The 72,089-nt window shown below is 46.2% G+C and overlaps 3 protein-coding genes across 6 annotated transcripts in view; 2 read left to right on the forward strand and 1 right to left on the reverse strand.

Moving 5' to 3' along the window:
* Positions 1 to 15,519: 15,519 nt before the first annotated feature.
* On the forward strand, positions 15,520 to 18,349 carry foxa1 (forkhead box A1; the record flags this gene model as incomplete). The annotated part of the gene is made up of 2 exons (XM_080012698.1): positions 15,520 to 15,585; positions 17,285 to 18,349. The coding sequence occupies 2 exons, from the start codon at positions 15,520 to 15,522 to the stop codon at positions 18,347 to 18,349; spliced, it is 1,131 nt and encodes a 376-aa protein (XP_079868824.1).
* A 4,777-nt stretch (positions 18,350 to 23,126) lies between these two features.
* Positions 23,127 to 57,792, reverse strand: mipol1 (mirror-image polydactyly 1). Of its 4 annotated transcripts, none has more exons than XM_080012209.1 (14): positions 57,654 to 57,792; positions 49,081 to 49,166; positions 40,237 to 40,630; positions 39,822 to 39,868; positions 39,313 to 39,391; positions 38,123 to 38,204; positions 36,277 to 36,376; positions 35,742 to 35,871; positions 35,324 to 35,357; positions 35,047 to 35,220; positions 32,864 to 32,917; positions 29,583 to 29,677; positions 29,065 to 29,205; positions 23,127 to 23,547 (listed from the first exon to the last, which is right to left on the reverse strand). In XM_080012209.1, the coding sequence occupies exons 2-14, from the start codon at positions 49,088 to 49,090 to the stop codon at positions 23,481 to 23,483; spliced, it is 1,407 nt and encodes a 468-aa protein (XP_079868335.1). In that variant the 5' UTR covers positions 49,091 to 49,166; positions 57,654 to 57,792; the 3' UTR covers positions 23,127 to 23,480. The 4 variants fall into 4 exon arrangements, with proteins under 4 accessions (XP_079868335.1, XP_079868336.1, XP_079868334.1 ...); XM_080012210.1 differs by having other exon boundaries at positions 49,081 to 49,170; positions 57,654 to 57,775; XM_080012208.1 differs by having other exon boundaries at positions 57,364 to 57,775.
* Positions 57,793 to 64,893: 7,101 nt separating this feature from the next.
* psma3 (proteasome 20S subunit alpha 3) overlaps positions 64,894 to 72,089 on the forward strand; it is a 12,182-nt gene continuing 4,986 nt past the window's right edge. The window contains exons 1-5 of the mRNA XM_080012218.1: positions 64,894 to 64,947; positions 65,518 to 65,600; positions 66,930 to 67,053; positions 71,260 to 71,361; positions 71,527 to 71,600. Of these exons, the coding sequence (XP_079868344.1) occupies positions 64,927 to 64,947; positions 65,518 to 65,600; positions 66,930 to 67,053; positions 71,260 to 71,361; positions 71,527 to 71,600 (404 nt within the window). The 5' untranslated portion in view covers positions 64,894 to 64,926. The remainder of the gene's footprint in view (positions 64,948 to 65,517; positions 65,601 to 66,929; positions 67,054 to 71,259; positions 71,362 to 71,526; positions 71,601 to 72,089) is intronic.

Genomic DNA, 72,089 nt, shown 5'->3' on the forward strand with positions numbered 1-72,089 from the left:
GCTCCTGTCAATTTTCAATTCTATTCAAATTTGCTATATTGGCAACAAGCCTCAGACACTGAAGAGAATTCGGAGAACAACTACAATGGCCCTCTGTAACACACACAGCAACACACACACAGTAACACATAGTAACACACACTAACACACACTGAAACACACACACACAGTAACACACACAGTAACACACACTGAAATACACACACAGTAACACATAGTAACACACACAGTAACACATAGTAACACATAGTAACACACACAGTAACACACACTGTAACACACACACAGTAACACACACAGTGACACACTGTAACACACTGTAACACACACAGTAACACAAAGTAACACACACAGTAACACACACTGTAACACACACACAGTAACACACACAGTGACACACTGTAACACACTGTATCACACACAGTAACACAAAGTAACACACACAGTAACACACACACAGTAACACACACAGTAACACACACAGTAACACACACAGTAACACACCTTAACACACATACACACATGGAGGTAAACTCCATTTGGGCGGATTTAAATGTGTATTTAATACAACACAGACAATTCATACTATTATATTATAACAGAACCAGAATCGTGATTGTAGCTCCGCCCCTTCTGGCCGCCTGCACAAGCACCTTGTGTTGATTACGCACATTTTAGTGTTTTTAGTATTTTTAGTATTTTTGGTATTTTTAAGGCTTATTGTGCGTAATCACCAGGTGTCATATCGTCTCACTGCATAGACATATGAACGTATGTATATGAATGTGACAAATAACCTCTTGAACTTGAACTGTAACACACACAGCAACACACACAGTTACACACAGTAACACACAGCAACACACACAGTTACAGACAGACACACACCCAGCAACACATACAATTACACACAGTAACACACAAAAACACACACAGTTGCACACAGTAACACACAGCAACACACACAGTAATGCGGTAACACACATTTATACACGGTAACACACAGAAACACACAGTTACACACAGTAACACACAGTAACACACACAGTTACACACAGTAACACACAGTAACACAGTTACACACACAGAAACACACAGTAACACACACAGTAACACACAGCAACACACACAGTAACACTCAGCAACACACACAGTAACACACAGTAACACACAGTAACACACAGTAACACACACAGCAACACACAGTAACACACAGTAACACACGCAATAACACACACAGTAACACACACAGTAACACACAGTCACACACACAGTAACACACGCAATAACACACACAGTAACACACACCATCTTCTGGCTTTTTCTTTCTATTGTTTGCTTCTCCCTGGACAGGAAGCTTCCTCTCCAGTGAGGACTTCCTCCTGCAGTTTTGGGCGGAGCCACAGTGAGAGACACAACAGCAGAGCCACAGAGCCTTGTTCAGACTCCTGTTTGGAAGCTTGGACATTGGGACGTTGAGACATTTGGACGTTTGGACGTTTGGACATTGGGACATTGGGATAATGGAGATCCTCCTGGTCCTGCTCGTGTCTCTCGCCACCTCAGGAGACGCGGTGTCCCTCAGGGTCCACGCTGACCCGGCGAGCTTCAACCTTGCCCAGGAGTCCTGTTCGGCACGGGGTGTCCTGAGCCGGATGTCCAACCGGGACGAGGCGTCCCGGGTCTTCCAGGCCGTTGCCGCAGCACTTGGTGGGACACAAGGACAAGTCTCCTTCTGGGTGGGGCTGACTAAGGATAATGAGCAGTGTGTGGTGCGTCACCTCCCGCTGAGGGGCTTCAAGTGGAGCGATGGCGGCGGGGAGGACGTGGAGGACCAGCACTGGAGGAAGGAGCCGCAGGACACGTGCATCGGTATGCTCTGCGCTGCGCTGGAGCTGGACCTCAACGGGACAACGGTCAGCGGCTGGGGACTGAAGGCCACAAACTGCAGGACCGCCTTCCCCTTCATCTGCACCCAGAGAGACACACAGGACGGGGACGGGAGACAGACAACAACCCCTGCTGAGGACAGACAGACACGGGAGAACACACAAGCTGGGGAGGACAAAAAGACAGGGGAGGACAGACAGACAGGGGAGGACAGAAAGACAGGTGAGGACAGACAGACAGGAGAGGAGAGACAGACAGGTGAGGACAGACAGACAGGAGAGGACAGCCAGGGAGGAGAGGACAGCCAGGGAGGGGAGGACAGATCGACAACAACTCCCGCTGGGGACAAACAGACAGGTGGGACTCCGGGACTCGGGGCAGGCACTCCCTGTCAGACCCCGTCCATCCCCAGGTCCCAGTCCCTTATCGTGGACTCCGCATCCCCCGACCGCCTGGTGCTGGAGTGCTGGTCCGGGGAGCGGCTGCAGCTGATCTGCTCGGCCGGACGCTGGGAGGTGAACGGTGTCGCCGTGGAGACGGCCGCCCCGTGCCTGCACTGCGGCACCGGCTTACAGAGGGACGGGGCAGGGCGCTGCGTGGACGTGGACGAATGCAGCAGCTCCCCCTGCTCGCAGCGCTGCATCAATACACAGGGATCCTACCGTTGCGTCTGCCATGACGGGGACTCTGCGGCCTGCAGCGAGGCTGGAGGTCCTGGAGGTCAGTCCCCCTCTGGTCCTCCCCCTGCTCCCACCGACAGCAGCGAGAGGGGGGGTGTCCTGGCCGGCCCGCTGGTCCCCATTGTGGTGGCGGGGGCCGCCATGCTCCTGCTGCTCCTCCTGGTGCTGGGAGTGTGGTGCTGCTTGCGGAGACGCTCCAAGCAGCGAGCATTGGAAGATGCTGAGAAGATGGACATGAAGAGTCCCGTCGCCATCGAAAACAGCTAATGACAAAGAGCAGAGATAAGACCCAAGAGTCACCGCCATCTTGGATCTGGGACAACAGATGTGTATTCCAGGAAGTTGGTTTGTTTACACGCATTGTTTGTTTACAATAACAGCCAGTAATTCATTTATCTAAAGTTATTGATGACGTAGTGATCTGTCTGTCTCTCTGCCTGTCCCTCTGTCTACCTCTCTGCCTGTCTGTCTCTGTGCCTGTCTAACTGTCTGCCTGTCGGCCTCTCTGTCTCTCTGCCTCTCTGTCTACCTGTCTGTCTGGCTCTCTGCCTCTGTGCCTGTCTTTCTGCCTGTCCGTCCGCCTGCTTGTCTGTCTGTCTGGCCCTCTGTTTGTCTGTCTGTCTGCCCCTCTGTCTACCTGTCTGTCTGACTGGTTGACAAATGTAATTATGAAATGTTCATGTTTATGAAAATAAAGCATTTTTGTGTCTGTTTATTATTGCCTATGCATTTAGCAGACGCTTTTATCCAACGTGACTTACAATTATTCAAACACCGATGGACGCAGCCATCCGGAGCAATTAGGAGTTAAGTGTCTTGCTCAAGGACACTACAGCATGCTAGCAGGAGGAGCCTGGGATCCAACCAGCAACCTTTAGATTACTAGACGACCAGCTCTACCTCCTGAGATACCATCCCCTACATGCATATGTTATCTTCTTTTTTACCATTTATTATCAATGTCTAAGTAATCTACTTAACCAAATATTATGAGTTTGCTGATCATGTGATCACACTTCGATAAGTGTTTACCTTACAACACATATGACTTGTTCCACTGGTTAAAGGGTTAATTCATCAAAAAATCTATGTTCTATGTATTTATTTTAAATGTAAAATGTTACAACGTCCATTTTGATCTGATTTATGAGACAAATCAACAGCAGAAATAACACTGTGACAGCTACATGTGGAGGAAAACACAATAAAGTTAGATGACAACTTGTCTCCATTGTGGTATCTATCTATCCGTCTATCTGTCTATCTATCTATCTATCTATCTATCTATCTATCTATCTATCTATCTATCTATCTATCTATCTATCTGTGTTGTGAGGATGTTGTGGTTTGAGCAGTCACACCTGTCCTGGGTCTAAGTAATTGGGCCCAAGAACAGAGTGGCTGCACACCTGTTGCTGATTGGTTGGTCTAACAAGCAGCATCCCCACACACACTCAGGAGAGGGGCCCCTGTTATGACACGTGTCCATCTGCTCCAGGGCTTGTTCCACCTAGCCCCTCTCTACAATAAACTCTGTGTCTGAAACCTCATCGTCTGTGCAGGAGGTTCCTGAAAACGTCACTTGGGTGGCGTGTAGTAGGCAAAACTGCCAAAGTATCTATCTATCTATCTGTCTGTCTGTCTGTCTGTCTGTCTGTCTGTCTGTCTGTCTGTCTATCTATCTATCTATCTATCTATCTGTCTGTCTGTCTGTCTGTCTGTCTATCTATCTATCTATCTGTCTGTCTGTCTCTGGGCCCCGTCCCTAGTTGAATAGCCATGTGGGTCTTTAACTCCCATTAAATAATTCTTAAAATACCGTGTCCCATGTCCTTCTAGGGTTTTATGTGTAAGTCTCAATTTCAGCTGCCTTACCCTGACTATCTGAATTCCTTGAATGGGGAAGGGCCATCGTGTGGGCCAACTGGGTGGTCCCCCTGCCAGCTGGGTTTGCAGTCCTGGCGGCTTGCGCCTGGTGCTGGGTGGTTTCTGGCGTGCTGTGACCCGGGTGCCTTCTGGGGCGTCTTCAAGGCTGCTAGCCGTCATGGGTGTGGGTTGGGGTGAGGGGGGGGCTGTTGGCATTTGCGGGTGCAGGGGCAGGCAGTTGGGACAGGTGTTGGTCTATCAGTGCGGGACCTGGCTCCGGACCTGTGGTCCGTGCCTGACCTGGGTCCTGCACCTGTATCTTGTGCCTGCACGTGGGAGTGGGTTGTATGTGTGCGCTTCAGTGGTGCAGGGTTTCCTCACGTCTCTGGAACTGGTTTATGCTCCTCGGGGCTGGGCGTGGGTGTTGCTCAGGCTCCCGGCTTCTCTAGGGACTGGGGGGTCTTCTGTGGCTGCAGGGCGAGGTGCTTGGGGTTTTCCTGCGGTCGTGGGGTGTCTATACGGCTGTGGGACTCAGGGTGGCTGCAGGGCCTTTTCCACTGCTTGAAGGTGCTACGATATAATACCGACCTGATACAACAGAACCAATTGGGACAAGTCCTGTATGGACACACACACACACACACACACACACACACACACACACACACACACACGCACACACACCACCAGCACCTGCTTTGTATACACCGCCAACACCCTCCCGGTTCCTTCCCTCTCCTTTCCTCCCTCATTTACAGCCATAACTATGACAGGAAGAGGCCACGTGACCAATTGTAGTTCCAGTTTTCCTGGACTTAATTCACTGTATTTTGTTGGTACATGTTGTTGTCCGATGTTTCTGTGTTTGTTTTTCCATGTATATGTTGTTGTTTGTTTCTATGTTTATGTTTTTTACATGTAAGTGTTGTTGTTTGTTTCTTTGTTTATGTTTTTCCATGTACATGTTGTTTATTTCTATATTTATGTTTTTTCATGTTCATGTTGTTGTTTGATTATTAGTTGTTTAAAGATCAAAACATGGTGAGATGGTTCTCCAAAGAGGGGGTTGGTGGTGGTTGTGTGTAATATAAAGCTGTGCTCTGGTCGTCCCACAGGTCGTCCACAGGACAGAGTTATTGCAGCAGTTGTTGATGATTAAATAATGAATAAAGAGTCATTGCAGGTTGACAAGTTCAACTCCACTTGCAGACTAACTCTGCTCTAGATGCAATGGAACAAATACTCTGTGTTGTATATCCTGCATGCTGACAGCACAGGGTAAAACAATAAATAAGGAGGAAAGGGCCAATGTGAGTCACGGGATAAGGTTCATTCCACCCTGACCACTTCACTGTGAGCAGTTTGAAGTTCACTTTGAATCCCCTTGTGGGCGCTACTGTACCATGTAGTACAGGCTGAATTCAAACTGACGCTGGTCTGTTCAGGCTTTCCTTATCGAAAAATTGGGCTTTACATACCAGAAATTTTATTTTTTTGCTTAACCTTGGTAATAACTCTTTGTTCCATAATGTCGCCACTCAGGGATGTGTCCAGCTCACTGTCCAAGTGTTTTACACATGTTTTAGAAGAGGTCAGTGTCTCCCACTGTGAGCTCCCAGGACCTACTCAACCAGATTGTTGAACCAAATAATATAGATTCAGTTTAGATTTAGTACAAAGTCTGTGTAATACCCGAAATATTTGACCTGGATATTACCTGGACTTTACCTAGCCAGCACCCTATTACAAAGTCTTGGTAAAGTCCAACCGAACGCTATGTGGGAACAGAGCAGGTGATTGTCAGGATCATTCACACCGAGCGAGTGGGGCGTGTCACGTGTTGATGACGTCTCTATAATGCGCCAGTAACAGTATTTACCTTGTTGTGAATCATGGTGCACGGAGTGAAGCTGCTGTGTAGGCTTGGGCAGATTTACGATTAAATAGTCAATCGCGATCAATGGAGTCGATCGCAATATACATTGATGAGAGACTATTTTTTTCCACCATGGTAAATCTGAGCATTGAAACAGTCTAAGTACAGTTTAGCGTGTTCTGAAACTGGAGTGGAGAGGGAGAGGGGGAGAGAGGGAGAGGGGGAGAGGGGGAGAGAGAGAGAGAGAGAGGGGAAGAGAGGGAGAGAGGGAGAGGGGGAGAGAGAGGGGGAGAGGGGAGAGGGAGAGGGGAGAGGGGGAGAGAGAGGGAGGGAGGGAGGGAGGGGGAGAGAGGGAGAGAGAGAGAGGGAGAGGGGGTGGAGCCCCTCTCGTCAGACCTGTCCAGTAACTACTTGTGCTGGGATCTCACTTCCCCTCTACAGTCCTGTACAGAGACTCAAAGAGAAACAAAAGGCACGTGGAGCCCAGCTCTGGTTGTAGACATGTCGCTCTGGTCAAACAGAGCAGCACAGCGCTGATCACTGGGAGGAGGAGACGCCCGTGATCTGCCCCACGTACCTGCCACTCTATATGCAGATCTTGTGATAATAATACAGCAACAAACACTATAATCTCATAGACAAATTGAGATTTATTTTGTTATAGTTTATCTTATATATTTAGGTAGTTTTTCTTTAGTTTTGGCGAGTTTCTCCTCCAGACAGCGGTGCACACAGGCTCCCCTACCTGTCTTTTTATTTGACATCTATTTATTTTCCTTCGTTCCCTTCATGTATCAAACAACATTTTCAAAGACAACTGAGTTGAGGGACTGTCCTGTTCCGTTCCAAAAAACCTGTCTGTCCCCACTGTCAGGATGGTGGGGAGGCACGTCTCCATGCTGCTTTCCGTTGCTTTGGGACTTAATTTAGTAAAAACTGGATCTTTTTGTGTGAATACTTTACTTGTAAATAATAAATACTGACATTGATGTTTAATGTCAATCTTTAATGTTGTGGATGGGGTCCCCCCTTGAAGTACGTTGGAATTTTGTATGATTGCCCAAGCCTACTGCTGCGTACTGCTTTCTGCTTTCCTTTAGATTCCTTTCCACTTCTTAGTTTATATTACGTCCAAATACATGGAGTGTCAACGCGAAAAGAAGCTCAACTACTGATAAGTCTTTAGCCTCGTCCACCATCTTGGGTGTGCTGTAAAACTCCAAAGCGTCATTACATCACATCCTGCTTCCTACACACTCTACCCAGGCTCCACCCCTCGTCTAAACTAAACAGATTTTTCTCCGGGTAGTGGAAACGCGTCTGACACGGGCAATGTCCGGTTGTGTGAAAGGGTAAATCCGGACAATGTCTAGATAATCTGGTCCGGACATTATGTCGAGATAATGTCTGGAGTGCACGTGTGAAAGCAGCATTAGATTGTGAATGGTCTTGACTTCCACACTTGGCACCCCACTGCCATGGCAGGGTTGGATTTTCGCTACTTCGTTGTAGAACAAAACCAAACACGTTTTTGGAAAGGTATCATCTTGTAGGTAAACATACAGTATTGAAGTTTTAGAGATTTCAGTGGACCCTAAACTGAGATATTGACCTTTGAACCCTGACCAGAGCTCACCTTTGAAGCCCTATATCTCAGTAACAACTGTTGTGGACAGCTCTCGACATGAGGGGTGGTAGTGTCAACAGTGGATACCACTTAAAATGGCCTAACAAATACTGTAATTCAGGGCTTTGCAAATGACATAATAAATTCTGACAACGCAGGTATGTTCCCCGACCGAGTTACACATTCATTTAGTTTTTCACCCATGAATGAATTTTATTTTCAGATTTTTAATAATGCAACTACTTTACCCACAACAAAATGGCCCAGAATCGTAGTCTTCGTAGTTGCCGAGGGTTTTGGTTTGAAACATTTATAATAATTGTGCTTTGCAAATTACATATTACATATTACATATACAATTAACATATGTTAATATTACACAATGTATATAATAACTTGTTTTTGCTCCTGTAGAAGTTACAAGTCTGCATGATATCAACCGTGTCTTGAGAAAAACATGTTTTATTTGCAGTGTGATGGAGACTACACTACCCATGGAGACTACACTACCCATAATCCTAAAGGTAACAGGGAAGTCTCTGATTGGTGGAGGAAAATGTTTACCGCACTGGCTGATGGGCACACAGATATTTATGTCTGGTTAAATTGTTATGAATAAAATTCATACTGACGATGTGACCCTATATCCATACTCTCACCAACCCTTGAATTCAATGGGCCTTTCAATAGAGAAAAAGAGGAAGCAGTATCCTGCATTTTTTTTGTGATAGAACCAAATATAAACCCATGGATTTAAATTTGTATACATCCATGGTCCCACTCCTCCCCCCGCACCTCCCCATGGTGGCATACTTTCTTCAGGTTAGTTTTAGTTTTAGCTTTAGTTGGAGTATCTGCTCTCCATGACATTGTTGAGTAGAGCGCTGGACCCCCTGTCATCATTTGCCTCATCAGTAACATCTCAATGAGTCCCAGGAAATAGGGAACAATACCATCTATTAAAAAAAAAAAAATCCAATTTTCTTTTCCTCTGAATAAATATTGTAATGCTTATGTATCCCCCTTCTAACTCCATACCAAAATATTGTGACAAATAACTTCTTGAACTTGAACTTGAACTCAAACTTGATCATCAATTGATGAAAGAAACATGTGAATGTGTATAGCGACGCCTTGTGGTAGGGCTGGTAACATTCAAGCAGAGACAGATTTGGAAAATACTGTTTTTGATATTGAATATTGGGATAGACTGTAAGATACAAGGCAAGACATTGTGCTTGACATAGCTCAAACAAGATTCATTACATTACATTACATTTCATTGATCAGACGCTTTTATCCAAAGTGACTTACAATTGTTCAATCACCGACGGACGCAGCCATCAGGAGCAATTAGGGGTTAAGTGTCTTGCTCAAGGACACTACAGCATGCTAGCAGGAGGAGCCTGGGATCCAACCAGCAACCTTTAGGGCACTAGCTCTACCGCCTGAGCTACCCCCCCAAGATTCATAATTGAGGAAGATAAATAAGTATCGTAGTAAAATATAGGGTTAGGCTTGAAGGCTGAGGCTGAGGTTAAAAGTATAATCAGAATCACAATAAACAGAAATGAAAAACAAATGGCAGGAAGAATGGGATATAGGAAATAAGGGACAAAAATCACTGTGCCTCAGACTTCCTTTCTATCACCCCTATTAGACAAGTATGGAACAACCCAGCTGTGACGTTTTACATGACGTGTTAACATGTCATTTTTTTAATGTGTTAATGTCGCCGGTGACATTTTTTTAACACGTTAAAAACTGACATGTTCATATGCTGTTTTTTGACTTGTTAACGCATTATTTCTGCCACGTTATTTGCGCTTTTGGCCTTCCATAGGAACTGTGCCTTTGAAGTTGTACCATGTGTCTCTCCTAGTGCCAAAACTCATACTCAGTACAAACACCACACAATTGGCCTAGGGTTTGCGGGACGGGTGGGGTGCGAGCTATGTGGGCGGGGATGTGGCGGGGCGGCTGTGATCTTGCCCGTCACGCTCCTGCCCCGACGTGCTTAACGTCCGCCCTGAAATTTTTATACCACTCGTATTAGCCTAGAACACATACACTCGCACATAAATCCTACTCCGAACAACACTCCACCAGACCGGGGTCTGTGGGCCGGAGGGGTCCGAGTGATTCGGATTCGACCTGCTTGGAGGACTCGTGCCCCCACACCCCGCAATTCCAACTGCAATTGCCAACATGACATATTGAGCACTGGGGTTTTCCAGGGTGGCGGGTCGCTGGTGGGTCGGCGTGTTTGGCCGGGGGGCGGCCTGTGGTCTGTGCCTGGTGCCCTGCGGCCGAGGTTCTGCGCCTACAGCTGTGTCTGAGTCTATGTTTATGTTTTTCCATGTACATGTTGTTGTTTGTTTCTATGTTTATATTTTTCCATGTACATGTTGTTGTTTGTTTCTATATTTGTTTTTCCATGTACATGTTCTTGTTTGGTTCTATGTTTGTTTTTCCATGTACATGTTGTTGTTTGTTTCTATGTCTGTTTTTCCATGTATATGTTGTTGTTTGTTTCTATATTTGTTTTTTCATGTACATGTTGTTGTTTGTTTCTATGTCTGTTTTTCCATGTATATGTTGTTGTTTGTTTCTATGTTTATTTTTTCCATGTACATGTTGTTGTTTGTTTCTATATTTGTTTCTCCATGTACATGTTGTTGTTTGGTTCTATGTTTGTTTTTCCATGTACATGTTGTTGTTTGATTTTTTGTTTATGTTTTTCCATGTATATGCTGTTGTTTGTTTCTATATTTATGTTTTTCCATGGACAGGTTGTTGTTTGTTTCTATGTTTGTTTTTCCATGTACATGTTGTTGTTTGTTTCTATGTTTGTTTTTCCATGTACATGTTGTTGTTTGTTTCTATGTATGTTTTTCCATGTACATGTTGTTGTTTGGTTCTGTTTGTTTTTCCATGTACATGTTGTTGTTTGTTTCTATGTATGTTTTTCCATGTACATGTTGTTGTTTGGTTCTGTTTGTTTTTCCATGTACATGTTTTTTGTTTCTTTGTTTATGTTTTCCATGTATATGCTGTTGTTTGTTTCTTTGTTTATGTTTTTCCATGTACATACTGTTGTATGTTTCTATGTTTAAGTTTTTCCATGTACACGTTGTTGTTTGTTTCTATGTTTATGGTTTTCCATGGACATGTTGTTTGGTTCTATGTTAATTGTCTCACCCGTGGTGATTCTCCCTCTTTGAGTAGTGATGATGATTAGTTGTTCAAAGACCAAAACATGGTGACACGGTTCTCCAAAGAGGGGGTTGGTGGTGGTTGTGTGTAATATAAAGCTTTGCTCTGCTTGTCCCACAGGTCGTCCACAGAAGAGTTATTGCAGCAGTTGTTGATGATTAAAGAATGAATAAAGAGTGTCATTGCAGGTTGAGAACCTGAACTCCACTTGCAGACTAATTCTGTCCTAGATGCAATGGAACAAATACTCTGTGCTGTATGTACAGTATGCTGACAACACGGGGTAAAAAAAAAAGTTGTACCATGTGGACAGTACAAAACAATAAAAATTCAAAATACAAATAAATGATAGGCGGACCTTATAGACCCCAATGTCCAGCTGCATATGTTTATCCTCCTCCTTCTCCGGGATAATTACACGATGTGGTCCTTTTATTTTACTTTATCCTTTGTTGTGAGATTTAGAACGTGGCCCCAAGAAATGGAAAAGCAGAAAACGGCCGAATGAAGCAAACTGTTTTGACCGAAGCTTTTTGAACCTTTTTTAAAAGAATGAGCGTAAAGCTGTCTGCAGCGCTCTGCTGGTGGATAAGAAAGTCTCCACGTCACACATGGTTCCCTTCCATGAAGAGACGTAAAATAAAACAACCTACATCGAAAATAAAAACACTGCACTGCTCTGGTGCCGATCGCAGGCACCTCATGGCTGTCTCACACGTCATCCGAACCATCGGAAAGAGAGACAGGTGCAAAATGTGTCCTGACTGCTCCCTCTCCTCCCCCCCATATAGGCATATAGGAAGAGCTGTGTGTGTGTGTGTGTGTTTGTATGTGTTTGTGTATGTGTGTTTGTATGTGTGTGTATCTATGTGTTTGTGTGTGTTTGTGTGTTTGTGTGTGTTTGTGTGTGTGTATGTACAGTATGTGTGTGTATGAGTGTGTGTGTTTGTGTGTGTGTATGTACAGTGTGTGTGTGTATGAGTGTGTGTGTTTGTGTGTGTGTGTGTGTATGTTTGTGTTTGTATGTGTGTGTGTTTGCGTGTATGTGTCTGCATATGTGTGTATGTATGCGTGTGTGTATGTGTGTGTGTGTGTGTGTGTGTGTGTGTGTGTGTGTGTATCTATGTGTGTGTGTGTGTGTGTGTATGTATGTGTGTGTATGAGTGTGTGTATGTGTGTGTATGAGTGTGTGTGTGTGCGTGTGTGTCTCTCATCATGGTTGTTAATGACAGTGTACTCGGCAGATACCTTATGTTAACATTTCTTCATCTATTATTTGGTGTCCATGTAAAAAAAACACGATTTAACTTAACGATTTTCTCATTTTTTTCATTTTTTCCGTTGAAGCACGACTGAGCTTTGTGACTTTCCTGTAAAGTAAAACAGCACATTGTTAATTCTGTAAGTTGTCTATTTATTACCAAAGCATAGGGTCAGGGTTAGAATAACGTTGCGTGTCCATATTCAGTGATGCTCCTACATTTTGTGCTGGCGATCCTAAATGTTCAGTGACAATAAACTCAAATGCGCAAAAGTTTGAATCAAAAAAGAACTTTCTTCACATGAATTCAGTTATTTAAGGCTTTATATGAATTACATGCAAACAAGTTACATTACTACCCCCCACCCCCAAGGATTTCCTTACAATTTGACATTGACAGTAGACTCAAAATCACTATAAGACAATAACTAACTGTGAGACAATTATTTGAAGTTTAATATTTCTTTAAGACTGATAATTGGTAAAACAGGAAGTGTAGAGCAGTAGTGCAAACGGAAATTGCAACACGCATCCCCGCTCCGCCCCGCGTGCTCGTTTCCCGGTTCCCCAAATGAAACAAATAAAAACAGCCTGTTTTGTTATTTTTCCGGGGACCTCCGACACGGAGACACAGAAGACGGTGGGTTGTAGACACCAGCTTATTGATGTCACGACAGGGCTCCTCTCCTGAGTGAGTGTGGGGATGGGGGTTTTAACCTGTTGCTTGTCAGACCAGCCATCGAGCGACGGGTGTTACGCAGCCACCCACTCACCCAGATCCAGGTCAGGTGTGGCTGCTCAAACCGTCCCATCCCCACGCCACGGATGGATCTTTTTCCCAATTGAACAAAACATAAACTCCTCCACGGAGCCTGCAGCGGCCTCCCGCTGCCGCACGGATTATTTGCTTTACTACACATGGATAATTGCGATCAGACGATGCTTATTGGGTTTTTATTTTGTAAAACTTACTCTGGTGCGTGTCAGCTGTCCTCAGAAGCGTTTATATATCTATGATGTTTAATACGCTGCGCTTTGTTTCATCCCATCGTCTTCTGGTAGAATAACGTCTGTCACTGTGTGACTTGGTGTGGTTAAGAGTTTGTATCTTATATTCCTTTAATTAAAGTCCCTTCGTGTGTTTGACGGTATCTTGGAAAGGTTTGTGTTACTGACTCACGTGAGCTGGGTACTCCGTCAACATCCGCATGCGTGGCTTCATCTTGGTGCGGGACTCATTGTTGATCACAAACTCCATCCACATTTTTGAGACCCCTCTGGATGAAACTTGGAACGACACCGTGTTGGAACTGGCCCGAATACACATATTATTCAGATTGCCTGTGGGTTCATCGAAGTCATGACATCCATGAAGTTCTGACGTCAGTTACATCTGCACTGCAGATGTACTGGCGAGGCCCCACCTGAGTGCGCATGTGCGCACGTTGCAGTGATGAACAAAATACAGTTTGTTAATAAATTGTTCCACGATAATGGATCGATCTGGATCAAACTTGGACGACAGCATGTGGGGACCGCCCTAGATACACAATTTATTCATCTTGTCTGCGGGTGCGGCAGGTCCATGACATCCCTTCGGGGTTGGACCCCTAATAATAATAATCATAAAAATAATAATAATAATTAAAAAATAAATAAAATAAAATAATAATAATAATGATAATGATAATAATGATCAGAATGATAATAAAAATAATAATCATAATGATGATAAAAATCAAAAAAAATGATGATGACAAAAAGGATCATAATGATAATAATAACTATAATGATCATAATGATCATAATAATAGTAATAATAATGATAATGATAATAATGATCAGAATAATAATAATAATAATAATAATAATAATAATAATAATGATGATGATAACAATCATGAAAATAAACTTTTTTTCAACACACATTATCAGTGATATTTCCTTCTGATATCGAACAGACACATCCACATCCACAGAAATCGATTCATACTTTGAATAAAAAGATTAATCATTGATAGTGATTGTTCTGTGTAGACAATCAGTCAAATGAAATGTTATTCCGTGTTAATTATAATACATACTTCATACAAATTTGAGTATTTACATATTTTAATGAAGTCTTTACGATTTGTACAGATGTAAAAACGTCCGGAACACCCTGCTAAGAGGACGGATGAAGGGATAGACAGATAGACACATAGAGGGATAGACAGATAGATAGATAGACAGATAGAGGGTTACAAAGCGTCCTCCACCCCCTAGTGGACACCTCCAGCTCTACTGCCCGTGCCTTGCTCAGGGGCACTGACAGGCGTATGAGCCCCAAACTGACCTGCCCCTGATGGAGGGAGCTCCACACAGACAGGACCTGGGACGGGGTTGGAACCAGGACCTTCTGACCGCGAGGAAACACTGTTAACCACTGAGCAGCAGCAACACCACCCCTCCATCCCTCCATCTCTCCCTCCACCCATTCCTCCATCCCTCCATCTCCCCTGCAACCGTCCCTCCATCCCTCCATCTCTCCCTCCACCCATCCCTCCATCCATCTATCCCTCCATCTATCCCTCCACCCATCCCTCCATCTCCCCTGCACCCATCCCTCCATCTCTCCCTCCCTCCCTCCATCTCTCCCTGCACCCATCCCTCCTTCCCTCCTTCCACCCTTCCTTTGCCCTCCTCTTCCCTCCTTCTTCTCTCACATCTGCCCCCTTCCCTCCCTCCCTCCCTCCCTCCTTCCTTCACCCCATCCTCCACCCTTCCCTGCTCCCTCCCTCCCTCCTTCGTCCTCCCCCCTTCCCTCCTTCCCTCCCTCCCTCCCTCCTCCCCCCTTCCCTCCTCCCTCCCTCCTTCCCTCGTCCTCCCCTTACTCCACTCTTCCCTGCTCCCTCCCTCCTTCCCCTCCTTCCCTCCCTCCTCCCTCCTTCCCTCCCCTTCCTTCCCCTCCTTCCCGCCTCCATCCCTCCCTCCTTCCTCCTCCTTCCCTCCTCCCTCCTTCCCTCCTCCCTCCTTCCCTCCCCCTCCTCCCTCCCTGATAGGCCAGGCCAGAGCAGCGATGGGATCCAGATCCAGGAGGGGGGGTCCTGCAGACCGCAGCACAATGCTGTGCAGCGTCAAGATGGAAGGCCACGAGACGCCGGACTGGAGCTACTACCCCGAGCAGGAGGTACTACTATACTGCTACCACGACTACCACTACTACTCTACGAATACTACTCAGCTAATACTCTACTACTACTTTACTACTACTCTACTACTACTACTACTACTACTCTATCACTAATACTACTCTACTACCATTACTACTCTACCACTATTACTAGTCTACCACGACTACTACTCTACCACTACCCCACCACTACAACTACTCTACTAATACTACTTGACCACTTATACTACTCTTCTACTACTACTCTAATACTACTCTGGTACTACTCTACTATGACTACTACTACTACTCTACTACTACTACTACCACTACTCTAGTACTACTATTCTAGTATTACTACTCTAGTAGTACAACTCTACTACTACTACTACTATTTTAGTACTCCTCCTCTACTACTTCTAGTACTAATACTCTACTACTTCCATTACTACTACTTCTAGTACTTATACTCTACTACTTCTAGTGCAAATACTCTACTACTTCTATTACTACTACTTCGAGTACTGCTACTCTACTACTTCTAGTATTACTACTCTAGTACTAGTCAACCTTTGTTCCTCAGATAAAGGAACTTCTCGAGAATCATTTTTAGACCAAAGCACCAACCGCTGCCTGTCTCTCCACCTGTCCATCTCTCCGGCTGCCTGTCTGCCTATCCGACTGTCTGTCTGTCTCTCCACATATGTCTCTCCTGCTGCCGCCTGTCTGTCTCTCTGGCTGTCTGTCTCTCCTACTGCCTGTCTGTCTCTCCGGCTGTCTGTCTCTCCACCTGTCTGTCTCTCTGGCTGTCTGTCCCTCCGCTGTCTGTCCCTCTGCTCCAACTTTTCTTTTCGTAAAACTCTGAAACGGAAATAAATCAGCAAAACAAACTGAAGCTTCAATTCAGTCGAGCAAAACTTTGTTTAAATGTCAAATAATCCAATAATAATATCATATAATTAATTATATTATAATATAATTATAATATCATTATAATATAATGATAATATAATATATACTTTATAATATTATAGTACTATATTCTATGTACTGTGTAATATCTCATATATACTAAATTATATTATTGTACCATACTGTATTTACTGTGTAATATCTAATTTAAACTATATACTATTATAATACTATATTCTATATACTGTGAAATATCTAAAATATACTGTATTATATAATAGTACTTTATTCTGTATACAGTGTTATATCTTATATATACAGTATTATATTATAGTACTATATTCTATATACTGTGTAATATCTAATATATACTGTATTATATTATAGTACTATATTCAATATACTGTGTAATATCTAATATCTAATACATACTGTATTATATGATAGTATAATAGGCTATATTCTATGTGCTATATCATATATACAATATAAATAAGAATCTTTAACTCTGTTGGCTTCATATTCATGAATACTTTTTTCCGTGTTCTTATTCAAATTATCTTTATCTATTAATCTATTATCTGTAAAGTATTTCATAATTTAATAACTGGAATAGAAATATAGAAATATAGAAGCGGTCGCAACAGCCTGCTGGATGTGACTCTGCCTGTTCGATCATTCAATATCTATCCATTAATATTTGATATATATGAAGAGGATTAAAGAGCTGCAGGTTAATTTAAATATTGATATTTATAGAAATTGATATTTTAATCATGTCCCTACGGGACTCTCTCTGCCCCAGGTCTACTCCCCCATGCCGGGCACCGGGATGAGCTACATGGCCCTGTCCTCCAGCGGCTCCATGGCCTCCGGCTCCTTCAACATGTCCTACAACCCGGGTCCGGGCTCCATGGCCGGGATGGCCGCAGCCTCCGCTCCGGGGCCGATGAACGCGATGGGCGGCGGCGTGTCGAGCCTCAGCCCGAGCGGCATGGGCGGCATGTCGGCCCCACAGGCCCTGAACCCGTACGGCGGCATGAGCCCGTCCGTCAGCCCCTGCATGTCCTACAGCCAGGGCGGCCTGGCCCGGAGCCGGGACAGCAAGGCCTTCCGCAGGAGCTACCCGCACGCCAAGCCGCCCTACTCCTACATCTCCCTGATCACCATGGCCATCCAGCAGGCGCCCAGCAAGATGCTGACCCTCAGCGAGATCTACCAGTGGATCATGGACCTGTTCCCCTACTACCGCCAGAACCAGCAGCGCTGGCAGAACTCCATCCGCCACTCGCTCTCCTTCAACGACTGCTTCGTCAAGGTGTCCCGGTCCCCGGACAAGCCGGGGAAGGGCTCCTACTGGGCCCTGCACCCGGACTCGGGCAACATGTTCGAGAACGGCTGCTACCTGCGGCGGCAGAAGCGCTTCAAGTGCGACAACAAGTTGTCCAGCAAGGGCAAGAAGGAGCCCGGAGCCACCCCCGGAGCTCCGCCCGCGGAGGGCAGCAGGACCAAGGCGGCCCACATGGACCCCGCCGGGCTGTGCGCGTCCAGCCGGGCCAGCCCGCCGGGCCTGGAGCCCAAGGGCCCGCAGATCTCCGCCCTGTCGGCCCTGGGCCCGCACATGGAGGCCCAGCTGCACCTGAAAGGGGACCCGCAGTACTCCTTCAACCACCCCTTCTCCATCCACAACCTCATGTCCTCCTCCGAGCAGCACAAGCTGGACCTCAAGGCCTACGAGGCGCTGCACTACCCGGGCTACAGCGCGTCCACGGTGGGCCGCGCGGGCACCGGAGCCCCGGAGCCCCCGGTGCTGGAGGCGGGCTACTACCAGGGGGTGTACTCCAGGCCGTTGGTCAATCCCTCCTCCTGAGCCGGACCCTGCTCACACGGGACTTTACTCACAAACATGTTTTAATAAAGTGTCCAACACTGAGTTTGTATAAAGATAATAAGGTAAAGTATTATCTCCAAGCTGAACTTATTCCTTAAATATCTGACTGATCCGTAGAACCACAGTTCCTACACATGGAGACTTTCTCCGCCTGCGTGTTTTCTTCTTGCCTTGGATCAATTTGCATGTTCTTAACTTATTGTTAATTTTCAAATAAAAAAAACGCTGATTCACTGATTTTGTGCAGTGTATAATACTTCTACAAGTAATTATTATATAGTATTGTAGGATTAATTTACTAAGGGAAATCTTGAAAATGATTTAATACTAATAATTTAAGAAATAAGAAATAAAGAATAATGTATTAGAAAGAATAAACCCTGATTTAACTTCAGTTTGTTCTGTCTTGTTAAATGAATGAAAAGATGGTTTTATTCATCATTTTAAGGTGTGAAAGTAGGGATTTAGAATCGTTTTAGTCCAAAGGAGTGAATGATTAGTGATTAGTGATTAATCAGTAAATGTTTAAATCCTCTGGATCTCAGATCAGATCTCTGCTTTGATCACACGTTTTGTTTTGGCCCCAAACCGTGAAACCAGTTAATTCTGCGTGAAAAGAAAAGGAGGCGGAACAGAGGGAATTATAATGAAATACCAAATAGAATTATAATTAAATACGATATGGAATTAAAATTAAAATGCATGTAATACTGTTAAATGCATTATATAATAATTATTAAATGCAATATATAATTATTATTAAATAAAATACAGAACTGTTATTAAATACAATAAAGAATTATTATTACATAAAATACAGAACTGTTATTAAATACAAAATAGAATTTTTATGAAATATAATATAGAATTATTATCAAATACAATATAGAATTACTATTTAATAATATATAGAATTATTTACGCAGCATGACGTTCATACCCGGAAAAAAATGTCCAAATTCAGATTAATGCGCTGACAAAGAATAAAACAATGAATATTAAAATCATCAATGAATTTGATGTTTTTTATAAATTGAAATTTGATTCTAAAGCCGTTCAGAAGGAATGTTTAAATCCACTTCAGAACGTTTTCAACCTCTTTATCATGTATTATTTATATATTATATTTTTTAACAATTGGGTCTTTATTTTAAGGGTAAAATAGTGAAATGTATAATGAATTACTAAATTAATTAGAATTAACACATTCGGATATTGAGACCGAATTCACTTTCTTATTAATATTATTTATGATAAATAACATTAACTCTGACGCCACAAACTAATCCTTCTTCGTCGAAAACAGCTGAGATGATCGATACAGCATGAAAGTGACAATTATTATTATTATTATTATTATCATCATTATTATTATAATTATTATTTGTATTTGCATTATTATTTTTATTATTATTATTATTATTATTATTATTATTATTATTATTATTATTATCATCATTATTATTAGTAGTATTAATATTATTATCGTCATCATTATTATTATCGTTATTATTATTACTTAGTTATTAGTGGGGGGGCAGGTGCAAACTGAAAAGATAAAGTCAAATGTGATGAAGAAGAGACAGACAGGTAGACAGACAGACAACTGGCCCGGCCCGACAGGCAGGCAGGCAGGGAGGCAGGTAGACGGACAGACAGACAGGTAGACAGACAGACATAAAGAAAGTCTTCAATTTACATGAATCCCGGAGGAAATTCCCTTTACATTAAATATCAATACAAATAAAAACAGATACACAAAACAAACAATAAAACAATCGAATCAAATACACTAATAAAGGGTTCATTGTTATTATTGTTCTTATTATGACAATATACAACATCATAATAACAATCATGATTAATATTCTTAATAATAAACACGGAAAACAAAGTGTTAATTTAAGATCTAACCGACTCAACGATAGAATAATAATACATCAATACAATACTCGAACAAGGAAAACAACGATCAAATGACATCACACTGATGATGAACATTGGGGGATATTTTCCATTGAATTCCTTCTGGTTTAATAAAGTCTCATCGTGTCTTTTGTTTTTTATTTGCGGACTGAAAATCATCTCCATTCTGTCCCAGAGTTTAAAGAAGATCTTCCTCATCTCATCTTTTATTTGGTCTTTTTAAACTCTCTTCTACAATGTGGACCAGACGTTCCGAGCGGGGCCGCGCCGAGGCCCGGGCCCCGACCCGTTCCCCGCTCCCCGGCCCCGGACCTCGGTCATCGTCCGGTCCGCGGCCCCCGGCCCCGCTCCGCTCCTCCGCGATGCGGATGAAAAGCTCCAGAGTTTTCTCCTCCTTTGAGGGTGAGAAAGAGCAAACTGGGCCCGGACTCTAAAGCCTTTTGATGCGGATTGAATGAATTGTGTGAAGAACACAATGTGCCCGAAAAGAGCAGAGCCCTTCAGAGAGGAGGAGAAGAAAGAGGAGAAGAGGGGAAGGAGGGATTTCAAAGGAGGAGAGGATCTCCATCCAGATCAGCGGCTGCTTTTCCATTAAAAAGACACAGAGAACTTTATTAAGGCTTTGTGGGGCCTTAATGTGCGTCAGGCGCAGAGCTGGTGGTCTTTATTAGACCAGTCGGAGGGACGGGGGGGCCAAATGAAATGTTCCCCGACAGATCCGCGGCGCTTATGGAAACTACCATTATTATTATTATTATTATTATTATATATCATTTATTATTTTTACTTCACATTCCCGCGTTTAAAACAGTAATATCAACAACAACTATGTGTTATGTTTGATGTGAAGGAGGGGTAACGCGCTGTTTCTTTCTATCTACATCTATTATTATTGTTGTTGTTGTTATAGATATGAATATTATTGTGAAGATAGTTCATTCGTTGTGTTTTTTTTTTCATCCAAACGATCATTATAAATATTATCACCGTGGGAAAGGAAATAAGACGGTTTCCTCTTTTTAAATGATAATTCTCATGGACGCGGAGGTGAACGTGTTTAATCACAACACATCCGCATCGATGTGGAGGCGGAGGTGTTTCAAGTCAAATCATAATTCTTCTTCTTATTGATGTTGATCGGGTATTGATCAGATCTTCGGAGCGACGTCACACTCTCAAACATCACATTTATTCCGCCGCACGCGGATTAGCGCGCGGACACACTGAGGCGGATTAGCGCGCGAGGACACCCAAGTTGTGTCATCTCCATGGCAACCGGGAGGGCGGGGGGGGGGGGCGGGGGCGAGGTCCGAGCCGCGCGCCAACGGCCTCTGTGCGCGTGAACCAAGCGTTATGAATATTAATACAATTAAGAAAACAATCACAACTGGACAATAGTCAGTGACGTAATAAACTCTCGCGGGCGCGTGCACATGGGACAGCGCGTGCGTGGAACTATGTTTGAGGGTTGATCACGCACGAGCTCGCATGACCCTGCGTGGAGGGAGAGCGAGCGAGAGAGAGAGGGAGAGAGGGAGGGAGAGAGAGAGAGACAGAGCGCGAGAGAGAGAGACAGACAGAGAGCGCAAGAGAGGGGGGGAGAGAGAGAGACCGACAGAGACAGAGCGCGAGAGAGAGAGAGGGAGACAGAGAGAGCAAGAGAGGGGGGGAGAGAGAGAGAGGGAGGAGGAGAGAGAGACAGACAGACAGAGGGCGTGAGAGAGGGGGGGGGAGGGAGGGAGACAGACAGACAGAGAGCGTGAGAGAGGGGGGAGGGAGAGAAAAGGGGGAGAGAGAGAGGGAGAGAGAGAGAGAGAGGGAGGGAGGGAGGGGGAGAGAGACAGGGAGAGAGAAAGAGAGACAGATAGAGAGAGAGAGAGAGAGAGAGAGGGAGGGAGGGGGAGAGAGACAGACAGACAGAGGGCGTGAGAGAGGGGGGGGAGGGAGGGAGACAGACAGACAGAGAGCGTGAGAGAGGGGGGAGGGAGAGAAAAGGGGGAGAGAGAGAGGGAGAGAGAGAGAGAGAGGGAGGGAGGGAGGGGGAGAGAGACAGGGAGAGAGAAAGAGAGACAGATAGAGAGAGAGAGAGAGAGAGAGGGAGGGAGGGGGAGAGAGACAGAGACAGATAGAGATAGGGAGAGAGAGAGGGAGGGAGGGGGAGAGAGAGACAGAGAGAGAGAGGGAGGGGGGAGAGAGAGAGGGAGAGAGAGAGATAGAGAGAGAGGGAGAGAGAGAGAGGGAGGGGGAGAGAGACAGAGAGAGAGAGAGGGAGGGGGGAGAGAGAGACAGAGAGAGAGAGACAGATAGAGAGAGGGAGAGAGAGACAGAGAGAGAGAGGGAGGGGGGGAGAGAGAGAGAGGGAGAGAGATAGAGAGAGAGAGAGAGACAGATAGAGAGAGAGACAGATAGAGAGAGAGACAGAGATAGAGGGAGGGAGGGAGGGAGAAGGCAGAGGGAGGGATGGAGGGAGAAAGAGATAGAGAGGAAGGGAGAGAGAGGGGAATCAGAGGAGAAGGGGGGAGGGACTGAGGGAGAGAGGCAGGAGGAAGGGAGGGATGAAGAAAAAGAAAGAGGGAGGAAGAGTGAGGGTTAGACATGGCCGTTCCAGACCTCCTCCTCCTCCTCCTCCTCCTCCTCCTTCTCCTCCTCCTCCTCCTCCTTCTCCTCCTCCTCCTTCTTTCTCCAAACGGCTCCAGGTTCATCTGCTGCTTCAAAGGCTTCATGTGGCGATGGAGGGCTCCTGTCTGTCTGTCTGTGTACCTGCCTGTCTGCCTGCCTGTCTGCCTGCAACCATTCTAATGATGAATTAGGTTTATGCCACAAATTAAAAAAACCTCTAAAGTGATCTTTTAATGGGGTTAAAACACAATATTAAAAAAGAAAATTAATCAGTTACTCATCAGATTATTAATCCCACTGATGCCCGGTTTATTAAATATCATATAAAGATAATAAAGAAAGCAGATCAATGGAAGAAGGAGATCAACAGAGGCAGAAATAATATAACAACAACATCAATCTGAATAAAAGCCAAGTTGTGTTCCAAACATCAGACCCAGAATGAAAGTACCAGGATGCACCTCAACATGGAGGACGAGCGGGGACACACACACACACACACACACACACACACACACACACACACACACACACACACACACACACACACACACACACACACACGTTAGATGACGGCACGGACGCTTCCTGTTCCAACTTTCTTTCTCAATACTTCGACCAGACGCTCCAACCTGAGAGAGAGAGAGAGAGTGGGGGGTTAGATTATTTTAAAATGACAATTATGTTTATGATTTTGTATGATGACTGTATCAGAATAACAACACGCTGTGGAAGAAGAGAAAAAATAAGACACCTCAGAGGTGAGGTGTTGAAGAACTCTAATCTCCCTCTCCCTCCCTCTCACCCCAGAACAAACACTCCTGTTTCCTGAAATGTAAAAACTTGGAGCTTCTTAGAGCTCGCTGCCCCCTGCTGAGAAAGAGATGAGATGGAGAGATGGATGAGAGATGGATGGAGCATCTCCAAAACCACAGGTCTTGTGGGGTGTTCCCACTATACAGTGGTTACTACCTACCAAAAGTGCTCCAAGGAAGGACGACCGGTGAACCGATGACAGGGTCATGGGGCCCAAGGCTCATTGATGCACGTGGGGAGTGAAGTCTAGCCCGTCTGGTTGGACCCTTCAGAAGAACTGCTGTAGCAAAGATTGGTGAAAAAGTTAATGTTGCTATGATAGAAAGGTGTAGAACACACAGTGCATGGCAGCTTGCTGCGTATGGGAGCGCTCACAGTGTCCATGCTGACCCCTGTCCACCCCTGAAAGCACCTATAATGGACACGTGAGCGTCACAACTGGACCATGGAGCAATGGAAGAACATGGCCCGGTCTGATGAATCACATTTTCTTCTACATCATGTGGATGGGCGGGGTTAGGGTCCGATCCGATGGAGCATCTGTGGGATGTGCTGGAACAACAAGCCCGATCCATGGGGGCCCCATCTCACAACTTCCAGGACTTAAAGGATCTGCTGCTAACGTCTTGGTGCCAGATACCACAGGACACAGTATAACAGTGGTTATAATGTTGTGGCTGATCGGTGTATAGTATACATAGTATACGTATTTAGTACATAGTGTATAGATAATATACATAGTATATATGCAAAAGTACATAGGGTATATATTACTGCGGTGGACCAAGGGGCATCGTCAAGCCACAGCTGCAGACAGCAGCATGGCTCCTTCCCCATAGCCGCCAAGCTGCATAGAGTTGGACCACTCAGCATCGCACTCGGGGGCAGGGAGCTTTCTTAATGTTTGTCTGTCTCGCAGAGGGGATCGGCGCACGGGCTTGTAAGCCCACCAGGAGCCAGATAGGAACGCCGTTCCTCCTGCGCCCAAAATCATTATTCTTTATTAATGATACTTGTGGCCAGCGACCCTTTCTGTTCATCTTTAAAATAAAAAAAACTTGTCATGTTGGTAATCCACAACCAGAAAGACCCCCTCCTTAAATCCCTACCTGTGTGCAGATACTCCCACAAGCGGCGCCTGAACAGGGACACGAGAAGGGCAGGGCCAGCCTGAGCTCTCGGGAGCACGCTGCAACCGGCCGCTGGCCTGTTGCCAGCAACCAGGAGCCCGCCAGAGGACCAGACCTGCGTCCGACCCCGGGACCCATGCAGGATTCGCTGGATCCCCAGCCCATCCTGATGCCCTGGTGGACTGTCTGGGGGCCTCCTGCGTTGGACCCTAGGACCCACGCAGGATTTGCTGGGTCACCAATGGCCGGGGCTCCGCCACACCCATGGGTGTCGGGACGCCCTTTTTCTTTCCCGCACGATCCTCCTCCTGGCGGCACAGGGGGTGGGGTGTCTACCAGCAGGGTCCTGTGGTTTCGCGAGACGCTGTCTCCCCTTTCTGTGCTGTCCCCTCTCTGTGCGGTGCCGCTGCAGGAAATCAGGGAGCTGCACAGATGTCTGGGCAGGGGTGCGGGTACTGCGGGTGCCCGGCCACAACCGCCGGGACTGCCCTCGGGTGGAACTCGGCCAGGTGGCCCAGGTGGCCCAGTTTGCCAATGATAGGCCCCTCCCCCAGTCAGGAAGGGGCCTATCAAGGACCGGTAAGGCTGCAAAGGGGTAGACATCAGGCTTTGCTGGACTCGGGCTGTTCGCAGACAATGATCCAACCAAGGCTTTGGTGGAAGCGTCATGGGGAGAAATTTCTTGTGTGCATGGGGATATTCACACGTATCCGATGGTCCGGCTCGAAACTCGTTACAAGAGGAAAAAGCATAGGTTACAGTCTGTAGTTATTCCCAGCCTGAAACACTCCCTGATTTTGGCCACGTATTGGCCAGGGTTTGACACATTGATGAAAGATGCTGGGGGAGTGCATTCACGGTCGGTAGGGTGATTTGAGTGTTGTGTGGCACGCGGTGATGTGGAGGGGTCGTCGGCGGGCGCAACGGGTGCGGGTTTGGCGAAATGCAAAGTTGGATCTTCCTTGGTCCCCTTGACCTTCCTTATGGACGGTTTTCCGCTGAAGCAGTCGCGGGACGACACCCTATGCAGGGCCTTCGCAGGGGTAGTTAAAATCAATGGCATATTGATGCGCCCAGACGCCGTGCTCACTCACCCATATTTTTCGGTAATTAGAGACAGTTCATATCGAGGGAGCCCTGACACTCAGACAGGAGAGGAGATAACCCAGTTGTTGGTGCCGCAGAGCCGCCAGGAAATGCTCTTCCAGGCGGCTTAACATAACCTGACGGTTGGTCACCTTGGTCACGAGAAAACACGACAGCGGATAATGGCCTGCTTCTATTGGCCGGGCATTTGGACAGATAGATTCAAGATTCAAGATTTTTATTTGTCACATACATATACATACTTCCATACATATATGCAGTGAAATGTAATAAAGGGGGCAGATATGCGTAAATAGTGCGCTGCATGTCCTGAGTCCTAGTTAGTCAATCCTCCGGCTATGCCAAGAGCACTGTTGAGGCCCCTCCCCCTAATGGAGGTCCCGTTTGAAAGACTCTGTATGGACCTCATCGGGCCTTTAGACCGCAGTGCAAGCGGTATCGTTTTGTGTTGGTCCAAGTGGATTATGCAATGTGATACCCTGAGGCATTGCCATCGCAGTATTACAGTCAAAAGTGTGGTGCAGGCGCTGTTTCAGGTCATCTCCCGAGTCAGGATTCCGAGGGAAATCCTGACTGACCAGGGCACTACCTTTACTATGTCACATACACTTCCAGAACTTAACGAGTTACTGGGCGTCTGCTCAATTTGGACCAGAGTTTACCATCCCCAGTGGAGCGCTTTAATAAAACGCTGAAAAACATGATTCAAAAGTTTGTTCCCAACAATATTTGTAATTGGGACAAATGGTTGGACCCCCTGTTGTTTGCAATGCGAGAGGTTCGCCAGGCCTCCACAGGATTTTCTCCCGATTAACTCCTTTTGGCAGGACACCCCGGGGGGTGCTAGACCTAATTAAAAAAAAACTGGGAGGAAGGTCCTAGCACCAGTAAGAACGAGATACAGTATGTTATGGACCTGAGAGCAAGGTTACACGCGTTGATTCGGCCGTTATCACGGGAGAATTTGCTCCGGGCTCAGCAACGTCAGCACCTCTTATACGACAGGGGGGCTCGGCTCCGACAATTTGCAGCGAGAGACTAGGTGTAAATGTGTTGCTCTCTACATTCAGCTCTAAATTGCTCACGAAGTGGCAACAGCCTTTTTGTGGTCAAACGGCATGTTGGCCAGGTCGATCATTAACAGTCTGACAGGCAGGGCAGGACAGGCAACTCTTAAAAGAATGGAGGGAGAGGGCGTCCATGGCTCTGGTCACATTGAGCAGGATGAGCTGAGGCGGGAGGTTCAAAAATTGGCCGAACATACCGCAGCCCTGTTAAGTGACCATCTCTCTACATCCCAGAGGGCGGCCGTGTCGGCATTTCAGCATCGCTTTTCTCAGGCCTCACATCCCTTATACACCACCATGTGGAGACGACCCTAGGGGGCAAAGGTGCGCTCTCGGCCGTATCGTCTGCCGGAACATAAACGCAAGATTGTGTAGGCGGAATTAGAGGCCATGCTGGACATGGGCGTGATAGAGGAGTCCACAAGTGACTTGTCTAGTCCCATTGTGCTGGTGGGTAAGCCAGATGGGTCCGTCCGGTTCTGCGTAGACTACTGAAGAGTGAACGTGGCGTCAAAGTTTGACACCGGTTCGATAAACTTCTCGACCGGTTAGGTCTGGCTCGTTTTTTCACCACACTGGATTTAATCAAGGACTACGGTCAGATTCCCTTGTTTCAGGAAAAATCTGCGTTCTCCACTCTTTTTGGGTTGTACCACTTTTGCACACTTCCATTTATGGAAGTGTGCGAAAGTGTGCGAGTGGGCTCATCGCCAACCCAAAGAAGTGTCCTGTGGGATGGAGGGAGGTACGGTATCTGGGGTACCACATGGGCCGCAGCTTGATAAAACCTCTGCTTGATAAAACCTCTGCGCTGTGACCCAAGACCAAGAAGGAGGTGAAGCAGTTCTTGGGGCTGGCCAGCTACTATAGGAGGTTTGTACTCGACTTTTCTGAGCTAACCAGCCCCTTGTCCGACACAACTGGAAAGAGTGCATCGGCCGTAGGCTGGACAGCTCCCTGGCCTAAATCGGATGGTGGGGGTATGTGGCAGACCAAGAGGCATGGTCAGGACGTAGCTGCAGACGGCAGCATGGCTTCCTTTCCCCTGGCCGCCAAGCTGCCTCGAATTGGCTCGAATTGGACGAATCAACGCCCGCACGTCGCTAATTGGTCTTGTGGTATCTGGCACCAAGACGTAGCAGCAGCAGATGCTTTAAGTCCTGGAAGTTGCGAGGTGGGCCCCCCATTGATCCAGCTTGTTGTTCCAGCACATCCCAGAGATGCTGCATCGGATCTGACACTAAACATCCACATGATGTTTAAGAAAAGGTGATTCATTAGACCGGGCCACCTTCTTCCAATGCTCCATGGTCTAGTTCTGATGCTCACCTGTCCATTGTAGGTGCTTTGGGTGGTGGACAGGGGTCAGCATGGACACTCTGACCACTCCCATACGCAGCAAGCTGTGATGCACTGTGTTCTGACACCTTTCTATCATAGCAACATTCACTTTTTCACCAATTTGTGTGGGAAACTTCTGTTGGATCGAACCAGATGGGATAGACCTCGCTCTGCAGGCACATCAATGAGCCTTGGGCCCCCATGACCATGTCGCCGGTTCATTGGTTGTCCTTCCTTGGACCAATTTTTGATGACAGAGACAGACAGAATGATGGAAGGATGACAGGGCGATGGAGGAATGACAGAGACAAGATGATGAAGGGATGACAGAGAGACAGGATGACAGAGAGAGACAGGATGATGAAGGGATGACAGAGAGAAAGGGTGATGGAGGGATGACAGAGAGACAGGATGGCAGAGAGAGACAGGATGATGGAGGGATGACAGGGTGATGGAGGGATGAGAGAGACAGGATGATGGAGGATGACAGGGTGATGGAGGGATGACAGCGAGAGACAGGGTGACAGAGAGACAGGATGATGGAGGGATGACAGGGTGATGGGGGGATGGCAGAGAGCGACAGGATGACAGAGAGAGACAGGATGATGGAGGGATGACAGGGTGATAGAGGGATGGCAGAGAGAGACAGGATGGCAGAGAGAGACAGGGTGATGGAGGGATGACCTACTTGTGTGCCCGGCAGCAGGCCTCCCTCTCAGCCTCCCTGGAGGCCTCCAGCTCCCTGCAGACTCTGTTGAACTCCAGCAGGGGGCGCTGCTGAGCGCCAGAATCCCTGGGAGGCGGAGACAGGGGGGGGGGGCCTTGGAGGCTGGACAGGAAGCGGGAGGACAGAGGCCAATCAGGTTACAGTACAGAGACACACTTCCAGGCTGTACCGCCTTCTGCTCTGGGATTGGAACTTGCGACCCTGCGCCAGGCCGCAGCAGCTCCCTCTAACAGCAGCTTGACCCCAGCAGATTAAGTTCCTGTCAGTACACATCACATCCTGCCACGATGCAATATCACAATAAGAGCGCAGAATGTCAACTGAATACATTAGTAAGAGGAGAGAGGAGGGAGGGAGAGAGAGGAAGAGAGGGAGGGAGGGAGAGAGAAATAGAGAGCGAGTGAAAGAGAGGAGCAGGAGACAGTTCCCTCGAGCAAGGCACCAGCACTACAGGGTTGGGGGTTCTGTTCCCTACCCACCTGTGATTGGCTTGTAGCTGCTGTAGCTCCGCCTCCAGCCTGTGGCTGTGCTGCAGAGCCTCGTCTCTCTCTTTCTGCAGCGTCTCCACTTCCTCCTGAGGAACAGCACCAGTTACTTCCTGTTCAGCCCCCTACTGGGCAGCAGCAGAACTACACACTGCATCAGCTCTCTCACACACACACACACACACACGCACACACACACACACACACACACACACACACACACACACACACACACACACACACGCGCACGCACGCAGATGAATATTGAGCAGAATTCAGCTGTTGAATCACGACCGTAAAGTCATGTGACTGTGATGCTGTGTTCTGATTGGCTCCTGCTGACGGGGGCTCTGGACAATCCCCTGTTGGGTCATCCCCCCCACTCCCCCCTAATTAGCGCCCTCGCCGTCACATCAAACGCTCAGAGTCAATATGTACCTTCTCCAGCGGAGCCTTCATCACCTCCTCCTCCTCACCACCACGCAACACACACCTGACCTTTAGCATGGAGAGCGAAGGTCAGGGCACACACACGCACACGCACACGCACACGCACACACGCAGGAGGTGATCCTTGGGTGGAGGATCTGGCCTGAGCAGAAGTTCAGCAGAACCAGAATGCATGCTGGGATATCTGGTCATCCTCCATGTTGAGGTACAGTGACAACATCCTGGTACTTTTGGAGGTCTGGGAACTTCTGGTCCGAACATAATTCAGTACAGGATCTCTCCTCCTCCTCCTCCTCCTCCTCCTCTCCTTCACCCTGCCCTTTATCCTCCTCCTTCCTGATTCTCCCAACCTTCACCCTCCTCCCCTGTCCTCCTTCATCCTCCTCCCCTCTGCTCCTTCATCCTCCCCTACGACCTGATCTCCTCCTCCTCCTCCTCCTCCCCTCTCCTCCTTCATTCTCCTCCCCTCCTTCATCCTGCCCTTCCTCCTCCTCCTCTCCCCTCCTCCTTCCCACTCCTACTTCATCCTGCTCAGATCTCCTTCATCCACCCCTTTCCCTTAATTTCTCTCCTTTCCTCCTTCATCCTCCTCCCTTCATCCTGCCCTTCTTCATCCTGCCCTTCTTCCTCCTCCCTTCTCCTCCTTCATCCTCCTCTCCTCTCCTTTTCTATCATCCCCTTCCTTCTCACCTCCCTCTCTTCACACTTTATTTTCATATGGAGGAGGAGCTCGCCCTCTGACCTCCTCCTCTCATCTGATCTGAGCAGCTGTTGCTCTAATCCTCATTAAGGAGCTTTATGAGAAACCAGTGCTACATTAAAAACCCAATTTAATATCTTTCTAATAAGACGACAGACGCACAGAAAGCCGGCGGATGAGAGAGCAGCTCCTTTAATTAGCGGCCAAATCTGATAGGAGGACACTTCCTCTGTGTCCTAGATGTGACCCCTCCTTCGTGTGTCCTGGACGTGACCCCTCCTCCCCGTCCAAGATGTGATCCCTCCTTCCTGTGTCCTAGATGTGATCCCTCCTTCCTGTGTCCTAGATGTGATCCCTCCTTCCTGTGTCCTAGATGTGATCCCTCCTTCATGTGCCCTAGATGTGATCCCTCCTTCATGTGTCCTAGATGTGAAACCTCCTTTCTGTGTCCTAGATGTGATCCCTCCTTTCTGTGTCCTAGATGTGAAACCTCCTTCTATTACATTTCACTGCATATATGTATGAAAGTATGTATATGTATGTGACAAAAAAAAAAAAAAAAAATCTTGAATCTTGAATCTCCTTTCTGTGTCCTAGATGTGATCCCTCCTTTCCCTGTCCTAGATGTGAAACCTCCTTTCTGTGTCCTAGATGTGATCTCTCCTTTGTGTGTCCTGGATGTGATCCCTCCTTTCTGTGTCCTAGATGTGATCTCTCCTTTGTGTGTCCTAGATGTGATCCCTCCTTTCCGTGTCCTAGATGTGAAACCTCCTTTCTGTGTGTCCTGGATGTGACCCCCTTCTCCCCCGTCCAAGACGTGATCCCTCCTCCCAATCCTAGATGTGATCCCTCCTCCATCCATCCTGGATGTGACCTCTCCTCCCGAGTACTAGATGTGATTTCTCCTCCCTCCGTCCTGGATGTGATCCCTCCTTCCTGTGTTTTGGATTTGACCCCTCCTCTCCGTCCTAAATGTGATCCCTCCACCCTCTGTCCTAGATGTGATCCCTCCACCCTCTGTCCTAGATGGGATCCCTCCTTCCTGTCCTAGATGGGATCCCTCCACCCTCTGTCCTAGATGGGATCCCTCCACCCTCTGTCCTAGATGGGATCCCTCCACCCTCTGTCCTAGATGGGATCCCTCCTTCCTGTCCAAGATGTGATCCCTCCACCCTCTGTCCTAGATGTGATCCCTCCTTCTTGTCCTAGATGTGATCCCTCCTCCCTGGGTCCCAGATGTGATCCTTTTCTTACAGTGATTCGAACCCGCAGCAGCATGTACACTGTACAGTGGATAGAGCTGCAATACTGTGTTGACCAATCTGATTAAAAAAAACAAAACAATGCAACACGTCGTCCGATCTGCAAATCCACAAACAAATGTTTGTCAGGGAGACAGAAAATAGAGGAAGAAAGAAAGAAAACAAAGAAAGAGAAAGAAGTCATGCAACTGGTCCAAGATGGTTCACATTCACACTGCAGAGAGAGAGAGAGAGAGAGAGAGAGAGGGCGGAGAGAGAGAGAGAGAGAGAGAGAGGGCGGAGAGAGAGAGAGGGCGGAGAGAGAGAGAGAGGGCGGAGAGAGAGAGAGGGCGGAGAGAGAGAGAGAGAGAGAGAGAGAGAGGGCGGAGAGAGAGAGAGAGAGAGAGGGCGGAGAGAGAGAGGGAGGGAGAGAGAGCAGAGAAAGAGAGAGAGAGAGAGAGAGAGAGAGAGAGAGAGAGAGAGAGAGTAAGGAGAGGGGGAGAAAGAGAGACCAAGAGAGGCGTGAAAGAAAGAGGGGGGGTGAGACCAACTACTGCGCTAACAACATGAGTACTGATCATCCCGGTTCCTTCCAGCTTCTTGGATGTGGTTGGATTCAGAATCAGGATGAGGGTTTGAATCCCAGGTCGCTCCACTGCTCAATGTCTGTTCTGATTGGTTCCAGCCTCATGGACGTCTGATCCATGAATACATGTGATGTGTGTGTACTAATGAAGGTTCGGGGCCACACACACACACACACACACACACACAGTTTGGATTACTGGTTGTATGTAAATAAAGCCAACACGTCTGACTGGTTGTCATGGCAATGAACCTTCTACAGCATACAAACAGGACAGTGTGTGTGTGTGCGTGTGTACCTTGCAGAGAGTGTGTGTTGCGCTCTCCCTGCTCAGCTGTTCCAAACGCTTCAACTAGAAAGAGACACACACACACACACACACACACACACACACACACACACACACACACACACACACACACACACACACACACACACACACACACACACACACACACACACACACACACACACACACAGTGAGAAGTCTGAACAGCAGGATACAGTCGAACTAGTCCAAAAGGGGAGAACCCGGCAAGATAAAGCAACAGTGGTGTTTCCGACCAGCGTAGGGCATGGCTGAGCTGGACCAGGACCTTATATAAGGCCTGGTTCTGGAGGACGGACCGGACCTGGACCTCAATAAGACCTGGTCCTGGAGGACGGACCAGACCTTAATAAGACCTATTCCAGGAGGACGGACTGGACCTGGACCTTAATAAGACCTGGTCCTGGAGGACGGACTGGACCTGGACCTTAATAAGACCTGGTCCTGGAGGACGGACTGGGGGAGCGGCTCTAATAACACGATATGAGCTAGCTGCAGCTAGCGCCGCAATAAGAGCGATATTGGCGAAACAGGGAGGGAGGGAGAGATGGAGACAATTAGACAGAGCGATGGAGTGATGCTGGCCGAGAGACAGAGGGGGAGAGGTGGAGAGAGAGTCGTGCTCTGCCTCTCCCTCAGCTTCTCATATTTCCCAGAAGTCTTAGCAGCAGCAGCGCTGCAGAGATAATCCCTGAGAGATGAAGAGAGGGAGCGAGGGATCGACGCGCCGCGGGGCGGAGGAGAGGAATCCTTCAATGAAGAGCCCCGCTCTTGCTCTGTCTCTCCTTTTCTGATGCTCTCTCTTCACGTCCTTTGCATCACTCTTCTAAACTCCCTCTCTCAGAAGGATTTATCCCGAGAGAGATTCTGGGTAGTTGTTCCCTGTAACTGCAGAACACGTGTTACTGCAGGACACGTGTGTCGCCACAGAAGACACGCGTCGCTGCAGATCACGCGTTCCTGAAGAACATGCGTGTCGCTGCAGAACACGTGTGTCGCAGAACACGTGCGTCGCAGAACACGCATTACTGCAGAACATGCGTGACGCTGAAGAACAGGTGTGTCGCAGAACACGCTTGTTGCTGCAGAACAGGTGTGTCGCAGAACACGCTTGTTGCTGCAGAACATGCGTGACGCTGAAGAACAGGTGTGTCGCTGCAGAACATGTGCGTCGCAGAACACGTGTTACTGCACAACATGCGTGTCGCTGCAGAAAATGTGTGTCGCTGCACAACAATTATTACTTTTCTATTTCCTTTTGTCGTTTTTCTTTTAATTTTGTCAAGTTGCTGAGTGTGCAAGAAAAGAACATTATCCTATCATCCTATATTATAATATACTATATTATATTAGATATATGGTGGTGTGGTTTAAAGCAGCCACACCTGTCCTGGGTCTAGGTAATTGGGCCCAGGATCAGGGTGGCTGTACGTCTGTTGCTTGTTGGAGTAATCAACAGGCAAAACCCCAATACGGAGCCGGTGTGTGGTGTTGTCGGTTCAACGGTGTGAAAGTAACATGACTCGTATGGTTAGATCAGTGAGTCTTAGTTTATACTATACTGGGGGGGGATGGTAGCTCAGGCGGTAGAGCTGGTGGTCTACGTTGCTGGTTGGATCCCAGGCTCCTCCTGCTAGCATGCTGTAGTGTCCTTGAGCAAGACACTTAACCCCTAATTGCTCCTGATGGCTGCGTCTGTCGGTGTTTGAACAATTGTAAGTCGCTTTGGATAAAAGCGTCTGCTTAATGTAATGTAATCCTAAAGTAGAATTAGCAGCAAAGGTTCAGTCGACCGACTGGCAACTTTAAAATCAGGCCATCGAGCGGTTCATGGTACATTTACATCGATCCAGGTGTCTGTGTATCCATGTAGTCACATCTGTAATGTTAAAACCAGTTTCCCATTCATACTGGTGAATCGTTACACCTCTCTATATTAGATATATATTGTGGTATATTAGATATACTGTATATTATCTTAAGTATATATTATGTCACATTAGATATATTATGTTAGATATGTTATAATATATATATATATATATATATATATATATATATAGATAGATCTGGTGAAATGAGGGATGACAACATTACAGTGGAAAAAGAAAAGGATCACCACAACAACGCACAGGGCAGACAGACAGACAGACCTTAGCCACAGACAGGTCTCTCTCCTCGATCAGAGCCTTCATTTCCTGTGCAGTGATTTCCGCTCTGCGTTGCTGAGTCTTCTGGAGCAGTGTTAGCAGGACGGCGCCGCCCTGCAGGATAGAGTCTGCACTGCAGTCTGCAGCAGTGAGACAGCTGAGCAACTCATCCACATCCTGTTCCATCACACACATGCATACGGCATATATAAACATACATACATACACACATTTCAATATACTGTATATATAGTATACCGTGTGTGTGTGTGTGTGTTACCGTGTCATTGTCCTCTGGCTTTACATTTTCTATCCTAGAAAAGAAAATAAATAAGTTGAATTAATACATATAAATTCCTATGTGGTCAAAGTGGGACGTGGAGCAGGTGGTGTCCTCCACCCTCTGCAGCTCTGGCTCCACCTCCTCCAACAGAAACGTTTCCTCATTCCCTGGTTTTACCTCAAGGAGAGGTTCTCTGTTCACATTTCACGGCTCCTCCAGGAGCTTTAGTCCATTTCACAGCACTCGGGGAGAATTTCTGCATAAGAGTGTGTGTGTGAATATTAATGTGTGTGTGTGAGTGTGTGTGAATATTAATGTGTGTGTGTGAATATTAATGTGTGTGTGTGAGTGAATATTAATGTGTCTGTGTGAGAATATTATATGTGTGAGGCCGTGGATGCGTTTGGGAACGTACTCGGCCGCCGCCAGCAGGAGTCGCTTGGAGCGCAACAAGGCCTCATCCCGCTCCTCGTTGGCCAATCGGAGCCGAGCCATCAGAGCCTGGTCCCGGTCCCTCTGGGCGGCGTAGAGCTGCTCCAGGACGGCTGGACGCAGCCAGGACAACAGTTACAGAGTCCCTCCCCCTCTCTCTCACTGCCTCCCTCCCTCTCACTCCTCTTGATCATATGTTAATCGTCTCGTTTACAGTGCAAATGTTTTAATTACAACAGGCTCACACCAACACACACACACACACACACACACACACACACACACACACTTTGATAAAACTATATTTATATATAATAACTGACATCATTGTTATAACTAATGACATTATCAAATTAAAGGTTTTGTTTTTAAATGTTAACCACTTTGAGGTGTTCATATCAGTGATCAATATGATTCTATATTGAAATGTAATATTTCAGTTCATCTGTGACTTTATTTTATATATTTCATTTAAAATGGCTTCATGTGTCGCTGTCGTGAGTGTGCTCTCTCTCTACCTCCTTGTGTCTCCCAGCCTCGCTCGCCCAGCTGGCTCTCACTCTCCTCCAGCTTCTGTTCCTCCAGCTCCTTCTGCTTCTGGACCAACTGGAGCTGCAACTACACACACACACACACACACACACACACACACACACACACACACACACACACACACACACACACACACACACACACACACACACACACACACACACACACACACACACAGGTTTCAATGAGCTGCTCTGCGTAGGGTTCTGTCATTGCCTGCTGAGGAATCTGCTGAGGAACCTACCGAGGAACCTGCCGAGGAACCTGCCAAGGAGCCTAATGTGGAGCCTACTGTGGAGCCTACTGAGGAGCCTACTGAGGAGCCTACTGAGGAACCTGTTGACGAGCCTGAGGAAGCTGCTGATGAGCCTGAGGAAGCTGCTGATGAGCCTGAGGAAGCTGCTGAGGAACCTGCTGCGAACCTGCTGAGGAGCCTGCTAAGGAACCTGCTGAGGAATCTGCTGAGGAATCTGCTGAGGAACCTGCTGAGGAACCTGCTGATGAGCCTGAGGAACCTGCTGAGGAACCTACTGAGGAACCTGCTGACGAGCCTGAGGAACCTGCTGAGGAATCTGCTGAGGAACCTACTGACGAGCCTGAGGAACCTGCTGAGGAACCTGCTGATGAGCCTGATGAACCTGCTGAGGAACCTATTGAGGAACCTGCTGACGAGCCTGCTGAGGAACCTGCTGAGGAACCTGAGGAACCTGCTGAGGAGCCTTCTGAGGAACCTGCTAAGGAACCTGCTGAGGAACCAGAGGAACCTGCCGAGGAACCTGCTGAGGAACCTGCTGACAAGCCTGAGGAACGTGCTGAAGAACCAGAGGAACCTGAGGAGGAGTTTTCTGAGGAACCTGGTGAGGAACCTACTGGGGAACCTGCTGACGAGCCTGAGGAACCTGCTGACAAGGCTGAGGAACCAGAGGAACCTGAGCCTAAGGAACCTGCTGAGGAACCTACTGAGGAACCTGCTGACAAGCCTGAGGAACCTGCTGAGGAACTAGAGGAACCTGCAGAATGTTGAGGAACCATGGGTTCCTCCTGCGTGTCTCAGACTTCCTCTGCTTCACTAGAGGCTTTGAAGCCCCTGTTCCCACTGATATGGATCTGGAACCGTCTCCTGACCTTCCTTTGAAGCTTCCAGAAGCTGCTGTGGGAGAAATCCATATCAACGGGATCTTTATTTCAGATGTTATCATATGAAACTGGATCAGAAGGCCGTGAATCCATTCCGTGCTATCTCGCGGCGCTTAGCAACTGTTGCTAGGGACTCTGTGGCTTCCAGAAGGTTCCTGAGGTGATGAAACGTCTCCTCGACACAGTTTGGATCCACACCTTAACTCCGGGACAACATCAACATCGTCAACTTTTAAATGTGTTCTGACTTTGTTGATATTCAAATCACGACGTTCGCGACCCGATCGCCACTCTCCACGTGGCTGTCTCCCCCTTTCCGCTCCTTCGCTCTCGTTCCTAATCCCACCGTCTCTTTTCCTCCGCTCATTTGAACATCTTCATCTTTTTCGTTCCGGCTCTCCGGCCCCGTTTGTTTTGCACTGCCGCAAAATTGATCGTTCGCCCTACAATGCGCCGGCGGCCCGGGACCCCGCGGCGCCGGCGGCCCGGGAGCCGGACTCCGGGGAAGACGTTTCTCTGTTGTCCTTCACTCTCGGAGAGCCCGACGTGTCCGGACGCCGCCGGGCACCAGGGGGCGCGGGGAGCGTGCGCTGACGTCTGCAGGTCTGATCACCAAGCAGGCGAAGAAGAAGAGGAGGAGGAGGAAGAGGAAGAGGAAGAGGAAGAGGAGGATACCTTGCTGTTGGCGGCTCTCAGCGAGTCCAACTCCTTGAGCAGGAAGGAGATGTTCTTCTCTGTGTCCAGGACCACGGGAGGACTGGGGGGGGTTGGGGGGTGGGTTAGGGTCTGAGTGTAATTCCATATTTACCTGCTTTATTACGTTAAGACGCAGCGTGACCTTTAGAACACGCTAATCAGACATGGCACGCTTATTAAAGAAACTGGGTGGGAGGGAGGGGAGAGAGAGAGAGAGAGAGAGGGAGGCAGAGAGGGTGATTGAGGGAGAGGGGGAGAGGGAGAGGGGAAGAGGGGGAGAGTGAGAGGGGGGGAGAGGGAGAGGGAGATTGAGGGAGAGGGAGAAGGGAAGAGGAGGAGAGGGAGAGAGGGGGGGTGGAGGGAGGGGAGAGAGAGGGAGAGACGGATGCTGTTTAGCTTTAATGTTCACCTTTTAGTTTGTTTTGTTGCGTCAGGGCTGGAGAGCATGTCAATATTAATTCTTTACACTGTTTGTTTATTTAGAGAGACTCGGTTACCATAGGAACTCGGGTTTACATCGCCATGGTAACGGAGATGTTTTCTGCAAGGTTTAATCATGAGATAGATTTATGAATAAACCAGGAAGATTATTAAAACTGTAATATTATAATAAAATAGTATTGCTAACAGTATTATCATTATTAAGTCATATTTAAATCAAACATTACACTCAGGAAGATGGATGATATATATACAAACATATATACATATATATGCATACATACACACACACATACAGTATATACATATACAAATACACACACACACACACACACACACACACACACACACACACACACACACACACACACACACACACACACACACACACACACACACACACACACACACACACACACACACACACACACACACACACACACTTTTTCCTCTAATACCAACACTAATGTTTCATCCAGAGTAATAAAATTCTCTCTCTTCTAAGAAATATAAAATCTGTCAATGAATAGATCGGCCTGTTTCCATAGCGACGCTGCTGTGTTTGTGCCTGACAGTGGTTTTCCCAGATGAAATAAAGTGATTATCATGGGAAGAGCGTCCTGGATTAATAAAGTGTTTTCTCATCTTATCTCAGATTAACTCCACACAAAACTGGATTATGACAGATTATCATCCGCTCATAAAGATAACACAACACAAGGTCTTACCTGGCGTCCAGGCAGACAGGTATCCCACCTGTCTTACTGCCTGGAGTCCCGCCCACCTCCATTACCCCCCCCCCACAGGCTGCAGACAGACAGACAGGTACACACAGAGACACAGGTAGAGATAGACACGTAGAGAGAAGAGTACAGAGATAGAGATTGAGATTTATTTACCAGTTTATTTCTACTTCAAATGACATTACATTACATTGCATTGATCAGACGCTTTTATCCAAAGCGACTTACAATTATTCAAACACCGACGGACGCAGCCATCAGGAGCAATTAGGGGTTAAGTGTCTTGCTCAAGGACACTACAGCATGCTAGCAGGAGGAGCCTGGGATCCAACCAGCAACCTTTAGATTACTAGACCACCAGCTCTACCTCCTGAGCAACCATCCCCAAATGACGAATAATTATTCAATATTTTAATAGAGTGGGAAGATGTTCAGTACCATCATGCTGACAGACAGACAGACAGACAGACAGACAGACAGACAGACAGTTCTACCTTGAGCCAAATCTTCGGGTTCTGGAAGCTCAGTCGAGGCCACAGTTCTGTACAGAGAACAGTCAGAAAACAGACAGAACAGACAGAACCATCAGAGAACCGTCACAAAACAGACAGAACAGTCAGAAAACAGACAGAACAGTCAGAAAAACAGATTCTAGTCATAGAACAGTCAAAACAGTCAGAAAACAGACAGAACAGTCAGAAAATATAGAACAGTCAGAGAACGGACAGAACTGTCAGAAAACAAACAGCACAGTCAGAGAACAGACAGAACAGTCAGAAAATAGACAGAACAGTCAGAAAACAGGTAGAAAACAGGAAAAAAACAGTCAGAAAACAGACAGAACAGTGAGAAAACCGTCAGAAACCAGTGAGAGAACAGTCAGAACGCAGACGAAAAAGTAAAAGAGACCTGTTGCCGGTAACGTTGCCGTTGGTCACAGTGTTGCCGCTGGTCGTGTTGTTGCCCTCAGTCACAGTGTTGCCGCTGGTCTTGTTGTTGCCCCCTGTCACAGTGTTTCTGTCCCATGTCACGGTGTTGCCGCCGGTCACGGTGTTGCCGCCGGTCGTGTTGTTGCTGCCCGTCACGGTGCCGCCGTCCGTCACCGTGCCGCCGTCCGTCACCGTGCCGCTGGTTGTGTTGTTGCCCCCTGTCACGGTGTTGCCGCTGGTTGCATTGCTGCCCACTGTCAGGGTGTTGCTGCTGTTCAAGGTGTTGCCGTTGGTAGTGTTGTTGCCCCCTGTCTTGGTGTGGCGTTTGTGGGGGGACAGCCTGCGCTGTAGATCTGCGTTAACTCCGGGATTAGCTGCAACACAGCGAACAGGGAGCACTATATTAGCTTATTATTATTATAGCTTAACCTCTCTCTCTACCTACATCTCCCTCTCATGCTCCCTCTCCCTCGTTTATCAGTCTAATGAGGTGTAATTAGGTTCTCTTCAGCAAGGCAAACAGAGCTTTAATATCGCTCCTCGTTAGTGCTCCTTAACGGCCTCGTTAGCGACGCTCCAATCAGAGTTGAGCTCATCAGGTGTCATTAAACCGTCTAATCGCTGCTTAATGCAAAAGCAAGCAACACAACACTGTTTCATTAAGGAGCGCAGGAGTGCACTGCCCCCTGGTGGTGGAGACAGACAGACAGACAGACAGACGACAGACAGACAGACAGACAGACAGACAGACAGACAGACAGACAGACAGACAGACAGCTCAGGTGAAATATGCTGATTAGTTGGGTCTGTTGCCAGGCAACATATGAGGTAAAATGTACAAACATCAGAATGTAATAAAAATGAATATTATGATGTGATGAAGCTGCTGGAGGAGCTCGGTGTCACCACCACAGCCTGCTTGGACCGGGAGGATCCTGCTTCCTGGACAGAAGTCAGAGATGGAAACGATGGAGCGCTCAGAAGGGAAGGAAGAACAAACTCTTCTTCCTCCACCCTGTCTCCACCTCGCTCTTCCTCTGAAACGGTGGAGCGCTCAGAAGGGAAGGAGGAACAAACTCTTCCTCCTCCACCCTGTCTCCACCTCGCTCTTCCTCTGAAACGGTGGAGCGCTCAGAAGGGAAGGAGGAACAAACTCTTCCTCCTCCACCTCGTCTCCCCCTCCTCTCTCTTCCTCCCCCTCCTTGTTTTTCCTCCTCCCCCTCATCTCCCCCTTATCGCTCTTCATCCTCCACCTCGTCACCCCCTCCTCTCTCTTCATCCTCCACCTTGTCTCCCCCTCCTCGCTCTTCCTCCCCCTCCTTGCTCTTCCTCCTCCACCTAATCTCCCCCTCCTCTCTCTTCCTCCTCCACCTCGTCTCTCCGTACTCTCTCTTCCTCCTCCACCTCCCCACTTTTCCTCCTTGTCTTCCCCTGCTCTCTTCCTCCTCCACCTCGTCTCCCCCTCCTCGCTCTTCCTCCCCCTCTTCGTTCTTCCTCCTCCACCTCATCTCCACCTCCTTACTCTTCCACCTTGTCTCCCCCTGCTCACTCTTCCTCCTCGTCTTCAACTCCTCACTCTTCCTCCTCATCTCCCCTTCCTCACTCTTCTTCTTCCACTTCGTCTCCACCTCCTCTCTCTTCCTCCTCCACCTCGTCTCTCCCTCCTCTCTTCCTCCTCCACCTCATCTTCACCTCCTTACTCTTCCTCCTCACCTCCCCCTCCTCGCTCTTCCTCCTCCACCTCCCCTCCTCGCTCTTCCTCCTCCACCTCATCTCCCCCTCCTCGCTCTTCCTCCCCCGCCTCGTCTCCCCCTCCTCGCTCTTCTTCTTCCACTTCGTCTCCCCCTCCTCGCTCTTCCCCCTCCACCTCGTCTCCCCCTCCTCTCTCTTCATCCCCCTTCTCGCTCTTCATCCTCGTCTCCCCCTCCTGCACCTCCCCCCTCTCCTCCTCTTCCTCGTCACAGTGAAACTTTTCCCCTCTCTCTGTGTGGACTCAGCTCTAATTGCATGTCTTCTTCATTACTCCTCCTCCTCCTCCTCTTCCTCCTCCTCCTCTTCCTCAGTTAAATCCTCCTAAATGAGCGTCCATGTCTCTGCCGCTTTGAAGTCTGAGCGACGCCCCCCCCCCCTGCAATACTAACTCAATTCCATTAATTTTTTAAGCTTCTTTAATACATTTTCCACAGTAAAAAGAAAGTTTCCTGTCGTGGCCGTCGCCATGGCGCTCCAGCTGACTGCATGAATATTAATAACTGTGTCGGGATGATTAACGGGATTCGAACCCTAATCCCGACGCCGCGCGCTGAGACGCGACCAGACCATGAATTCTGATACGGACATTAAACTGACGAGCCTGTAGTAGTATTACACTGTACACAGTACTATGCAGGAACACACACTGTACTATGCAGGAATACACACTGCACTATGCAGGAATACACACTGCACTATGCGGGAATACACACTGCACTATGCGGGAATACACACTGCACTACGCGGGAATACACACTGAACTACGCGGGAATACACACTGAACTACGCGGGAATACACACTGAACTACGCGGGAACACACACTGAACTACGCGGGAACACACACTGAACTACACGGGAATACACACTGAACTACGCGGGAACACACACTGAACTACGCGGGAACACACACTGAACTACGCAGGAATACACACTGAATTATGCAGGAATACACACTGAATTATGCAGGAATACACACTGAACTATGCAAGAATACACACTGTACTATACAGGAATACACACAGAACTATGCAGGAACACACATTGTACTATGCATCTACTTACCTACCTACCTGTCTATCTGCCCCATCCATCTACGTACCTACCAACCTGTCTGTCTGTCCCATCCATCTACCTACCTATTTACCTACCCGTCTGTCTATCCCATCCATCTACATACCTACCTACCGGTCTGGCTGTCTGTCCCATCCACCTACCTACCTACATACCTGTGTGTCTGTCTGTCCTATCTTATTCAGTAGGGGTGTGCACCTCCCCCTTACGAGACGATCCCATACACATCCAGACACATGGGCAGGGGTACGATTCAGGCAGGATGCGATCTCATACAGATATAGTTCTTTCATTTGTTCAGTGTCGACATTCATTTCCCATTATACATTTAAATAAGCCAATTCTATAAAAGTGCCATTGCTTACCTTCAAATAGACATGTATCATGAAAGACCAGGGAATCCTGTGTCCTTTTGTTACTTTATGGCCTTTAGATATAATAATATCTGATATATTGTGATTGTGATATAGACATATATAATATCATATTGTCATGACCCTGGATGTGTTGGAGTATTGTTAATCGTCAGTTATAATGTGTTTCACTGCGGGCAGGTGACAAAGGGGGGGGAGAGAATGTGGGTATGATCTGGTGCGGGGGGGGTATGGCAAGACAGAGTCAGAGAGGGAGAGAACCAGTGAGAGAGAGAGAGAGGGAGAGCAGGAGGCAGGGAGGGAGAGAGAGAGAGAGAGAGAGAGCAGGAGGCAGGGAGGGAGAGAGAGAGAGAGCAGGAGGCAGGGAGGGAGAGAGAGAGAGAGGGAGAGAGAGAGGGAGAGAGAGAGGGAGAGAGTGAGGGGGAGAGAGATGGAGAGAGAGTGAGGGGGAGAGAGAGAGAGAGGGGGAGAGAGAGAGGGAGAGAGTGAGGGGGAGAGAGAGAGAGAGAGTGAGGGGGAGAGAGAGAGGGTGAGGGGGAGAGAGAGAGAGAGAGTGAGGGGGAGAGAGAGAGGGAGAGAGTGAGGGGGAGAGAGAGAGGGAGAGAGAGAGAGTGAGGGGGAGAGAGAGAGAGAGAGAGTGAGGGGGAGAGCGGACATCAGATCAGTTGGGCTCTGCAGCAGCTTAGTTTATACTAAAGTGGAATGAGCAGCAGAGCTCCAGTGGATCGGGGGGGAAAGACACTGAGGAAGAAAGTGATGCACGGCTTCTGTCCACACGTGACATTTATTTATACGTGTTACTCGTGGGACTTGCATGCAAAATATGCAGAACCAACCCGCAGGCAACACATTCAGCCCACGGCAACGCATCAAAAGGAGCCCAATTCCACGGGAAAAACCGCCGACCCGGCAACACTGCCCCGAGACAACCCGAGCTGCCCGGCCAGGCGCCTGACTGAAACGACACTAATACAACTGAAATGTAACGAGAAGTCAAATATAAACGATATTCCCGGGCCTGCAATTAGTTTTCCTGCTGGGATCATAATATTTTATTGACATAAGTGAGGTTTGTTGTGGTGAAAAAGTAATCCACGTTAGGACTGCACATCAGTGTGTGTGTGTGTGTTTGTGTGTGTGTGATGCATACCAGGCTTGGTAATTAAATATTTTCACTAAATCCACATCTTTTGAACGGACCTCTACGGGAATCTACGATCCAGTTGATGCTTTGCGCCCGGAAAACTAGAGCGGAGGCCTAAAAACACCCTGAGGGCCTTAGGAGCCTGGTGCTGCTTTGGTGACGATGACACTTGGTGTGAGCTCCCACATTCATTTACACGGCAGCGTATCCATTCTATCTGTCTATCTATCCATAAAGGGGACCTAATGCTCCATTTCAACAACTCAATATCGGTCTCTGAGGTCCACATATTACAGAACTACCCACAATCCCCTGGGACAGGAAGTGGACTTCCCGCTGCTGTGTTAATATTGTGTTAGAAGCTCATGATGTGAAGTTTCTCCAAACACCAAGCTAAAGCTGCTAAGCTAACACACTGCACACTGTGGACTGAGCTGCTGCTGAACACACACACACACACACACACACACACACACACACACTGTAAATAAGAGCCTCCAATTAACCTCAAGATATGAAGATACGGAGGCCTGTAGGGAGGCAGACATTGATGACAGATGTGGTTCTTTGTTGTTGTTTTTTTTATCCACCAGGAAATACCCCAGGAAGGAAAGGGTGTAAATGCAGTTTACACTGTTCAAGACGGCGACGGAGAGGGAGAGAGGTGGAGGCTCTCTCCCTCTCTGTCCGCCTCACTCTCTATCCGTCTCACTGTCCGCCCACTCTCTGTCCGCCTCACTCTCCGCCTCACTCTCTGTCCGTCTCACTCTATCCGTCTCACTCTCTATCTGTCTCACTGTCCGCCCACTCTCTGTCCACCTCACTCTCTGTCCGCCTCACTCTCTGTCCGTCCCACTCTCTGTCCGTCCCACTCTCTGTCCGCCCCACTCTCTGTCCGCCCCACTCTCTGTCCGCCCCACTCTCTGTCCGCCCCACTCTGTCCGTCCCACTCTCTGTCCGTCCCACTCTCTGTCCGTCCCACTCTCTGTCCGCCTCACTACTTCACCCTCTCTTCCTCCATGTCATGATGATGTCACAGGTTCAGGTGATGATGTCACCTGCTGGGAGCTGCGTATTACCCACAATCCCCGGGGACAGGAAGTGGACTTCCCGCTGCTGTGTTAATATTGTGTTAGAAGCTCATGATGTGAAGTTTCTCCAAACACCAAGCTAAAGCTGCTAAGCTAACACACTGCACACTGTGGACTGAGCTGCTGCTGAACACACACACACACACACACACACACACACACACACACTGTAAATAAGAGCCTCCAATTAACCTCAAGATATGAAGATACGGAGGCCTGTAGGGAGGCAGACATTGATGACAGATGTGGTTCTTTGTTGTTGTTTTTTTTATCCACCAGGAAATACCCCAGGAAGGAAAGGGTGTAAATGCAGTTTACACTGTTCAAGACGGCGACGGAGAGGGAGAGAGGTGGAGGCTCTCTCCCTCTCTGTCCGCCTCACTCTCTATCCGTCTCACTGTCCGCCCACTCTCTGTCCGCCTCACTCTCCGCCTCACTCTCTGTCCGTCTCACTCTATCCGTCTCACTCTCTATCTGTCTCACTGTCCGCCCACTCTCTGTCCACCTCACTCTCTGTCCGCCTCACTCTCTGTCCGTCCCACTCTCTGTCCGTCCCACTCTCTGTCCGCCCCACTCTCTGTCCGCCCCACTCTCTGTCCGCCCCACTCTCTGTCCGCCCCACTCTCTGTCCGTCCCACTCTCTGTCCGTCCCACTCTCTGTCCGTCCCACTCTCTGTCCGCCTCACTACTTCACCCTCTCTTCCTCCATGTCATGATGATGTCACAGGTTCAGGTGATGATGTCACCTGCTGGGAGCTGCGTATTACCCACAATCCCCGGGGACAGGAAGTGGACTTCCCGCTGCTGTGTTAATATTGTGTTAGAAGCTCATGATGTGAAGTTTCTCCAAACACCAAGCTAAAGCTGCTAAGCTAACACACTGCACACTGTGGACTGAGCTGCTGCTGAACACACACACACACACACACACACACACACACACACACACACACACACACACACACACACACACACACACACACACACACACACACACACACACACAATAAGAGCCTCCAATTAACCTCAAGGCCTCAGACACGGAGGCCTGTAGACAGAGAGACAGGCTATCCGTGATCAACATTGACGACAGATGTTTTTTGGGTTTTTTTTTTTAATCCGCCAGGAAAAATTTGACAAAGGAGGATTGAGAGAGGGGGTGGAGGCTCTCCCCCTCTCCGCTCAGAGCTGTCCAGTAACCACTGGTGATCAGGTCTCACTTCCCCTCTATAGTCCCGTACAGAGACTTTTAGGGGCAGATGAGGGGGAAAAAAAAAAAAAAAAAAAAAAAAAAGAAAGAAAAGGCACATGGACCCCCATCTCCGGTTCTGTGCGTACATCGCATGTGCACCGAGATTCGAGTTTCATGAGGAATTCCTCATAAACATATCTTGACGATCCGCCGCCTCAACACCGAATAAAATAAAATTAAATTAAAAATAAAAATCAAACACACCTGATTAGAAGGGCAACGTGGGGTCCATGAGACAGGTGCTCAGTGCTAGGTTTTTTTTTGTTTGTTTGTTTTGTTTCTCCTCCAGACAGAAGTGCACGCAGGCTCCCCTACTGCTCCCCTCCCCTGTCTTTTTATTTGACATCTATTTATTTTCCTCCGTTCCCTACATGTATCAAACAACATTTTTAAAGACAACTGAGTTGAGGGACTGTCCTGTTCCGTTCCAAAAATCCTGTCTGTCCCCACTGTCGGGATGGTGGAGATGCACGTCCCCTTGCTGCTTTCCGTGGCTTTGGGACTTCATTTAGTTAAAACTGGATCTTTTGTGTAAATACTTTACTTGTAAATTTAAATCCTGACTTCCGGAAAAGGGAGACTGTATTTACCACATTACATTACGTTCAATACACACACAAACTCCTCCGTGCTCACGTGCGCGGCCCTGTTAAAACCATATATCGCCGATCACTGCCCCCCAAGATCGGTGATTGGAATTTTGCATCATCACCCAAGCCGAGCAGGGAGACAGAGAGAGAGACATAAAAGTAATAGAGAGACAGGGAGGCGGGGAAACCAACAGAGAGACATACAGGGAGGCAGAGAGAGACAGACAGGGAGGCAGAGAGCGACAGACAGAGAAGCAGAGAGACAGAGAGGAAGGCAGAGAGACAGACGGGGAGGCAGAGAGACAGACGGGGAGGCAGAGAGAGACAGATGGGGAGGCAGAGAGACAGACTGGGAGGCAGACAGATAGATGTAGATAGTGATGCCACTGTTTACAACCTGTTGCAGTGAGTCCTCAGCTGAGAGACAAGTGCTCCCTCTAGTGGAAGCCCTCACACACTGCAGTTAAAAAGCTCATGGAGGCGAACGGTAAATGGAAGTAAAAGGCACAAGTTCCCCATTCCAGAATGAAGGAGCAGAAAACATCCAAAAAGGTTCAGTTCAGCAAATAAAAAAAAAGACTAAGAAATGAGGGACCATCTTTAGACAAATCACAAAAACTTTGCACGAGTCTGAAACCACTGTGACAAATGAAACACAGGCTGAGCGCAATGCGACCAGGAGCTAAATGCTGCCACACCCCGGTGGCGGACCCCCCTGCCTTCAAGGCTTCAGCGGATGGGTGAGATGTCTCTGAATGAACGAGGATGATTCCTCATATTATCTTATTCATGTTTCCTGGTCGTCGTGGACGGGGAACTCCTCCCTCTGTCCCTTCTCAAGGTTTCTCCCTTTGTTTCCCCAGGGCCTTTGTGGGAGGTGTTTCTTGGCCGGGTGGGGTTCAGACCAGGGGGGGCTGTTGGTTTCTAGGTGAAGCATGAATCTTGTGAAGCCCTTTGAGACTGGACTGTGATTTTGGGCTGTAGAAATAAACTGGCCTTGACACCCTGAACTTAGTCTTGACCCAGGGTGAATGTAAGATATTCTTGTCACACCTCAGCGGCCTGGCCGTGTTCTCCTCCAGATGCCCCAAGAAACCTAAATTAATTATTAAATAAGTCAAAGCTGCACCCTCGCACCAAGGAAGGTCAAGTTATATAACGTGTCATGAAAAGTGACTCAAACTGATGACAAACTAGTGAATCACAGCAGAACCGGGCAGAACACAGTACAACACAGTACAACACAGTAGAACACAGAAGAACCCAGTAAAATCCAGTAGAACACAGTAGAACATAGTTGAACACAAAAGAACACAGTAGAACACAGTAGAACACAACAGAACCCAGCAGAACCCAGTAACACCCAATAGAACACAGTAGAAGACAGTTGAACACAAAAGAACACAGTAGAACACAACAGAACACAGAACCCAGTAGAACCCAGTAGAACGCAGCAGAGCACAATAGAAGCCAGTATGACACAGTATAACACAACAGAACACAACAGAACACAGAACCCAGTTGAACACAAAATAACACAGTAGATTACCTCTGTACATGTCCACCAGTGAATCTCTCAGCTCCTTGTTTAGTTTCCATGATGCAGCACTCTGCTGGTCTTCACCATCTGAACAGCTTCCTCCACACACACACACACACACACACACACACACACACACACACACACACACACACACACACACACACACACACACACACACACACACACACACACACACACACACACACACACACACCTTTAATATCTTCTACAGAAATGTTTCAGCAAACTCCCTTGAAGCCAAACCTTCCCACGGTGAAGGAGGGAAAAAATGTGATGTTCCAAACGCACTGGGACGTGCTCCTCATATCAACCCCTTCCAGAACCACCCGATGGAGGCTACAACTCTGTTCTGGGAACATTCACACAACCTTTCATGTAAATCTGTCAAAGTAAGAAGGTGCCGTTCTTGATGGTGCGTGGTACAGTTTCCACTTGTACCACAACAGATGATCAAAAGAGATGAGTGGTCCACTGATCAACTGGGCCGATATCTGCGCATTTTGAGATCATCCGCATTGGCCGATCCCTGCCTTCATGAGGCCGATAAACAAAAAAAAAAGTCTGCAGAATTGTGTTGCCAAAAAAAACTTTTTTTTTTCTATACATGTCAATTCTGAATGTTTGAAACTGTGTAAATTCAAATTTTCTGCACTATAGCTATATCGGTAATAGCTGCGCTTCCTCGCTCTCTTCTCTCCCACAGCGAATTACACACACCGCTGCAGCGCCCACATAGCCCCGCCCCCCAGCACCCACGTAGCCCCGCCCCCTCTCACTCGCTATCTTCACTCAAATCATTCTCTCCAGTTTGTTATGGGCCGTTTCTCAATAGCAAGTGCGCCAAGTCCGGACTTGTGGACTTGGTAGTTCAGACTTGGCAAGTTCGACTCAGGAGTACAGACTCCCGGGGACCAATCCCATTGACAACCAATACCATGGCTGTCCCAAGTCCACACAAGTCACCACCGATGCAGCCTCCATAAAATGGGTGGAGCAAGTCCACATCCGGGCATTTGGACGGAACTTGGCTTGATGCGTACTTTGAATTGGAACAGTACTTGGGATGCGACTGATGACGTTTCACAAGTACAGACAAGAACACAAGTACAGACAAGAACACAAGTACACACAAGAACGCAGATTGAGAAAGGGCCATGGTGTTAGGTCATTAAAGATGGCGGAGGCAGAGCCTCGGCGACCGCCTTTCAAAGAAAACAGCAGGAGTGCTGTTTGGAAATACTTTGCATTTGAGGCAAAAATGTAAACCTAACTCAGAGAATGGAGTGGAGTTATTTTCTCTACTCCAGACAGCGCTACCCAGCGTTTGTCTGTGGTTTTATTTTACATCTATTTATTTGTGTGTGTTTCCCAACTTGTATGAAACAAAATTTTAAACAGGGTTCTTAAAGCGATCGGAGCGCACACTGAGGCAGATCGTGGGCGTCCCAATGGCGGAAATCCGCTACCTGGATGCCCATTCACGCTTTAAACGCGGGACACAAAAAGAGCAGGATGGACATCAAGGGCCAGGTGCTGGGGCGCCCTCAGTCCCCCTCTCTGCACGTGCTGCGTCACACCGTCCCCCCGTTGCTATGGGCCTTCATTGAGTAAAAACTGGATGTTTTTGCGTAAATGCTTGACTTGTAAGTAATAAATCCTGCACTTCTGGAACGGGGAGACTCTCTGGCCCTTTCTCAATTTGTGTTCTTGTCTGTACTTGTGGTCTTGTCTGTACTTGTGGTCTTGTCTGTACTTTTGTACTTGTGAAATGTCATCAGTCGCAGCCCAAGTACTGTTCCAATTGAAAGTACGCATCAATCCAAGTCCAGTCCAAATGCCTGGATGTGGACTTGCTCCGCCCATTTTATGGAAGCTGCATCAGTGGTGACTTGTGTGGACTTGGGACAGCCAAATATCCCAGAATGCATTTCGCACCAAGCGGTGGTAATGGTAATGGTCCCGGGGAGTCTGTACTCCCGAGTCGAACTTGCCAAGTCTGAACTACCAAGTCCGCAAGTCCGGACTTTTCGTACTTGGTATTGAGAAGCGGCCGCTGTTTGTTGTGGCCACTTTTCTAAATACTTCCTGCTTCCATCCAGCTCCGTCACCATGGAAACACAAACCCTACCGTCGGCGGGACTCAGCGCCACTTCACTTTCTCCTTTTTTTGGCAAATTGTCAATTATGCACAAGGAGGCAGATTTCACGGCCCATGGGGCGATTTTCACAGCTGTGAATTTGGTAGGGCCCTCATTTATATTATAAATTATTTTATAAATATTAATTATATGGTACGCCTTACCTGCCCAATGGGGAAAAGATAGAGTAATCCCTTAGCGATAAGGATCACGTCTCCAAAAACACCGCCTGCTCCGAGATGGAACATCAAGTCTTACCTTTCGGAGAGCTTTTTTTCAAGACTGCAGATCTTGTTCCTAGCACGCTCTAGAGCGCTTTTAAAATCCAGAGCTTTGCCCCTGAACGCCATCAACACACCAGACGCCTCGAAACCTCTCAATGGCTTCGTCCTGGCTTGCTAGTCACTGCAGACACCGGATAGCCCTGGCTGACTGGCCTCAAAGACACCTGATAGTCTTGACTGGCAACCTGATCCATTGCCGTGATGACCTGATGATGGTCTCATTTCCAGGTCTGAGGCCTCGCAAGGTGACAGTCCTTCATAGGGGCGGAGAACTGGGCGTTTCCCCAGTGGGCTGAGGGTCTGCACTGGCCAGAAGAATCTGCATCTGATAGGTCATTGATGATCAGTTTGATTGATCCACTTCCTGACATGTTATAAAAACTGAAGTAGCGCGACTATAGCAATGTTGTAGATATGTGAAACGTAGGGGAGTCAAAGATGAAAGTGTATTAAAGTGAATATAGTGGAGTCAAAGTTGAAAGTGTATTAAAGTGGATGTAGATGAATCAAAGCTGAAAGTGTATTAGTGAATAAAGTGGAGTCAATGTTGAAGTGTATTCAAGTGAATTTAGTGGAGTCAAAGATGAAAGTGTATTAAAGAGAATATAGTGGAGTCAACGTTGAAAGTGTATTAAAGTGAATATAATGGAGTCAATTTTCAAGTGTATTAAAGTGGATGTAGATGAATCAAAGCTGAAAGTGTATTAGTGAATAAAGTGGAGCCAATGTTGAAGTGTATTAATGTGAATTTAGTGGAGTCAAAGTTGAAAGTGTATTAAAGTGAATGTAGATGAATCAAAGATGAAAGTGTATAAGTGGATAAAGTGGAGTCAATGTTGACGTGTATTAAAGTGAATTTAGTGGCGTCAAAGTTGAAAGTGTATTACAGCGAATGTAGTGGAGTCAAAGTTAAAATGGTATTAAAGGGAATGTAGTGGAGTCAAAGTTGAAAGTGTATTACAGCGAATGTAGTGGAGTCAAAGTTAAAATGGTATTAAAGTGAATGTAGTGGAGTCAAAGTTGAAAGTGTATGAAAGTGAATGTAGTGGAGTCAAAGTTAAAATGGTATTAAAGTGAATGTAGTGGAGTCAACGTTGAAAGTGTATTCAAGTGAATAAAGTGGAGTCAATGTTGAAGTGTATTAAAGTGAATGTAGTGGAGTCAAAGCTACAACGGTATTAAAGTGAGTGTAGTGGAGTCAAAGATGAAAGTGTATTAAAGAGAATATAGTGGAGTCCATGTTGAAAGTGTATTAAAGTGAATATAATGGAGTCAATTTTCAAGTATATTAAAGTGAATTTAGTGGAGTCAAAGTTGAAAGTGTATTAAAGTGAATGTAGATGAATCAAAGCTGAAAGTGTATAAGTAGATAAAGTGGAGTCAAAGTTGAAAGTGTATTACAGCGAATGTAGTGGAGTCAAAGTTGAAAGTGTATTACAGCGAATGTAGTGGAGTCAAAGTTGAAAGTGTATTACAGCGAATGTAGTGGAGTCAAAGTTAAAATGGTATTAAAGGGAATGTAGTGGAGTCAAAGTTGAAAGTGTATTACAGCGAATGTAGTGGAGTCAAAGTTGAAAGTGTATGAAAGTGAATGTAGTGGAGTCAAAGTTGAAAGTGTATGAAAGTGAATGTAGTGGAGTCAAAGTTAAAATGGTATTAAAGTGAATGTAGTGGAGTCAAAGTTAAAATGGTATTAAAGTGAATGTAGTGGAGTCAAAGTTAAATTGGTATTAAAGTGAATGTAGTAGGGTCAAAGTTGAAAGTGTATTACAGCGAATGTAGTGGAATCAACGCTGAAAGTGTATTCAAGTGAATAAAGTGGAGTCAATGTTGAAGTGTATTAAAGTGAATAAAGTGGAGTCAATGTTGAAGTGTATTAAAGTGAGTGTAGTGGAGTCAAAGATGAAAGTGTATTAAAGAGAATATAGTGGAGTCAACGTTGAAAGTGTATTAAAGTGAATATAATGGAGTCAATTTTCAAGTGTATTAAAGTGGATGTAGATGAATCAAAGCTGAAAGTGTATTAGTGAATAAAGTGGAGTCAATGTTGAAGTGTATTAAAGTGAATTTAGTGGAGTCAAAGTTGAAAGTGTATTAAAGTGAATGTAGATGAATCAAAGATGAAAGTGTATAAGTGGATAAAGTGGAGTCAATGTTGAAGTGTATTGAAGTGAATTTAGTGGAGTCAAAGTTGAAAGTGTATTACAGCAAATGTAGTGGAGTCAAAGTTGAAAGTGTATTACAGCGAATGTAGTGGAGTCAAAGTTAAAATGGTATTAAAGGGAATGTAGTGGAGTCAAAGTTAAAATGGTATAAAAGTGAATGTAGTGGAGTCAAAGTTGAAAGTGTATTACAGCAAATGTAGTGGAGTCAAAGTTAAAATGGTATTAAAGGGAATTTAGTGGAGTCAAAGTTGAAAGTGTATTACAGCGAATGTAGTGGAGTCAAAGTTGAAAGTGTATTAGTGGATAGAGTGGAGTCAATGTTGAAGTGTATTAAAGTGAATGTAGTGGAGTCAAACCTACAACGGTATTAAAGTGAATGTAGTGGAGTCAAAGTTGAAAGTGTATTACAGCGAATGTAGTGGAGTCAAAGTGAAAATGGTATTGAAGTGAATGTAGTGGAGTCAAAGTTAAATTGGTATTGAAGTGAATGTAGTGGAGTCAAAGTTAAAATGGTATTGAAGTGAATGTAGTGGAGTAAAAGTTAAAATGGTATTAAAGTGAATGTAGTGGAGTCAAAGTTGAAAAGGTATTAAAGTGAATTTAGTGGAGTCAACCAAAACAGGTGGTATTGATTTATTCCGGTGATTAAACAGGTTGTATTGATTTATTCCAATAATAAAACAGGTTGTATTGATTTATTCCAATAATAAAACAGGTTGTATTGATTTATTCCAATAATAAAACAGGTTGTATTGATTTATTCCAATAATAAAACAGGTTGTATTGATTTATTCCAATAATAAAACAGGTTGTATTGATTTATTCCAATAATAAAACAGGTTGTATTGATTTATTCCAGAGTAATAAAACAGGTTGTATTGATTTCTTCTGGTGATTAAACAGGTTGTATTGATTTATTCCAATAATAAAACAGGTTGTATTGATTTATTCCAATAATTAAACAGGTTGTATTGATTTATTCCAGTGATAAAACAGGTTGTATTGATGTATTCCAATAATAAAAACAAGTTGAACTGATTTCTTCCGGTGATTAAACAGGTTGTATTGATTTCTTCCGGTGATTAAACAGGTTGTATTGATTTCTTCCGGTGATTAAACAGGTTGTATTGATTTCTTCCAATGATAAAACAGGTTGTATTGATTTCTTCCAATGATAAAACAGGTTGTATTGATTTCTTCCAATAATACAACAGGTTGTATTGATTTATTCCAGTGATAAAACAGGTTGTATTGATTTATTCCAGAGTAATAAAACAGGTTGTATTGATTTATTCCAATAATAAAACAGGTTGTATTGCTTTATTCCAATAATAAAACAGGTTGTATTGATTTATTCCAATAATAAAACAGGTTGTATTGATTTCTTCCGGTGATTAAACAGGTTGTATTGAATTCTTCCAATAATAAAACAGGTTGTATTGATTTATTCCAGAGTAATTAAACAGGTTGTATTGATTTATTCCGGTGATTAAACAGGTTGTATTGATTTATTCCAACAATAAAACAGGTTGTATTGATTTATTCCAATAATAAAACAGGTTGTATTGATTTCTTCCGGTGATTAAACAGGTTGTATTGAATTATTCCAATAATAAAACAGGTTGTATTGATTTATTCCAGAGTAATTAAACAGGTTGTATTGATTTATTCAGGTGATTAAACAGGTTGTATTGATTTATTCCAACAATAAAACAGGTTGTATTGATTTATTCCAATGATAAAACAGGTTGTATTGATTTCTCCCGGTGATTAAACAGGTTGTATTGAATTCTTCCAATAATAAAACAGGTTGTATTGATTTATTCCAGAGTAATTAAACAGGTTGTATTGATTTATTCCGGTGGTTAAACAGGTTGTATTGATTTATTCCGGTGATTAAACAGGTTGTATTGAATTCTTCCAATAATAAAACAGGTTGTATTGATTTATTCCAATAATAAAACAGGTTGTATTGATTTCTTCCGGTGATTAAACAGGTTGTATTGAATTCTTCCAATAATAAAACAGGTTGTATTGATTTATTCCAGAGTAATTAAACAGGTTGTATTGATTTATTCAGGTGATTAAACAGGTTGTATTGATTTATTCCAACAATAAAACAGGTTGTATTGATTTATTCCAATAATAAAACAGGTTGTATTGATTTCTCCCGGTGATTAAACAGGTTGTATTGATTTATTCCAGAGTAATTAAACAGGTTGTATTGATTTATTCCGGTGATTAAACAGGTTGTATTGATTTATTCTGGTGATTAAACAGGTTGTATTGATTTATTCCGGTGATTAAACAGGTTGTATTGATTTATTCCGGTGATTAAACAGGTTGTATTGATTTATTCCGGTGATTAAACAGGTTGTATTGATTTATTCCAATAATAAAACAGGGTGTATTGATTTATTCCAATTATAAAACAGGTTGTATTGATTTATTCCAATTATAAAACAGGTTTTATTGATTTACTCCAACAATAAAACAGGTTGTATTGATTTATTCCAATAATAAAACAGGTTGTATTGATTTCTTCCGGTGATTTAACGGGTTGTATTGAATTCTTCCAATAATAAAACAGGTTGTATTGATTTATTCCAGAGTAATTAAACAGGTTGTATTGATTTATTCAGGTGATTAAACAGGTTATATTGATTTATTCCAACAATAAAACAGGTTGTATTGATTTATTCGAATAATAAAACAGGTTGTATTGATTTCTCCCGGTGATTAAACAGGTTGTATTGAATTCTTCCAATAATAAAACAGGTTGTATTGATTTATTCCAGAGTAATTAAACAGGTTGTATTGATTTATTCCGGTGATTAAACAGGTTGTATTGATTTATTCCGGTGATTAAACAGGTTGTATTGATTTATTCCAATAATAAAACAGGGTGTATTGATTTATTCCAATTATAAAACAGGTTGTATTGATTTATTCCAATTATAAAACAGGTTGTATTGATTTACTCCAACAATAAAACAGGTTGTATTGATTTCTTCCAATAATAAAACAGGTTGTATTGATTTCTTCCGGTGATTAAACTGGTTGTATTGAATTCTTCCAATAATAAAACAGGTGTTATTGATTTATTCCAGAGTAATTAAACAGGTTGTATTGATTTATTCCGGTGATTAAACAGGTTGTATTGATTTATTCCAACAATAAAACAGGTTGTATTGATTTATTCCAATAATAAAACAGGTTGTATTGATTTCTCCCGGTGATTAAACAGGTTGTATTGAATTCTTCCAATAATAAAACAGGTTGTATTGATTTATTCCAGAGTAATTAAACAGGTTGTATTGATTTATTCCAATAATAAAACAGGGTGTATTGATTTATTCCAATTATAAAACAGGTTGTATTGATTTATTCCAATTACAAAACAGGTTGTATTGATTTACTCCAATAATAAAACAGGTTGTATTGATTTATTCCAATAATAAAACAGGGTGTATTGATTTATTCCAATTATAAAACAGGTTGTATTGATTTACTCCAATAATAAAACAGGTTGTGTTAAAGCCAGAAGCTGATGTGTGAAATATAAACATTAAACGCTAAACTCACGACTTAATCCAACTACGTTCATAAACAAACCGACTCGTAATGTGAATAAAATGAAAAGTAAAAGGTTGAAAACAAACATCCATTCCATTCACTTACCCGTTGAAAGTTGACAAACTTCCCGATCAGAAGTTTCAAGTTTGGAGGAAGCTCTTTCGGCGACGGAGTGAAGAAGGACCCGGATGAAGTTGACGCGACGCTGACGCGACGCTGACGCGACGCTGCCGGTGTGGACCGGCGGTCACGTCCCCGTGTGTCGTACTTTAAAACCTTCCAACCGTTTCAACGCGAGCGCGTCGTCGCGTCACCTGCCCCGGAAGTGGTTCCACCACAACAAGGCAGAGCAACACGAGCCGGAACACTTTCAAGCGTTTCCAACGACAACTCACCCCCCGCGGGCCTTCCGCTGGGCTCCGTCCTCTTCTCTTTACTCGGGTCGTGTTCCGGTCCCGGAGTTCTGTCCAGTTCGGTCTGTTCAGTGCCGTAGTTCTGTCCCGTCCCGTTCCGTCCCGTCCCGGTCTGTTCCGGTCCGACCGGAAGACAGCTTCGACTAGTTTGGAAACGTTTCGGGACTTCCGGTTTCGGACGGTGTTTTGAAACTTCGTCACGTGACCTCGGTCTTGTTCCACGCGACAAAACGTGGCGGCGGATTAAAAAAACCCAATAATAATCTTTTTTTTTTTTTATTCTTGATAAAAATCTGTGAATATTTCTGAATCTAAATCTTTATCAATGCAGACGTTTTATATTTTATCCATTGTTTTGTGCGAATGGAAACAACATTAAAATACGTGACGTGACAAGCAGCTAACAGTAGCATCATGCTAGACAGGAAGATTCAAGATTCAAGATTCAAGATTCAAGATTTTTATTTGTCACATACATATACATACTTCCATACATATATGCAGTGAAATGTAATGCAACGCACCCGGTGATAGCACACAATAAGTCCTAGGAAAAAGTACAAAAATAAAATAAAATAAAAAGTAGAAAATTCCTTTCTATAGACCGACTAACTGACTCCTAAAACGTAATACAGTAAGTGGAATACTTATAGAATAAGATAAAAAATATATAGAATAAAATACAATAAAAAATAAATTGAAATAAAATGGAATAGGTTGAAGGAATATGGCTATGTATATACAGATATGTGCATTTAAAGTGGCATGTGAATTAAAGTGGCATGTGAATGTGAATAGTGTGAGGTAGTGTTTGGGATAATACAGCACAGTATACAACAGTACGGCGCAGCAATACGGCATCACGAACAACCCTGAACAGTGATACAGTATGCGGTACAGTATGCTACATACAGTACAGTAGGTAGTGGAGCCTAGTGCATGGCTCAGTTAGGACCCCTGGTGAGGTCAGCATTGACAGTTCTAATGGCTTGAGGGAAGAAACTCCGTCTCAGTCTCTCTGTTCTCGCTGTGTGACTGCGGAGGCGCTTGCCTGACCGCAGCAGCTGAAACAGTCCGTTGTTGGGGTGATGAGGATCCTTCATGATCCTACGGGCTCTGCTACTACACCTCCTGGTGTATAACTCCTGCAAGGGGGGGAGGGTAGTTCCAGTGGTACGTTCAGCTGAACGCACCACCCTCTGCAGGGCCCGCCTGTCCTGGGCAGTACAGTTCCCAAACCAGGCAGTGATGTTGCCTGTCAGGATGCTCTCCACTGCTCCAGAGTAGAAGGACTTGAGGATCCTCACCGAGACCCGGAATTTCCTCAGCTGCCTGAGGTGGTAGAGACGCTGCCTCGCCTTTCTCACCAGAGTGTCTGTATGAACAGTCCATGTTAAGTCCTCTGTGATGTGGACTCCCAGATATCTGAAGCTGCTCACCCTATCGACAGAAGTCCCATTAATCCACAAGGGCGCGTGCGTCCTCGATTGTGATCCACGCCTAAAGTCCACAATCAGCTTCTTGGTTTTGCTGACGTTCAGGTGGAGGCTGTTGTCCTGGCACCAGAGTGACAGGTCAGCCACCTCCTCGCAGTAGGCCTTCTCATCGCAGTCGGTGATCAGGCCCACGACCACGGTGTCGTCAGCAAACTTGATGATGGTGTTGGAGCTGGACCTGGCCACACAGTCATGTGTGTACAGGGAGTACAGTAGGGGGCTGAGGACGCAGCCCTGGGGGGATCCTGTATTCAGGGTGAGGGAGCTTGACATGTACTTCCCCACCTTGACCACCTGGGGGCGGCCTGTGAGGAAGTCCAGGATCCAGGTGCACAGCGGAGCATTCAATCCTAGCTCCAACAACTTGACAGCCAGTCTGGTGGGGACTATGGTGTTGAAAGCTGAACTATAATCAATGAACAGCATTCTCACATAGGCCCCCTTCTGGCCATCCAGGTGCGTGAGCGTGGTGTGCAGTACCTGGGAGACCGCGTCATCCGTGGATCTGTTCTGCCGGTACGCGAACTGCAACGGGTCCAAGGTGCGGGGGAGGGAGGCGCAGATGTAATCCTTAATCAGCCTCTCGAAACACTTCATGACCACCGAGGTGAGGGCCACCGGACGGTAGTCATTCAGGCAGGTTGGAGAGGCGATCTTCGGGACAGGAACGACGGTGGACCTCTTGAAACAGGATGGGACCACTGATTCAGCCAGGGAGATGTTGAATATTGTGGTGAACACCGGAGCTAGCTGGTTAGCACAGGTCTTCAGTACTCGTCCAGATATGCCGTCTGGACCCGCAGCTTTCCTGGTGTTCACCCGCATCAGAGCCCTCCTGACCTCGTGCACGGACACTGAGAGTGCGCGCTCGTCCCCAGCGGTGTAGCTCCAATTAGCCGGCGAGCTAGCGGTGCTGCTGCCAGACTCGAACCGCGCATAAAAGGAGTTCAGTTGGTTGGCCAGGGAGGCGTCCGCACTCGTGGCTGGGGAGGAGCTGCTCTTGTAGTTAGTTATTGTTCGCAGCCCCTCCCACAAGCGTCTGGTGTCCCCCCGCTCCATCTGCAGCTCCACGGTGTCTCTGTACGTCCGTTTGGCGTCCCTCACCGCCCTCCGCAGATTGTACGACGCCGCTTTGTAATTGTCCATGTTGCCAGATACAAGTCCGTCGTTGTAAGCGGCCGTGCGCGCATTCAGAGCGCAGCGGATGGATTTATCAACCCATGGTTTCTGGTTTGGAAATATCCGAACTTTCACCGTGGGAAAGATTTCATCCGCGAGCGTAGCCACAAAACTCACTACAACCTCCGTAAACTCGCTGACGTCACTTGAACTCGCTTGGAACATGTCCCAGTCTACGTCAGTCAGAGCGTCATGAAGCGCAGCCTCTGATTGGTCCGTCCACCGCTTCACTTCCCTCGTCATCACCAGATCCCGCGCGATCAGAGGCCTGTAAACAGGAAGCAGCGAGATCGCGGCGTGATCCGATTTCCCGAAAGCAGGAAGCGACACGGGCTTGTATCCGTTCTTGTAAGGAGTGTAACAATGGTCCAGAGTTCTGTCTCCCCTGGTGGCACACGTGATGTGTTGGTGGAAATTCGGCAGAACTTTTTTCAGGTTGGCCCTGTTAAAGTCCCCAGTCACCACCACAGCCGCGTCGGGATGTCTGTTCTGAAATCCGCACAACACATCGTACAGAACCGACAGAGCTGCGTCGGTGTCCGCTTGCGGTGGGATATAAACGGCTGTAATGATGACCGTGCTGAATTCCCGGGGGAGATAAAATGGACGGCATAGTATGGTCAGCTGTTCCAGGTTCGGCGAGCAGGAGTGGGAGAGGAATTTGGTGTTGTTGGCGTTACACCAGCGGTTGTTTACCATTAGGCAGACGCCTCCACCTTTGGATTTCCCCGACTCTCCCGTTCTGTCGCCGCGGAACACGGAGAAGGCCTCGGCTGGACGTATGGCTTCATCCGGCACCAGTGGGTTCAGCCATGTTTCCGTCAGGCAGAGGACGCAACAGTTCCTCGTGTCACGCTGGAATTGAATCCTCGCTCGAAGTTCATCCATCTTGTTCTCCAGGGACTGGACGTTAGCAAGAAGGATGCTTGGCAGAGGTGGACGGTAAGGTTGCGTCCTCATTCTGACCCGAATGCCGCCTCGTTTACCTCGGTGCTTCCTCCGTGGGCCGGCTCGTGGAACAGCGACTCCATTTTTGTTGTTGTTGCGAGTGTTCCCGCGTAGGATTTCCGCCGGCCACTCTGCTCCCACGGATAAAAAGTCCCAAAGTTGTTCGTTTAGGGACATTTTTATATCCATGAGTGCATCGCGGCCGTATGAGTTAATTGTTGATGTTTTTCTGGCGAACATCGTGATAAAAAAAGGAAAAAAATACTAAAGAGTAAGAAAGTAACCGGAGCGCCGGCGCAGGCGACCGCTAGGGGCGGCGCCACTATCGCCACGAACTGTAAGAAAGTGTGGTGCCATAAAGGAATGAATGATAATCATAATATTAAATACATTTAACACTATTAATTAATAACAACAAAGAGAGGACGGTTTGAAATAAGTGCAGGAAACACTGTAGATCTGTCAGGAAAAATGAGCTCCCACATGCAACGAATGACTGCAGTGACAGCCGCTGCTACTAGTAGCCAGTGTTGAGCAGCAGTTTCTATAGTTCTGTTTAGATACATATAGTTCTGTTAACATCAATATAGTTGTGTTTGGATCCATAGAGTTCTGTTCGGATCCGTATAGTTCTGTATAGATTCATATGGTTCTGTTTGGATTCATATGGTTCTGTTTGGATCCATATAGTACTGTTTGGATACGTTTAGTTGTGTTTGGATACATATAGTTCTGTTTGCATCCCTATAGTTCTGTTTAGATCCACATAATTTTGTTTGGATCCGTATAGTTTGTGCTGTTGCTCCTGTTTACATAATCATAAAGTACTCTAAAACATGTTACAATTTTCCAAGTTTCCAATGAACACAGCATTGGCTGACATAACCATGTGGTGAGTCCTGGTGGCATTGCACTGCTGCCTCACAGCAAGAAGGTCCTGGGTTTGATTCCCGCCTGGGGCGCTGTTGGCACCGTGCTCCGGTGGGTTATCTCCCAAATAGGAGCCTTTCTGTGTGGAGTTTGCATGTTCTCCCTGTGCTCACATGGGGTTTCCTCCACCTCACGTCAGTAAGGACCCCCACCAAAAACATGCACCCACCCACCACCCGATGGACATTTATCACCTGGTCCCCGGGCGCGTCCACGTACGCTGCCCACTGCTCCTGGCTGTGCCCCCGGAGGAAGGACAAGCCAGGATGGGTCAAAAGCAGAGAATCCATTTCACCGGCCACCATCAAAAGCGTGTGCGTGTGTGTGTGTGCAAGCATGTGTTGTAGTGTGGTGTGTTGTGTGATAAATAAAGACTGTTTCTTCTGTCAGGTCCCTGTCTACTTCCTGTAGTCCTGGAGTCCTGCCCCACGCCTTCTCTGTGGAAGGAAATCACTCTGTGTGGAAGTTTCCAATAATACGGTTCCATTCAAATGGATTCAACACTGCATGTCCCTCAGAGACATTTTTTCACATTTTTTAACTTTTGGGACTAAAATAAAATGGACACGATTCTGACCCGCTGCTCTGGAGCTGCAAGCTAAGTGTTTTGGATTGTTTTCCACTCCTATAGTCTCTCTCCTCTACTCCCTCTTCACCCATGACTGATCTCCTGTGCATGGCTCCAACACCATTATCAAGTTTGCAGGCGACACAACGGTGATTGGTCTCATCAACAACAACGATGAGACAGCCTACAGGGAGGAGGTCCAGCACCTGGCGGCGTGTTGTGCTGACAACAACCTGGCCCTTAACATCAAGAAGACCAAGGAGCTCATAGTGGACTTCAGGAAGATGAAAGGTGGCACACACACCCCCATCCATATCCATGGGATGGAGGTCGAGCGTGTCCCCAGCGGTAGGTTCCTGGGTGTCCACATCTCTGAGGACCTCTGACGAGGACCTCTCTTGGGGCCTCAACGCCTCGACCCTCGTCAAGAAGGCTCACCAGCGGCTCTTCTTCCTGGGGAGACTGAGGAGGGCCCATCCGTCTCCACAGATCCCCGGTGAACGTCTACCGCTGCACCGTCGAAGGCGTCCTCACCGACCGCCTTTCAGTCGGGAACGGCAACTGTACCGCTGCAGACCGGAAAGCGCTGCAGGGGGTGGTGCGAAGCGCCCAACGCATCACCGGCGCTCCCCTCCCCGCCACTGAGGAGGTGGCTCTGCGGAAGGGCGCGCAGCCCTTCCGCAGAGCCCTTCGCCAGAGACACCCCTCATTCACCTCCTACCCCCCGGGAGGCGCTACAGGAGCCTCCGCTGCAGGACCAGCAGGTTCAGGAACAGCTTCTTCCCCTCGGCTGCCATCCTGCTGAACCTTATACCTACTGGATCACCCCCCTCCCCCACCTCCGGATTACCCACCCACCCCCTTACACGCACTAATTGCACTCCAGTGACGAAACTCCTGCACATTGCACCTTAACCTACACACTGCTATTTATTGTTTTGTTTTTTTCTGTTCATATTTCTACAACCGGTCAGTCGGTTGAATGAGAGGGAGGGCGGCGAAATCCAAAGCAGTGGAGAGTGTGGGAGAGAGGTGAAGAAGACAGTACAGGCAGGGTGGAGCGGGTGGAGAAGAGTGTCCGGAGTGAAGGGGAAGGTGTACAGGACGGTAGTGAGAGCAGCGTTGTTGTACGGTTTAGAGGCGGTGGCACCGACTAAAAGGCAGGTGGCTGAACTGGAGGCGGCAGAGTTGAGGATGTTGAGGTTTGGACAGGATTAAGAATGAGGACATTAGAGGCACAGCTCAGGTTGGACAGTTTGGTGGAAAAGTGAGAGAGGCCAGATTGAGATGGTTTGGACACGTGTGCAGGAGAGGATGAGAGCTACGTCGGGAGGAGGCGGCTGAGGATGGAGCTGCCAGGCAAGAGGAAAAGAGGAAGCCAAAGAGAAGCTTTATGACGTGGTGAGGGAGGACATGCAGGCGGTTGGTGTAAGGGAGGAGGATGCGCAGAACAGAAGGTGTTGGAGGCAGATGATCCGCTGTGGCCACCCCTAACGGGAGCAGCCCAAAGTAGAAGATATTTCTACAACTGGTCAATCTGTTAATACTTTATATATTGTATTATATTAATACCCACTCTGTTAATACCGCTAATACCGCTCTTAATGTTTATACTTTAGTGCATCCATATCCATTCTATAAATACAGTTAATACTGCTCCTACTGTATATATTTAATATATCTCTCTATACCCACTACTCTACTATATATATATATATATATATATATATATATATAATTTTTTTTTTCTCATATATTTATATTTTATACGTACGCTACACTTTACTGCGTCTTTTGCACTTCTGGTTCGATGCTAAACTGCATTTCGTTCACTCAGTCCTTATACGTTGTGCAGTGACAATAAAGTTGAATCTAATCGAATCAAATCGCATGGAAATCGAATGTGAAGATGGCGGCGCTCTTCACGTGTCTGTCTCCGGTTTCTGTACCTGACATTTAACGGTGGAGTCCCTTCAGCAGCGGGATGTGGAAGGTGTTTGATGCTGAGAAGTGCAAGAATCGGTGTAAAACAAGCGGCTGGAACGCGACGCCCGCGGCGCGTTGAAGCGGTTACAAAACGCACCACAGGGGGCAGCAGTGAGTGAGAGCGACGCCGAGGTTGTGACGGTTCAACATGAGCTCCATCGGCACCGGGGTAAGAGCTCTGCTTTTAACACGCTGTACACCGTGTGTACCGCACGGAGATGGAGGGGACGCTGTAGTCCGCTGCGGGAACATGGGTCTGATCACATCTCATCTTTGGGAGCTTTTAACCGCCTCGGCAGCTAGCAGCCATCCGCTAGATGCTAGCTGCTAGCTGCTGAGTCACTTGCATGGTGTGATGCTACTTAGCATTAGCGTTAGCTGCACTGGCCAGGGGCTCAAAACGAAATAAACTATTAGAGTACCAGCAGCATGGTGAATGTTACTAATGTTGTGATACATGTATGACATGGACATGTTTAATAAAGAAATATTGGTTTATATGTTTAGAGTCAAGATAAAACTGAAACGAACAAAACTATTGTGAGTTGTAGCGACAAAAGACGTTGAACCGTATCCCAATGTGTAGAATGAATGAATGAATGATGATGATAATAATAATAATGATAATAATACTTAATAATAACGATAATAATACTGAACCCTGTCTTTAATACATTATTTGACCGATTGATTGCATGACGAGATTCTGTTCTCTCTCTCTCGCTCTCTCTCTCTGCAGTACGACTTGTCGGCCTCCACCTTCTCCCCCGACGGCAGAGTGTTCCAGGTGGAGTACGCCATCAAGGCTGTGGAGAACAGCAGGTCAGGCCCCCCCAACGGTGTTGATAGATGTCTGTTAGGGTTGCCGTAGTTACCAGAGCTCCTCGGTGTTGGGGCAAACACGATTACATTACTTGCCCACCTTACATTACTTGCCCACCGTTCCCATCGTCGTTTTGCTTCAACAAACAAAAGAAAAAAGCCAAACATGTTTGCGTATCAGCGCTGATGTATATCAAATAAACTCAAATTTGTAAAATACTAAGCGTGTTAACAATATTTAGTCTGACGCTACAAAAGTGAAAGTGAAAGCGCTGCCCCTCCCGTGATCAGCAAAGTCGCAGCACAGTCTGGAGGCTGTAGCAGACCTCAGACCAGGCCTGGATCGGGACCTGTCTCCCTCCATCCGTAATAGGCACCTGTGCAAGCCGGTAGCCAGGGGGTGGGGGGCGGTCCTCCTGGGGGGTGCCCGTGGCACAAGGATGGTGGAGGGCCTATATATCTGGTGGCCTGCAGGCGTCGGTGAGGACGGGGAGGAGGGGCTGTCATCCAGGTGCCCTGCGCTGAGTGCTCGGCTGGCTGGTTGTGGTGGGGTGGGCCTCGCCTTCACACGGGTGGGTGTTTCGGACGGGGTGTCGGTGTGTCGGAGCAGAACCTGGCTCTGGGCCTGCGGTCCATGCCTGGTGCTGGTGTTAGCATACATTTTACTTTTTACATTTTTTTTTTTTTTTAAGAATTTAAAAAAAAAAATACCTATCGTGGCATCCCGTCTATATGTGTGTTATTTTTATTAGGGCTGTACCAACTCAGTCCAATGGGATTCGGCTGTTCAGTGCGAATATTCCACTATTCTGTTGGGGGGGGGGGCTCTTCCTATAGGTGAGACAGGCGGCATCCTAGGGCGCCATCCCGGGGAGAGGGAGCGATCAGGGCACAATTTGCACCTGTCTCCCCCTCCGATGGTACAGACGATGTGCGAGACAGTGATAAGGTGCCTGCGTTCAGCACCAGAACACTGTGTTTTTATTTAAAATGTTGGTTATTTTTATTTTAAGTCTCCATATGGAAGGAAACAAGTGCGTATGGAACGGTATGGAAGGAAAATAATCTTAAGGAGTCTACGGGCTCCCTGTTCCTCTGTTCCTCGCCCCCACACTGTTTTAACTTGTTTTATTTGGAGGAACGAGGCACGGTGTTCCATTTGCACGTATGAAAATCTATATGATTCCCCTGATTTATACTTCTTCATTGAGATGTTATCCATGTGAATTTTCTAAGCTCCTCTCGGTTTTATCCTCTTATTGTAATGCGCAAGTGCGTCGGTACCAGAGCATCAGTACTCTGTATCATTATGATGCTGTGTCTCTGCAGCACGGCCATCGGTGTTCGCTGCAAAGATGGAGTGGTGTTTGGCGTGGAGAAGCTGGTTCTGTCCAAACTGTACGAAGACGGCTCCAACAAACGCATCTTCAACATCGACAGACACGTTGGAATGGTACGTAGCGAAACCACTGAAGCTTAAATACATAACACATTAAAATACTGATTCTTTGGTTCTCTTTAACCTGAGGAATGAGAAACTAATCTGAAGTGGAAGCATGACGTGCTGTGGTCAGAGACTTTTCAGCTGAACAATGAGAGACGTACACCGTGTTCCAAATTATTATGCAAATTGGATTTAAGTGTCAAACATTTATTTTTTTTGTTTTTCAATGAGCCTCATAGATGGTATTGTGTCTCAGGGCTCTTTGGATCAATAAATCAATCTCAGACACTGATAATTTGTTTGCCAGGTGAGTCCAATTCAAGGAAAACTACTTAAGAAGGACGTTCCACATTATTAAGCAGGCCACAGGTTTCAAGCAGTATGGGAAAGAAAAAGGATCTCTGCTGCGGAAAAGCCTCAAGTAGTGCAATGCCTTGGACAAGGTATGAAAACATTAGATATTTCACAAAAACTTAAGCGTGATCATAGTACTGCGAAGATGTTTGTGGCTGATTCAGAGCACAGACGGGTTGGTGCAGATAAAGGCAGAATGAGGAAGCTTTCTGCCAGACAAATTAATGGGAATAAGAGAGCAGCTGCTAAAATGCCGTTACAAAGCAGCAAACAGGTATTTGAAGCTGCTGGTGCCTCTGTAGTACCGCAAACCTCAAGGTGTAGGATCCTCCAGAGGCTTGCAGTTGTGCATAAACCTACTATTGGGCCCCCCCGAACCAACGCTCACAAGCAGAAACGGTTGCAGTGGGCCCCGAAATACATGAAGACTCATTTTCAAACAGTCTTGTTTACTGATGAGTGCCGTGCAACCCTGGATGGTGCAGATGGATGGAGTAGTGGATGGTTGGTGGATGGCCACCATGTCCCAACAAGGCTGCCACGTCAGCAAGGAGGTGGCAGAGTCATGTTTTGGGCCAGAATCATGGGAAGAGAGCTGGTAGGGCCCTTGAAGGTGTGAAAATGACCTCGGCAAAGTATAAAGAGTTTGTGACTGAGCACTTTCTTCCATGGTACAAAAAGAAGAACCGTGCCTTCCGTAGCAAAATCATCTTCATGGTGCATGCACCATCTCATGCTGCAAATAATACATCTGTGTCATTGGCTGCTATGGGCATAAAAGGAGAGAAACTCATGGTGTGGCCCCCATCCTCCCTTGACCTCAACCCTAATGAGAACCTTTGGAGCATCCTCCAGCAAAAGATCTATGAGGGTGGAGGCAGTTGGCATCAAAACAGCAGCTCTGGGAGGCTGTTCTGACGTCCTGCAAAGAAATTCAAGCAGAAACTCCAAAACCTCACAAGTTCAATGGAGGCAAGAACTGTGAAGGTGATATCAAAAAAGGCTCCTATGTTAACATGTAACTTGGCCTGTTAAGATGTTTTTGATTGAAATAGCTTTTGATTTCTGTTAATGACCTCCGAATGCTGCAAATTCAACAAATGACCATTTTCAGTTCTTTACAATCTATAAAATGTTTTGAAACTCTGTTGTGCATAATAATTTGGAACAGTGCATTTTGAGTTTTTGATTTAAAAAAAATAAAATTTACTGTTATCATTGGGAGGTTTGTTCAATAACATTCGAATTATACTCTAACAGTTGATGACTTAAAAATTATACTGTCATTTGCATCGACTATTTAGGAAATCAGAGAAAAATATAATTTGCATAATTTGGAATGCGGTGTAGCGACAAAGCCGGAGAGAGAGTTGGAGTTAGGGGGTTTACACTTTTATTCAATGTAGGAGGTATCTACTGATTCCAGTGGCACAAGCTCAAAAAACTGGAAGATTATTTGGACGAAGCAATAAATATATATATTTATATCATACATTTAGATGAAGCAATAAATATATATATTTATACAATACATATTAGTAATAATTAGTGCTGACCTATAAATCGTATTTATCGTCACTGCGGTACGCACATGCGCAATAAACACATGGCAAAAGATTGGCTGAAACGCGACGAATCAGAAAAATCATTTTATTCTTTATTTATTTTTTTATATATATCCGTCAGAGGTCGACGCCATCGGTGATGGATTAACTAATTAACTAGTGGAGTCATTCTCGTGGGGCGGACACAAGACACTCCAATAGCAGGAAGTGAGGCTGCTTTCAGGGAACTCAGAAAACCCGCTAGTGACTGAAACGGTAATTTGTGTTGTTTTCCCCCAGATATTGTTTTTATGTCGATGTTTTTATTTAGTTGAGAAGAAAGTATTTTAAAGGACACAGGGGAAATTAAACTTGTAATTTCTTGTAGTTATGTGTAATTTTCAGTTGATATTCTATTTAATTGGTTGGGTATTTATGTGCAATTTGTTTAATAAAAGCATGTTTGAAATTTATTTCATTTATTTATTCAATGTGCACAGGCACCACCAGTAGGAACTCTTAGGTGACGTCAGCCAATGGGGTTTCAGCACGAGTTCCGGGTTTCGTCTTGTATTCAATCCGAAAACTTTTACTTTTTTCGTCTTGGCAGTCCACCAAAATCTGTTTCTGAACAAATTTGAGGTGAGAAATAGCAATCCAGTTACTGAATCTTCACTTATATTAGATGTACAATGTGTAGTTTAAAAGTCTGCTTCGACTTTCCTCAGGCAAGGGCACTTCCTCTTACAGAACACTGTTTTCTGCTGACATTTCTGAAACGATGCATATTCTTGCTCCTTCATATTCACTGCATATACTGAATGTTAATTTTCAGATTCAAACAATTACAAGGCTTGACGTTAAATCGGTCAATATTCTACTGTGATAGAAGGGTTTTCTTTTTACAATTCAATAGTTAAAGATGTTATTCATCAATTCATTTCATCATAACACTGGACCTGGTCTATGGTAAAGAGCAGTTTATATGTTGACTGTCCAATGTTATGTTGGTCATACTATAGAACGATTTATTGATTGTGTTTAATGAATAATACAGCATATAAGCAACTTAAAAATAAATAAATTGCATACTAAATAGAAATCACAATATTGGTCTAAAAAAAAATATTTTTTTTTTTTAATCGCAATTTAATTATCTTCCCAAATCCTTCACCCCTACTAGCTGTATGTATCATGGGGTCCTACAGGCAGTGGCTGGGCTACTAGTTGATGCTGAAGCCCTGGGGTCCAACAGGCAGTGGCAGGGCTACTTGCTGATGCTGTATGTGTTGTGGGGTCCTACAGGCAGTAGCAGGGCTACTAGCTGATGTTGTATGTGTTGTGAGGTCCTACAGGCAGTGGCTGGGCTACTAGCTGATGCTGAAGCCCTGGGGTCCGACAGGCAGTGGTAGAGCTACTATCTGATGCTGTATGTGTTGTGGGATCCGACAGGCAGTGGCAAGGCTACTAGCTGATGCTGCATGTGTTGTGGGGTCCAACAGGCAGTGGCAGGGCTACTAGCTGATGCTGCATGTGTTGTGAGGTCCTACCAGGGCTCAACACTAACAATAAAAGTGGTTGCCAAGCTGGCAACCAGGTATCAGCTTTTGGTTGCCAAAACTGAAAACATGGTTGACATTTTTACTCTCCTTATATTTTGAGTAATTAAGATACGATGCAGTTATACATCATCTTAATGATGAAAATGTGGCGTCAAATAATGTTTAAAAGCTTTATTACAGTAACCGAACAAAATTCTTTGTAGTCTGTTTTATCTGATGGTTTCCAGAATTTGAATCTCCAGAGGGGAAGGAACACAAGTCAAGAGAGACTTTCTGAGCTGTAGACAGAAGAGCTGTGATATCACGGCTCCTGTGGTCACACTTAGCCTGTGTCGCTCGCTCTCTCTTACACCCACATGTATATGCTCGCCACACAGACAATTAGAATCTCAACAGTCCTATTCCTCCCATCATTGTTAACAATGGTAAATTCAAATTTGCATCTTTCCATTTAAAAGTAGCTCTCCACCAGATGAGGCCTGAGCCATGCTCATTGTTAATGCTGTCTGTTTACAAAGATAACAAGTGGTTATTGTATTCTAACAGCTTTATGTTGCCAAATTGACTGGGGAAAAAAGGCACGTTGTGCTGTCCCTATTTTTTATGTGAAAAAGTGGTTGCCAAAGGGGGCAACCAGAGGCCACAAAATGGTTGGCAATTGACTGGTTGCAGAGGGCAACAGTTACTGTTGAGCCATGCCTTCAGGCAGTGGTGGGGCAACTCAATGATGCTGTATGTGTTGTGGGGTCCTACAGGCAGTGGCGGGGCTACTAGCTGATGCCCGCTCCCTCTCTGAGGTTGCCAGAGAAGAGGCTTCCAACTTCAGATCGAACTACGGCCATGACATTCCACTCAAGGTACGGCAGTTAGCATTAGCATTATGATATAATATAAAATATGTAATGTATAATGTGGGATTTTAGTGACCACATCTCCTTGTCATTATTAATGAAGTGATTTATAAGATTGATATGATGATGTCTGGACAGTGTGTCATCCCTCTGTGTGTGTTCTGTTCCCAGCATCTGTCGGATAGAGTGGCCATGTACGTGCACGCCTACACACTGTACAGCGCAGTGCGGCCGTTTGGCTGCAGGTGAGCATCCCCGTCACTCCGTTTCACTGGAAACCAAACGGAACTAAGATCTTTCTCTAACAGGCGTCAAAACAAAATAAGATTCAAAACATTCTGCTTGTTTAGTTCTTTGAGGCCCGCTTAAAGAACACCGTCACCAGGGCTGTATTCCCGAAAAGGTCGCTGGGATCAGGCGGCGATAACCCACGATAGTGCCTGGTCTGAGCTCAGAAGGTTCTCTGTACACCGCTCGCAGCTACAGCGCTCTGGCTCAGTGGAGTCTGGCTCAGATGGAGATAGTAGGTGGACGCTCTCCGTATTTAAAGCATCAACCAACCAGCGCAACGCAGCTCAATACAGGATCAATTCAGAACGTGACGTTTCCTTCTCCTGTACAGAGCAAGAGTTACTGCTGGACCAATATTTAAACAGTATTTAAATACATGATTACTGAAACGGGCAATGTTGCAGATATTAAAGACAAAAGCATTCTGGCAAAGCCACAAACCC

The sequence above is a fragment of the Zeus faber genome (assembly GCF_960531495.2).
Source record: "Zeus faber genome assembly, chromosome: 13".
NCBI classification, from domain to species: domain Eukaryota; kingdom Metazoa; phylum Chordata; class Actinopteri; order Zeiformes; family Zeidae; genus Zeus; species Zeus faber.

What these genes read in the sequence shown, in the direction of transcription:
- mipol1 (XM_080012209.1), bottom strand. An exon ending in GGCAACGTTACCGGCAACAG is followed by an intron (nt 39,869 to 40,236) that starts GTCTCTTTTACT and finishes TTCTCTGTACAG; the next exon opens with AACTGTGGCCTCGACTGAGC. An exon ending in ACCCGAAGATTTGGCTCAAG is followed by an intron (nt 39,392 to 39,821) that starts GTAGAACTGTCT and finishes GTCTGTCTGCAG; the next exon opens with CCTGTGGGGGGGGGGTAATG.